At 45.0% G+C, this 72,089-nt stretch overlaps 1 long non-coding RNA gene across 1 annotated transcript; it reads right to left on the reverse strand.

Moving 5' to 3' along the window:
* Nucleotides 1-23,707: 23,707 nt before the first annotated feature.
* LOC140632926 (uncharacterized) lies at nt 23,708-53,835 on the reverse strand. The gene is made up of 3 exons (XR_012030570.1): nt 53,725-53,835; nt 29,189-29,422; nt 23,708-25,063 (listed from the first exon to the last, which is right to left on the reverse strand). It is a non-coding gene; the product is annotated as an uncharacterized lncRNA (long non-coding RNA).
* Between the last annotated feature and the right edge of the window lie 18,254 nt (nt 53,836-72,089).

Genomic DNA, 72,089 nt, shown 5'->3' on the forward strand with positions numbered 1-72,089 from the left:
TGTACTTACACGGCCTCAGGTATTTTCTTACTACTTTTTTTGTGCCACAAAAAAAGATTTGAGGTTGCCTTAATGGAAAACCTAGATAAAAACAAAGACCATTAACAGAAAATTAAACAGTTTAGGGTCCAGTGGCTGATACTCAGAGGCTTCTCCAGGAAAACCTTAATTCCAGATCATATGGCTGCTCAGGGCCACACCTGCCAGGGAAAGGCGGGGCTGTGATTGGGAAGGAGCTGGGGCGGCGATCCTAGGCCCTCAAGTCACTCCAAACATCTGTCCTCGATTCCCCACCGCCCTTGTCAAAGGGAAGACAGGGGAAAAGAAACGCCCTGGACAATGAGTCCACCAAATGGAGATGCTTAGCAACCATGTCCTGCGTGTGATCATGGGGCCCAGGACCTGCAAGTACAGGCTTCCACTTTGCCTCAGGAGGCCCCTGGCCCCGGGTGGGAGTGGGGGAGAGTCAAGTCCTGAGCCACAAGCACAGCCTGCCACAGAAGAAGTCACCTGTGTGGCAAGAAGCCGCCCTCAGGCTTACTGGGAGGTGTAGGGCAGTGCAGGGGGTTGCACCCTCCTCTCCACCTGCCTGGCTCTCCTTCTCCACCCTTCTCTCCAGCCCACCTGCCAAAGGCAGCACCCTAGAAGTGCCAAGCTGAAGGACATCTCAAAGCCACCTGGTTCAGAATGTTCAAATCATTCAGGGTCTCAAGTCTCACCAGTTCTTCTCACCAGGTGGCCAGACGAGACCGAGGAAAGCACTGCCGAGCACCCATTCTGGTCCCTTTCAACAGCTGCTGGGTCCCCGGGGACAGAGGGAGGGCAGTCTCGTGGGGAAATCTTCGGGGCCTCGTCCACAGAGCCACGGATGATGTCTTATGTGCTTGGAGCCTCTTTTCCTCACCTGGGAGCTGCGAGGACCACAAGTCCCTGGCCGGCCTGGTCCCCCCTGCACAGTTGCACATCAGTCCTGCCCTATGTGCGCCTCTCCCCTCATCCCTCTTCTTTCGGAGTCTCTACCTTCTGCGCCTCTGATCACATCTGCTCCGGGTCTCAGGCTTTCTGCGGCTTCTCCTCATCATCACGCGATGCTCACTGATGAAACCAATGACAGTGTGCCAGCAGGCTCTGAATAAAGCCAGGTAGCTTCCACTGTCCCAGTCCTAACTCTCCAACCAGCTTTGTGACCTAGAAGAAACCCTTTCCCCAAATCGGATATATTGTTCATAAACAACTGGTCTCTTTGGATTATATGTTGGGTAAGTGACCATCCTGGTGAACTCTGGGGCTCGCCCAAGCTAACATCACATTCATTTATTTATTCACTAATATATTTATGTGGTCAACAAATAGTTTTTTAGCACTCGTTCAGTTTGCGGCACTGCTCTGAGTGCTAGCAACATGGTCTAGGATGATAAAATACATTACTGATAGATTTATTGATATACATCACACCCATGCATTTATTTACCTATATTTTTAGGTAAATAAACCTGTTATCCACCCACCCATGAGCCCACTGTCTCCAACATGATATTAATATGCTTCTCGAGAAGAGGCACAGAAACTGCATCTCCTTGTTTACAACCCAAGAACCCAGCACATTGCCTTTTGCTTAATAGTGAACACATGAATGTTGGTGTGCACTCACGTATTTATTCAACAAATACTCAAGCCATGTGCCACAGTGTGCTTCAAATGGAGCCATCACAAAGCAGGCAAGAGCCCTGCGCTCATGGACTTTACATTTTATAGGGGAAAACAAGGAATGTGAAACCCAACGAAGGAATAAACACCATCAGCACAAACTATCAAGTAGTTAGGAGTACCAGGAGTTAAGGAAGTGAGAGAAGTGTGAACGCAACAGTGACTCAACACCACAAAGGAAGGATGAGTAAAGGGCTATAGGAGGTGAGTGCTGACCTGAGACCAGACTGGACAGAAAGAGCAGCAAGCTTTGAAGATAAAGGAAAGCAGCATTTCGGTAAAGGGAAGAGCCCACGCAGAGGCTAGTGACCGGAACGTATGCCATATTCCAGGAAGAGAAAGAAGGCCAATGGACACAGCAAAGTCAGAGAGCATGACAACATCATTGTGGACAAGAACGGCTTCTTGAATGGACTGTAGACAATGAGATGCTTCTTTACTCATTGGCCTACTAATCCTTTCAAAATATGTCAGATAGTGCAACTCTTCTCAAAATAGTCCATGTTTCGGCTCTTGGAATAAAGCCCAGAGTCCATTCAACATAGGAGTTTGTAATGCCCTCTGCTCCAGACCATCTCCCTCCAGCCATCTACAGGCCTCCCTCCTTAATGTCATCATCAAAACTTCTTTAGAGGCCTTCCTAGACACCTGTCCAAAATAGAGCCCTTTCTTTTATCACTATCCAGCATCCTCTCTGGTCTATTTTTCTTCATAGTCCTTACCAATGCCTTGGCAGTTAACTCGTTGGTCGTTTGCCTATTTACTTGCTCTCTGTCCCCTTGCACTACAATCCATTATCTGACACTTGGTTCTATAACCACCACCCAGAATAAGTCACACACAGAATGGGTGCTCCATAAATACAAGAGAAGGAATGAGTAAAATAGTCGATGCGACCAGAACCCGTTAGGGATACAGAAAGCCATTGGATCAGCTCTGATGAAAGGGAGTGATATCTTGGATCGAAGCCAGTGGTAGAGATGGAGAAACATGGTAGAATCTATAGGAAAGATAGTCAATCAGACATGGGGAATAATGGCAACTAAAGAATTCAGAAAGGCTTGTAAAAATTTGGAGTTTGAACAACCAGAGTGAAGGTGGGACTGTTCACTAGGAAGTGGGGACTAGAGCAATATGCTTTTCTGTTTATTTTCAGATTTATGCTTTTGTTTTGATTGAGTTTTTCTCTTGTCCATAATAACCTGTGCAATATATTAGCTCAGTCAAAATTGCATGCATGCAGTAGATTAATGACTCTGAAGCTTATAAGAGAAGTCATAACTAGAAATATAAACAACAATCATGTACACGCACAAAGATTTTTTTTTTTTCAGAGCCGTGCAGGTAAATGAGTTTACTTGGGAGGAGAAAGCAGTTAGAGAAGAAAAAGAAGCCAAGAATCTATCTTTCTGACATTCAGAATTTGAGAAAATGAGGCAGACCCAGCAAAACAGACTCAGAAGAAGTAACCTATAAAGCTGAAGAAGAATCAGGAAATAATAAAAGGGTCTCAAGAGGAATTGTATGGTCGACTGCATCAAACGCTGCTGTGAGCTCAAATAAGAGAATTGCAGGGAAGTGAACATTGGATTTTGCAACACAGAGAACATTGTCGACCTGAGGAGAGCAGTTCCTTGTGGAAATGTAGGGACAGTAGCCCCTGGAAGGTAAACTGTTAAGTTTAATATATGGATAAGAGGAAGGAATGCTATCTCTGTCTATGATCCATCTGTCCTTCTGTCAATCCTTCCTTCCTTCCTTCCTTCCTTCCTTCCTTCCTTCCTTCCTTCCTTCCTTTCTTCCTCTCATCCATCCATCCATCTGATTATCTATCCATGCCTCAGGAGAAGGTACTGGCTTAGAGAGACAAGGATGTCTAGTCTCCTATTAGGCAAGAATTGTTTAAAGTGATGGGTTTCCATGATCATTCAGATATATCTGATAAGGAGGCAAAACCCAAGGAAGAGATTAGGCTTGATCTAGTGACTAGGAGATTGTCAAATCCATGAGAGTGGGTGGACTCACTGAGGGAAAGGCATCTTGGGAGGAGAGCAGAGGTTCGTGAGGGAAAGCCCAGTGGTGAGGGATAGACAGAGGGGTGAAAGGACCCAGAGGGTAACTGTAAGCTTTTAGCAGAGATCTAATTCAGGAACCAGGCTGACAAACTGCAAGAGTACATCTCAGAGGTTATTTGAGCAACTTCAAGTCAAGCTGCAGGACGCATGAAATGAAAGTGTCCCCCATTGTGACTTGTTATTGCAAAAGAATCATCACATGCCTTCGGGCTGTAGCCTTGTAGCACTTACACACACCGGGTGACCCAAATGTGGCGTCTTCTTGCTCTATGACTCTTCCAGGGGTGGGGGTGGGGGCAGTTTCTGAGATTTCCAGCGGCGTGACAGCCCCTCAGGAGGCCTGACCTGCCTTCTTTCTGACAAATTATAAGCTGTTCTCCTCTTGAAAGATCATAAAGGCATGGGATGAAAAGTGCCTGGAGAGCTGCTACATCAGGAAGCTACTTGCAAGGCTTTCCTCTAAAAAAAGATGTGAAGTTTGGAGGAAGAACTAAAGCTCCTCCTAAAAATTCTACTTTCGGGTGGGCTGGAGAAGAACAATGGACCGGATTCCATGCTGGGGACAATATCTAGTTGTCTCTCCGCAGTGAATGGAAGCTCTGGAGCGCCCCCCCCCCCCCAACGATGACACCTTCTCTCAGTGTCATCCTGCCGAGCCCGGCAGGTTTCTGTCTCCTCAGAAACCACAACCGGTGGTCCTTAGACACTTCTCTGCAAAATATGCCATTTCACTCAAAGAAATAATGTCTTCCCCTCAAAAAGGCTGATTGAATAAACCCGGAGAGGTGAGGAGTCCCTCGAATAGATAGGTCAGTTAGCAAGTCACCACTGGAAACCAACTCAATGAGAAGGTTTCACGTTCAGAAATAGGGTATTGTTGAAAAGGATGCCCGAGAGTTGTTTTCCCAAATCAGACTGGCTTTCCAAAGTAACTTAGATTATATGAGTGAAAAGTGTGCTCATTAGCAAAACCTAAATCAAGGCCGACGTAGTGATACGGGTGACAGCGCTATCTGAGCACCTCGAGCTGCCCTGATAAGCATCTCCGTCAACTGGAACTGGAGGGGCGTGCGGTGAAGCTGCTTGGAGCTGCAGACATTTGTGATTTTTATAACTAGGTAAGAAAGGTAAAATGTAATTAATTTGAGCATCTATTGGAAGAATCACGTCCTGATTCCCGTAGACACTAAGGCAGCCACTTCCAAAGAAAATTGCCCGGGTTTGACTGAATCACCACTACTCAAATTCTAGGATATTCTTGACACCTAACATTACGGTCTACCTTTCTAGCTAGCTCACTGGCCCTCTGTAATGGCTGAAATATATTTGGGTAAAAGTTAACTGATACGACTACAAATAGATACATATGTGTGAAAAAAAAAAGATATATATGTGTGGATCAAAAGTTTGGACGCAAGTTTTACAAAACCTTGGAGTTTTTTTTTTTTTTTTTTTTTGTAAATAATGGTCACATATTAGAACCTGACAATTAAATGGTCAAGGAGATTAAAAGTTCTCATCATGTGTTCGAAACCGTGGGTTTTTTTTTTTCTATTTTAACTCAGATCTTGACTAAAATAATAAAGAATTGATTTAGTCAATGCTATTTGATTTCTTAGAACTTCAGCAACTGGAAATTTTCTTAGCAGAACAGGATTTCCTGGTTTTTGAGAAAGCCGCAGAGATCAAACACACATCTGGAACCCCGGCCCTCATGTGGGGGCAGCGGCGCGATCATGCAGATTGCTTCACTAGTGTTTGGTTTCCACTGTCTCTTCCTCTCTTCTCCTCGTTTACTGGAGAAGGGCCTGGGATCCTTGGGGTTCTCCCCAGGACACCAGAGACAGTTCTCTCCACGGGCTCCTTTGTGCGTTTGTTTCGATTTTGCTTCTGATTTGTCGCATGTTGCTTTTTTTCACGGAGAAAAACGTAAATGAAACTTTCAGACTGAGCTTTTCTCTTTTAGCGAAAGAGGAAATGCTTCTCCTGGTCCTTTAGAAATTTCCCTTTCGTTGCACCCTAAGCAGTCAGCCACCAAAGGGGAAGACTGCAGGATGTCAGCAAACAGGGTACTGGGGAGGTTGCATGCTCCTGGGCCTCGGGAGCGCCTACTGGAGCAAGCTGCCGAGTGGCGGTTCATGCTGTGTGTCATTGGAGGAAGTGGGCTCATTTATCTCTGATTCATTCTGGGTATTTTTCCTGGTATAATGTAAGCTCTGAGCAGACCACATCTCAGCACCATGGCCAATCAGAGACAGGTCTCTACCAAAAGATCCTATTGGGAAGAGATGTCTATCGCTTGGGCCATGGATAGACCTCAGAGTTTCTATCTCAATTCCAACTCCCTGCCCTCGGCCCCAAGGCAGTCTGTGATTATGACAATGCAAAATGACACTTGGGAGTGGTGACAGCTATCAAACCCATGTCTAATCTTTCTAAGAAGAAAAAAGTCACATTAGGATAAAAATTGTTGACTTTTCCATTGCAGAATTCCGTGGCACTCAGTAGTATCCGCGGACTTAGGATGACAAGGCACCCAGCATACACACTGCTTTCATGTCCTTGAGGCAGTTGCCTTAGACTCCTTAAAGATTGTTTCTGTTCCCTAATTTTCCTACAACTGGGTGGACTGGGATGCCCAGAATATGGCCTAATCTAGATCTACCCCAAAACATCCCCCCTCCAGGGGTGTGTACGGGTGTGAGTCTCAGATTCACCTGGCACAGCCAGGTTGGTTTTTTCAGCAAGGCTTACTCACTGACCTTTCACTTTATTTACAGGTGACAGATACTCATATTGAGTGGCGGGGCTGGGGTCGGGGGGTAGGTTGTGAGTCCTGACCTGCAAATTGTATTAATGTTCACTCAAGATCAAAATAGTCATTTACTGAGATGAGACCTGGCATGAAATCCTACCAAGGATCTGGAGAGTTTTACCCCCAACCAGCACACATTTGCCATCACCTGCTCTGAGCGCAGGGCCGTGGGGTGATAGGATGCTCGTCCCCATGGCTGCTCACAGCAGACACACCAGGGAAAGGACCAGGCAGGTAGCAGGGGGGTGATTAGTTCTTCACACAGCCTGAGAACCCGTGTAGGTAGGACAATGACATCCTAAACCCAGTCCCTAGACTATGGCAGGTGCCAGACATCACAAGGACTATTTGCATTTAAATTTACTACTTTTACTAACAGAAAAGACTGAGGATGTGCATTTGTTCTGACCCAAGGAGAACAGTGCTACGACCAAGAACAGCCATACTTTGGCAAATTAACATTTTCAGTCATCACCGCAATTAAATATTTAATATTTATTGACTAAGTCTTTTTATTTTTTAAATCTCCAATTTACCATTTATATTTTCCTTCACAGTCATGGAAACCATGGAATCCTAGACAGATGACTATATAACCATTTTCAGAATTAAAAGTCAGATTAAAGAAGTCCAGAGGCAAGAACCTCCACGCATAAACATGTCACATTTAGTTGATCATTAGAAAAGGGAAAAAATTATTATCTCATAACGAAATTATGGGAAGACATAAAATTCACTCGAACCTTTTAACCCCAGCCAAGATCTGACACAAAATGCAAAACCAAGGACACGTAGAGGATTTTTTTCTAGCTTATCAAGTTGCCAACAAGCATCGCAAAAGGGTGCTAGCTAGTTTGGTGCTTATAATTTTAAGATCAAGTGTCTGGATCCCATATGGTTGACCGAGGACTCTTGGAGAGGAGGGAGCAAGATGGCCTGGGAATGGGCGCAATAGATGTATTGTCTGTGGAGAATTCAAAATAATGAGAAAACCAGTGAAAAGTCGGTTCGCTGTCTATTTTGCCGTGAGCAGACAACTGCACGGACTATCAGTGGTCCAGTTCTCCTCATGGAGAGGACCTCCTCTCCACGGCAGCGCCCACCCCCAAGCCACTGGCTAATCTGTCTCCTGCTGCGACATCGTCATTGACAGGAGGGAAATCCAAACAGGTTTTAAAACATTCGCCCACATTATTACTTGCTGATAATCATCAGTTGCTTAAAGACACGTAGAAAATCTCCCTTAACACAGACAAATACGAAATAATACTGGATCACAAGTACGCAGTGTGTTGATTGTTATCGTCCACTGTGGTTCAGGCTCGGGTGATAGATTGTCAGAAGGACCAGAGAAGAAATGGAAAGCAGGTGCCTCCAGAATGCAAGGGAAACCTGCCACTGTGTGACTGAGCACATTCGGTATGTCGGGTGAACTTGGTGTGGAACACAATATTCGAAATGTTGCCACGATGCTTTTCTCTGCTTCGTTGGTAAAAATAGCGTCTCGTGGACTTCAGCCACCAGGATCGGAAGACATGACACGTTCCATGATAACATCGCCGGAAACGATGAAGTGAGGCAAGTCATGAACATTTCCCAAGTGCTAATTTTTGCAGTGGATTCATTTGCTGTCACATGTGCAAATGCACGCCCTTGCAGTTTCAACGGGAAACATGAAAGGAACGTGCAACCTGTCGGGCGTGTCATCACGGCCCAGACGGGAAGGTGGCTGTTGAAGAATCCCACCCCGGGGAGTCGATGTGTCCAAGCAGCCTCTGCAGAGCGCATGAGTCAGGATACATCCCACGGTGCCTAATCTAACGTACGCATCGGGTCAAGCCCCACCTGCAAATACTCTTGGCCATGCTGCACGCAGACAGACATAAAAACTGAGGAATGGACCAGCCTGAGCAGCATGAGCTGCTTTTGTTGAGAAACCAGAGAGAAGAGACACAAACAGGAGTGGACCACGCATATATAAAATGATGCTCACGCTCAGTCCCATGCTCCCCAATGTTCCTTCATCCCGCGTCAAAGCATCCGATGGAAATGTCCTCTATCCTTACACAAAGGAAGCCAGCAAATCGCGGAGCAATGCTTGCATGCACACTCTGAGCCTACCTTGAACTTTCTACAGTCGCTCTGCCATTTGGAACATTTCAGGAATACCTGCTGTGTGTCAGGCCATGTGCTGGGCACCCAAGAGAGGCAAACAGAGAGAGGACAGCCCTGCGACATGGGCAGGCCCAGATTTCGCCCTCGGTCAGCCAGTCTGCGGCACTAACAGGGCCCCCAGGAACTCTGCTGCCCGTGGTTTCCAGCTCCACGCCCCATAGCATGGCTAACTCAGATCACCCAAGGCAGTTGAAATCACTTGACTTCTCGGTCAGGGGGATGTCCTGCGCCGGTTGTTTCCAGACTCCACGGCAAGGAACCAGCTCAGATTGTGTTTGATTGCTTACTGGTTTTAAAAATGTGTGACCTGCTAATTTTATAAAGTACAGTAAAAAATGAATCACTAGAGAAAAGTCAAATTAGCAAAAGAAAAACAACAAACCAAACAAAACCAGCATGCAAAATGCAAGTCAAGCTTTTCACTATGACATTCACCGACCTAAAATCGCTCCCTCAAATTACTATAAAACTTTCCTGAAAGCTACCTGTCTGTCTGTGTGCTGAGCCTGTGACAGACTGGTCGCAAGGGGCTCACAGGCCGCACCTGGTGCTCACAGCACCGGCTAAGTGCCCCTACTCCAGACTCCCAAAGAGGATGGACTTGTGGATCACTGTACATGTAACAACGAGGTCACTGGAGGTTTGATTTTAATTGCCAGCAATAAAGTGGAAGAGTGGCTGGCCCAAAATAGCACGTGATACATGCTGAATGAGTGTGCAAACAGATAAATAAGCAGTCACTGGCAGCCTATGTTGAGAGGGACATAGACAGAGAAGACCACCTCCCACTCCACCCAGAGGAGGGTGCTCAGAGAGGTCAGGGCGCCAGACACACATGGGGGACGGCAGACACGCTGCCGTCAGATAATAAGGCGAGGATGCAAAACTCGTGAACGTGCAGAGATGAATCCAGTGAGATGTAACGGAGGAGAGTCCACATTCACTGCTCCTTGAAGACAGTGAGCCTCACACCGACAGGAGCATGCAAAAAAACAAGCAAGAAAGCAAGAAAGCAAGAACACAAAGCAAGCAAGCAAGCAAGCAAGCAAGAAAGAAAGAAAGAAAGAAAAGAAAAGAAAGACACAAAGCTCACGGTGCTATCTGCTGACAGAGAGCTGAACAGTGGGGTGAGGCTGCCCACCTTGATGTCACCAGAACCAGCTCAGCATCCAGAACACAGAAGAAACACAGCAGCCCCGAAACACTCAGCTCAGGCTGAACCACGTTACGGAGGCTTTGACAGAGAGAGCATGGGGAGGCGGGCACGAGAGCAGCAAGGATTTGGAAACACAGCCACATGGAGCGGGTTGCGGGGGCCACCTCCACTTGAGGTAACAGGGACCAATCCTGGCCAGGGTGCAGGTGGGTGGGCAGGCGGGCGGGCGGGGAGGCTCCTCCGATGGCTCTAGTTGGTGTCACGGAGAGAAGGCAGCAAGGCTATGATCTCGACGGCAGAGGGACAAGGGAAGGCCGGGCGTAGCTGGAGTGAGGTTTTAGTGTCAATAGAAGGAAGCACTTTTTGATCATAAAATTGGTCAGCGGCTGAAGCGACCCATCATCTTTGGAAGGGGCGCTCTAGTCCCCATCACTTTGTGTTCAAGATCAACCAGGTGAACCCAGACGAGAATGCTGGAGAGAAGGATCCCAAAGTGAGCAGAAACCTCAATACCTGTGAGGAAGTCGTCCACGATGGAGGCCCATCTTCCATTAAAGAGATATTTACTGGGGAAGCCCGGGTCTCAGCGGTTTCGCACCGCCTTCAGCCCAGGGCGTGATCCCGGACACCCGGTATCAAGTCCCACATCAGGCTCCTGCGTGGAGCCTGCTCCCTCTGCCTGTGTCTCGGCCTCTCTCTCTCTCTCTGTCTCTCATGAATAAATAAATAAAATCTTTAAAAAAGAGAGAGAGAGATTTACTGAGCTGCTGCAATGGGCCGTCACTGTCTGGGTGCTGAGGGCACTGAGGGCGCCACGGGGGCCCCAGCAAACACCCCTGCTGAGAGCTCCTTTTCTCCCCTGCCCATATGGGAACACGGACCCACACAGGACCTGCTCTTTGAATGTCAAATCAGTGGCGGTGTTTACCTCAGCAAGACCATTCTTGGAGGCAGGGTTTGTGACGAGAGGAATTTCCCAAGGGCTGAGTCCTTTTTCCACGGGTTGGAGAGCAGGTGCCGGTATTGGTGACGATGGCTCCTTCCTGCAGTGGGAGGGAGCAGAGCTTCTTGGCTGTGGGAAGTCCGGGGACAGTGTGCATCTGTCTGATGCCATATTCTTGATTGCCCTTCTCCCTTGGTGGCAAGTAAGAGTGGCTTTTGATGTGTCCAGGGAGTGTGGGGCCTCTGGGGACACGGGCTATTGACAGACACTCCCCGGGGGGCCCCAGATGATAACCTGCAGTGTCCTTGACCTCACGGCTTCCCTGCGGCCCCGCCAGCCATGCATCACGTAGGGCGGCGCTTCTGTCGTGCCCGGGCTCACGCCAAGACTCAGAATGGAGAGATGGCATATACGTTACAGGACAACGGGTGCGAGGTGATACACGTGAACAAGGAACATTTAACTGACAAAACGACTCACTGGAGAGAATTCAAAAAAGACAAATACAAAGTCAGCTATGGAAGAGAATATTTGGAACAAGCAAAGAATCCACAAACCTAATTTTCTTTTTAAGTGAACCAATACTAAAACCTCCAGAAAAATCATATATTTTTTTTTATTTTTATGAAGGAACCACCTGACGCATTTCCGGTTCTCTTCATATCTTTTCCCTAAATGTTCTTTGATTATTTCTTTACGTGGTGATGAATTACAAATATTTCACTCTAAGGAAAATAGGTAACTCAGTCTTACCTCTAGCAGAGTTGGTCAAGATATTTTTATTATTATTATTGGTTGGTGGAAAGTTTCTTCTTCAGAACTTGCTGTTGGCCGAAGACTGCAGCACCTGAAAGATATCAAGTCTGTCAGGTGTCGATTAAAGCAATGAGAAAGAAACCAGGTCCTACCGATGTGTCACTATCTGAAGGATCTTTGAGTGGATAAATGGCATTTCTAATGCTGATGGAGCAGAGTTCTTGAGGTCAACCGAGAAGAATCTGTGGCTTGAAGGCTAGTCGGCCACTGAGCAGCCGTCAATAACCTGGTGAACAGAATTGGACTAACCGGTCCAGACAGGAGGGGAAGGCTGCAGCTGGTGTGAACTCTGCACGTGAACGTGTGGCAGGAAGACGGGCCGTGTGCAAGGCCAGCCAGGGCAGTGCCACCATGGGCTCCGATGCCCACACTCTCACCAAAGCCTCTGCTTCCTCAGGAGAGCTGCCGAATGCAGAAAGTGTAGATTCTCAGTATTTTATGTGAACACCTCATTTCACCCTTTTCTTAGTACCTTTGAGGACAAGTTATAGTCAGGGTCTTAAGACCAAGGTGCATCAGCTCCAAGAGCACCGGCCACCATCACCGTTACTTGGACTTCGTCCTCTGTAGCCTGGAAGGTTCAGGATGGCTCTGACTTGTACCAGGGAAGTCAGAAAAATGCTCTTCCCAGTTTTCACACATCAGGACTGTGTTTCTGTGGGGCTGTGGGCGTTGGTCCAGCACCAACTACACCAGTTTCTCCTAGATCTTTTGCTCTGTGTCCTGTGAATCCTATGACCGTCTAGACAACATACCTAGGCTTCAAACCCTTTCCCCGTCCAACAGTTTGGCTGACAGCTATGCACCACAAGCTCCTAGATGCATAGATGCTGTGCTTTGGGCGTATTCTCAATCCTGGGTACTTTGCAGGATTGAACCCTTTGCAAGGCCCTTTATCATGATCTCATGACTGTATTTCTGTCTGTTATCTTGTTCATTTTTCCTTCTCAATATTCATCAGATTTCCATTCAGTTTTGTGTCTGAAGCCTTTCTGTATTTCAATTTTTTTTAATTAATTAATTTATTTATTTTATTTAATTATTTATTAATTTAATTAATTAATTAATTTATTTATTTATTTTATTTTATTTATTTATGATAGTCACAGAGAGAGAGAGAGAGGCAGAGACACAGGCAGAGGGAGAAGCAGGCTCCATGCACCGGGAGCCCAACGTGGGATTTGATCCCGGGTCTCCAGGATCGCGCCCTGGGCCAAAGGCAGGAGCCAAACCGCTGCGCCACCCAGGGATCCCTGTATTTCAAAACACCTTGATAAAAATACTTACTACGTGCCATTTTCATGCAAATACTAACTGTTTCCAAACATGGAAAGTCAAATATCGTTTCCCATATTGTTTCCAAATCCAAGGTTGTGGTGTTTAGGAAATACGTGCCAAGTTAACCCAGTGGATTTGTTACACCACGTGTCAGTCCTTCAGATGTGCAGCTGAAAATGCTTCCTAGGGCCACTCAGAATTTCAATTTCTTCTGAATTTCTCCTTCCGCTTCAATGATGACTATGCTGGATGAGGGCCTTTCTCCTTACAGAATGAGATGACTCTCCTGTAAGAAGGGCTGGACACTTCTGTGAGCTGAGCTCACAGCTGGGCTGCTGTGAGTCAGGATGACACTTGGCAGAACATGCCTACGGGTCATTGTTCCCGACGCAACAATGACATGATAATGAATAATGATTCCAATTCCCACTGAGCTACACCTGGGGGGATAGGTGATGGAGACACTCACTGGTACCCCCAATGCGTGCCCACTGATGACTGGCAGCTGAGTCCCTCCCCAGGAAGTGCTCTGAGCCTCGAGGAACCGTTGTACCCAAGGTTCATGTCTATCCCTGGGGACAGCTGAATCTGATGACTTTTCCAAAGAGGCGACAAAAGCCCAGGCATGCCTCAATTCACAAGACTGTGGGATCCCAACTCTAGAGCTCCCACCGGATTACTAGCAGAGGCTTCTGTTTGCAGCAGAGCACAGTGTGTGCCTCGGCTCATTCCTGCCCTCTCACTCCCTCCAGTGTGTTACTCCTGGGCACTCACCCCGAAAATCTCCATCTCAGAGTCCCTCCCAGGAGCCTCAGCTATGCTGCTTCCTCTGTACCAGGACCCTGCTGACACCTCATAGGTGTCATCTCCCATATGGATGTACCTGTATTGCATAGATAGATGCTATCGTCTCAAAATAGATATTAGTACATCCATTTGACAGATGAGGAAAATGAGACTCAAACATCGCAGAAAACTAACATCAGAGCAAGGATTCAGAAATGGGACAACATGCAACCACAGTCACGGCGACCACCCACTTCGGTCTCCAGAAGCAACTCGGGAATCTTTCTGAAATTCATCCATCATAAAAATCAATCATGGTTCCCAGAGAATGTATTAAAAAAAAGTAACAGTCCACCTAAAGAAAAAGATCATATCCATCTTAGAGTGGTGGATCCCGGGGAAACACTCTCCAAATCTCCCCCTGATTGAAATGATATGCTTTAAAATGTATGCAAGGATGATCAGATGTCCCTGTAAGGAATCTAAGTAGCCAAAAAGTGTGGATATTGAAGCTCTATAACGTGGGGCCTTACCCTTGCCTGTGGCTCAAAAAGCCAAGTGTTGGGGTGCAATGGGGCTGGGTGTCCGATCAGTGTGAATGGGCTGCATCCCAAGTGTTTTGCTAAGACCCTTACATTCTGTGTGTCTTCTTTTTTTTTTCTTTTTCTTTTTTTTTTTTTTTTTGTCAGGAGTGTAGGAAAACTTTTATTCAGAAATCAAAACTTACTGCACATCAGAAGACACAGAGTGGAAAAGCTGATAAATATGAAGTGGGAATGTTTTTAGGCATTCATCCTTCAGAATAATTGGATAATTCACACAAGACAAAAAAATTAGGAATATCATCTATCTAGAAAAATTTCAGTCAGTCTTTCTTGCCAGAAAGGAAATACACAGGAATTCTTTATATCTATAAGGGAGAGATTTTTTACCATATATCAGAGTTCACTAAGTCTTAGACAACCAAAGAATAGTAAAACATGAGGGAGACCATTGTTTTAGAAGTCACACACACACACACACACACACACTATATATATATATATATATATATATACATATATCTTGTTTTTCCAGGGGGACAATGATAATATCTCCTCCTTGGTGCTGCCGTTGGGATTAAATGATATACATGTTGAGCTTTTATTACAAGATTCCATGTGGGCCTTTTAAGACCATTGGTTCAAATTTATGAAACATGAGATTCATGGCCAATCATAACAATTACTGTTGCAAGTAAAAATTAAAATGTTGACATATGTGGTGGGGATTCTTAGAAATGTCCTCAAAAGCTTAACTCAACGAGAAATCCCTCAGATCATGGTCCCAGTTGGCCTCCGTTCAAACTCCCAGAGGGAGCTGCATCAGGGCGCCCTCCTCGTGAGCAATGAGCGTGAGGCTGAAGAATAGAAATCAGCTCTGGATGGGTGAGGTGCAAGGAACAACCAGCAGAAGCAAAATAACACTGCTGCTTGATAACCCCAGACATTTAAATAATCTTCTGTTCTAACAATGCTCAATAGTATTCCACAAGGCCATGGACGTGCAGGTGTTCGTGTCGGGGACAGTGCTTGAAAGCTGGAAAGAAGTCAGACAGTCATGCATTTAACTATGTTCCTGTTTTATGATGCTCGTCTAGAGCAGTAGGTATTCTTAGATCCCCTTCTTGAGGTGGAAGGTAAAGACTGAGCAATCTCCTGCAAGAAATAATTCTGAGTAACCATAACTATTTTTATCCAGAGTTTAGGACCTAATGTTTTATTTCAGGGCAAAAAAAAACCTCCCAAAAACTGTATTAAAAAAAAAAAGAAATGTGAGTTGTATGTTTTGATTTTTTTAAAAAAATTCTTTCTCCAGAGGCAGGATTTGCTTAGTCACAGAAACCAAAGTTGTCCTCCTAAAAGGAGTTTAATCTGTAGCAGAATATTGTGCAAGAAAGCTTAAACCCAGTGTCGTAAGGAAATAAACCTACAGTGACAAAATTAAAGTTAACTTTTACAAGATGGAAACCAGATGCAATCTAGCCAAGTGCCATCTGCAACGCGTCTGTGGCATGGAAGGATGCACTGAGCATTTCAGACCTTACATGGGAACGTTCCGCAGGATTCCAGCCGGCCTCGGGTTCCTACGGGCCACATCAGCGAGGACGTGAGTCCTACACGGATCTGGAGGGTCTCTGACTAGGGGTAAGGGTTGGGACAGGAGCCCTCATGCTCCGAGGAGGACCCCAACACCTCCGACGCCCGCCCAGCTCTGCACCACATTAAGAAAATACCGGGCACCTCAAGAGAGAGAAGCAATGGCAGGCATGGCCCGCTCTGCCTCCAGTGGTTCAGACAAGGCCCCATGCACACCTCTGATCACGTGCACTTGCCTCACTGCGTCTATACCACGTCTTAACACCGCGTTTTCCTCCCTTGTCCCTGTCTTCTCCTTGGCTGGAGGCATCTGCCCTCCAGACTTGTGTTGATTGTCGTGGAGTGTTTTGAAGGCAAAGAGAACAAAGGGGAGAAAAATGTGGGAAAGAGGCTCTACAGAAAGGTTTCTTTTGAGGGCTGCAGTATGTGGGGCACCAGGATGGCTCAGTTGGTCAAGCCCCCACTCTTGGTTTTGGCTCAAGTTGTGATCTCAGGGTTGTGCGATCGAGCCCCGCGTCAGGCTCCGTGCTTGGCACAGAATCCACAGGAGATTTTCTCTCTCCCTCTGCCCTGCCCCCTGCTCACTCTCTCTCTCTCTCTCAAATAAATAAACCTTTAAAAAAAAATAACTAAGTAAATAAAGTGCTGCAGTATTCTCTAAAACCAGAGCAGCACTTTGGGGACTACAAGCAGCTGCCTCCGTTTCTTCACTCCAGGGGTAAGTTAGAAGCTTAGTATTTGTTGCAAAAACTAAGAAAACCAAAATTGCTAAAATCTCCTACTGGAGTTACCTTATGACCCAAGACACCTAACTGCATGTTCCCCAAACATTCCTTTTTCAAAGAGTGGAATAGAAGATCTTCCAATGGAAGAGGTCCCTGAGAATCTACGCATCTAATGTCATTGCTAAAATGACAACGACAACACACAATCACGCGGCGGAGATAGCAATGATCATCTTGCTGATTTTCAAAGTGCATACATTTGCACGACAGTTATTATGCATCGTTTTTGTTTAAGACAAAGATCAGCAGCATTACTCATCAGATTTGGATGGTGGTACGACGTTAGTTCCGGCCTTCCTGCTTCTAGGAAAGAGTACCGCAGACAAACTCTCTGTTTTCCATTTATTTATGTTTTAATATTCCCTTTTTGGTCGCTTCTGGGTAAAATATCAACCTTCCCTGAAAATGGCACAAAATGTTAAAAAGAAGTATGATTTCCCAAATAACTACACTAATATTGAAGAAAGACGAATACTGTCTTGCTCTTTTGGCTTCTTCCCTGTAGCTTAATTACACGCACAAATCTTCTGCATAAGTAGCCTATTAACTACATACGCGGGGCTCACCCCCCTCCACGGAAAGAGGCCTCACTCTGTGTTTTCCTAAACTGCCTCCCCCGAGAGTGCACGTTGTCATAAACTGTGGCGGCCCTTGAATTGGGAAAGAACAGCTTCGTGTCAATATAGAAGCAAATCGACTTGGTAGAAAGATGAGCCTGCATCCGTGCCAGGGAGCTTGTGCGCTTCCCCCGGGGGACGACGTTTGCTACCTGGGCTTCCACCTGCTGCGTGCGGCTCCCCGTGACACCGGGGGCTCCCCGCTGTGTCCACTCCCTCTCTCTTGGGTCCGAGAGCTGCGGAGCTGGCTGCTGAAGGCTGACACCCATCCTCTTCCTATGGACTGGTGTCTGGTTAGAAGCTGGAAGGTGCATTTTCAAGAGGTTTGGCCGTCGGTCAATCTAGCGCATCATAACATGAGGGTTTGCTTCTAGAAGGACGATCACAGCAAATCAGACTCAAACTGTGTCAGAGAGAAAAGGTCACATAATTTCATCTGTCCTCCCACGACACTGGCTCAACCTGACACGCTCTCCTGTGTTTCACGACTCATTGATTTGTGCCATAAAAAAAAGATGTGTATATTTAAGGTGCACAGTGTGATGGTTTGATACACGTGTGTGTAGTTAAGTGTTTACTACAGTCAAACTACTGCACACACTGTCTCCTGGTTTGGTGACCTTTGCGTGTGTGTGATGAGAGCACCTGAAATCAGGTCTGTTAGCAAATTCATAGTATCCAGTACGGCATTAATAATTGCAGTCACTGTGCTGTACGTTAACTCTGTAGACCTACTCATCCTCTGGAACTTCAAGGTGTGCCCTCGGGCTCACATCTCCCCTTTTCACCAACTCCGCGCCCCCACATGATTCAGCAATCTCACTCCTGGGTATCCGCCCAAGGGAAATGAAGTCAGTATCTCTTTTTTAAAATATTTTTATTTATTTACCTGGGAGAGGGAGCACAAGTAGGTGGAGGGGTGGAAGGAGAAGGAGATGCAGACTCCCCGCTGAGCAGGGAGCCCGAGGCAGGACTCGATCTCAGGACCCTGGGGTCATAACCTGAGCTGAAGGAAGATATATAACAAACTGAGCAACCCAGGTGCCCTGAAATCTGTGTCTTGAAGTGCTATGTGCACATCGGTGTTCATGCAGCGGGTTCACAGTAGCCAAGACATAGAAATGACTTAAGTGTCCACTGGTGGATGAGCAGATAAAGAAGATGTGGGATGTTATTTGGCATAAAAAAAAAGTCCTGCCATTTATCATAAGATGCATGTCATACTGGAGGATATCATACTAAGTGAAATAAGCCAGACACAGACAAAAACCTGCATGTTCTCACCTACACGTGGAATCTAAAAAGGATGGTCCTACAGAAGCAGACAGGAAGATAGTAGCTGTCGTGTGTTGGGTTTTGATCGTTGGCTTCCAACTGAAACATCTCCTGTTGGTGCTTAGTGGTCTTGCTTTTTATGCGCCTATAAATAATAGCCACATTCCGAGAATTTTGACTGGGGTCTCTATTCTTTTTTTTTTTGTTTTTCCTCTGTTATAACATTTTTTTTAAAAAAAACTAGAACAACCTACCCGGATAAATATGGTCTCTGTATTCTGATGACTATTTGGGCCAGAAATAAAGGGCAGTTACAGAAATTTTAAATGGGATTTAAAAATGACATTAGGAAGGAACGATCTACTTTATAAGCTTGGAATAAATCCAGCCTTTCAGAGTACGTCAAGGTTAAAAATCTCCTCCCCATCCCAAGCCCCGAGAGTGAGCCGGGGAGATGTCTGAACTGAACACTGTGTCACACCCCTCGTTTCAGGGAGCCCATGCCCAACCTGTCCCTCGGCGGCCAGCGCATCTCACTTGGCCCAACACCTTCTCGGGCCTTCCTAGAGGACGCGGATGGCAGATGTCACCTATACCACAACATCAAGTCGTACCCTTAAATATGCACAATTTCTCTGGGTCAATTATACCTCCGTAAAGCTGGGGGAAAAAAGAAAAGAGAAAGAACACGTGACATTATGCTGAGTGAAATAAGTCAATCGGAGAAGGACAAACATTATATGGTCTCATTCATTTGGGGAATATAAATAATAGTGAAAGGGAATAGAAGGGAAGGGAGAAGAAATGGGTAGGAAATATCAGAAAGGGAGACAGAACATGAGAGACTCCTAACTCTGGGAAACGAACTAGGGGTGGTGGAAGGGGAGGAGGGTGGGGGTGGGGGTGACTGGGTGACAGGCACTGAGGGGGGCACTTGACGGGATGAGCACTGGGGGTTATTCTATATGTTGGCAAATTGAACACCAATAAAAAATAAATTTATTATTAAAAAAAAAGAACACTTGACAAAGTCATTGGTCCCACTAGCGCTCTGGTGGCAAGGGCCCCGCTCAGAGGACGAGGAGATGTTATTGATTTGGATTCCGAGGTGTTGGTACAAGTCAAGGTTTCAGTGTACCATCTCAGGGTCTCAGGAAAGGTTCATAAACCTATTGAGGGGCGCCTGGGGGGCGCAGTAGGTTCAGGGTCTGCCTTGGGCTCAGGTCATGATCTCAGGGTCCTGGGATCGAGTCCCACGTCAGGCTCCCTTCTCAGCCGTGTGTGTGGGGGTGGGATCTGCTTCTCCCTCTGCTCCTCCCCTCACTCTTGCTCCATTTCTCACTCTGATCTCTCTCTCAAATAAATAAAATCTTAAAAAAAAATAAAACAGAAAAGAAACCTAGTGAGATGTTAATATGTGGACACGGTCATTGAATTTCGTTGAAAGTGCTGAATGGCTTTTGGTGAGTAAGCAGAACAGAGGGAGATACGTGAAGACGATCAGGGTCCCAACAGACCCCGTTGCCACACCTTCGGGAGGCATTTCTTTTTTTAATAATAAATTTATTTTTTATTGGTGTTCAATTTGCCAACATACAGAATAACACCCAGTGCTCATTCCGTCACTTGACAGGAGGCATTTTTTAAGTCGCTGACAAGTGAAGCATCAAAAGGAGTACTCCGTCAGAGAAGTGTCGTGTGATTTGGAATTAAAATAATACAAAAGTGCCACATCTCTGAGTCTCTTTCCCGCCGGTCCTGGCGGCAGCAAGGTCAAGAGCCCTGCCCTGGGGCCACAGTCCCCCTACCCAGCCTCGGACCAGGAGAGGAGCCCCCTGGGCACTCCGCTTACCCCATCACTACCACGGTTATTCCCTGAACCCTCTGCCCCCGAAGGTGTTGGGAGCACAAGAAGCCCCCTCACCCTTGTCCCCACACCCACATGCAGCAGCGGGACATGCCAGGGTTTTTCTAAATGAGGCAGAACTAATGCAAACCACAGCCTCCCAACTGGGAAGACAGTTTCACGAGGTGACGGGACACTGTTCCAAGGGCCATTGACGAGCCATATGAGTCACCTCTTCTATGTCGGGTGTCAGAGCACGAAAGCCAGAGATTAAACCAGGGAATTCCTAGGGCTTCTCATGTTTCTAAATCTTATGAAATGTAACGAGAAATGGCTTCCCAGAGATGACACTTGACTTAATGAATATCCATCCTCACTTTTGGTTACTTTCGTGGGAGGACAGGTTTATGACTACCTGTCTTCGCTTCCAGCAGGGACAGTAAAAAGCAAGCTCATCTCCTTCGGGGGGAGGGAGGGTTGGATGTTCTCCTAAATGGGGTTCTCTGTCCAGCTCCGGAAATTCAGGCCACACCACCCTGGAGCTTCCTCACTCGGGAAGCAGGGCTGTTAACCCCAATCTCCAACTCACAGGGCTGCTGTGTAGACCAAGCGAGGCATGGGGTTTGGCAGGTGTGGCAAATGTCAGACCTTCGCGGTTGATAGCTCAGGGCTTCAGGGAAGCACAAACAGAAACACTCATGGGTCCTCCTGCCATGCTTGTCACGGTTTGGGTATTAAGAATGTCGAAGAGGAGAGGCGGCTACAGTATACTCAGTAAGTAACTAAAACACTTGCTTCTGACTAACTTTTCCTATTTCTAGGGTTTTATTATTTTTGACTGTACAGCATATTGTTTTTATATAGTAGTTGACTATTCTTTCAAAGTACGTTGAATGAGGGACTCCCCAGTGGCCCAGTGGTTGAGCATCTGCCTTTGACTCAGATCATGACCCTGGGGTCCTGGGATTGAGTCCCGCATCAGGTTCCCCACAGGGAGCCTACTTCTCCTTCTGCCTGTGTCTCTGCCTCTCTCTCTCTGTGTCTCTCATGAATAAATAAATAAAACCTTTTTTAAAAAGTACACTGAATTAAAAATGTGTATCTAAAAAAAAATGTGTCTCTATAGCCCTTCCTAAAATACTAATATATGATGTTAAAGGAAGAATGATATCATTTTGTTGTAAAATGGCAAGTCTAAGAAAAAAATATTAGTGATAAGTTTCAGATAGCAAATGGAGAAAAGAGAATTCTGCATTTAAAAAAAAATGGTACTGTCATCTCTGCATATCCCCAAATATAAAATGAAGACATGGCTTACCACAGGTTGAGAAGCATCAAGTCATTCTGCACCGTTTTTGCTGGGATAAAAACTATATATGCACAGATGAATGTGTACACATTTACTATTCTACTTATTTGCACAGGACACAAAGACACAAAATATTATACAACTCTGGGAGGAGAAGAATATGTCTATCAGGTTTTTAGTAATGCAGAATTGTAGTGTTGGAGTTCAATTATATCACCAAAAAAATCTAGATATTTTTCTTGTCACAAAAACAAACGACATGTTCCTTCGTATTTACTCAAAAAGAGTTAAAAATGTATGCGTGCACCAAAACCTGTACACGGCTGTTTACAGCAGCTTCATTTACAATTGCCAGAACTTGGAGGCAACCAAGATGTCCTTCAACAGGTGGATGGGTGAGTAAACTGTGGCCCATCGAAACAATGGAATAAAAAAAAAAGAATAAAAAAAAAAAAAGAAACAATGGAATATTACTCAGCACTCAAAAGAAATGAGATCTCAAGAAGGAGACATGGCGGAAACTTAAATGCACATTACCAAGTGAAAGAGGCCAATCTGCAAAGGCTGCACCCTATGCAATTCCATCTCTATGATATTCTGGAAAAGGCACAGCTATAACAGTGTTCACCATTGCAAATGGGGGTGGGGAGAGATGTGCAGGTGGGGCACAGGGGAATCTTAGGGCAGTGAAAATTCTCCGTGGGATTTTATGATAGATACAGGTCATCATACAGATATTCAAAGCCATTAGTCCAAACCTAGAGGAGGTACACCAGGGGCGAACCCCGGGTGATGGTTGGCATTCATCCTCGGCAACGAGCATTCCACGCTGGTGAGGGACGTCGATAGTGTGGAGGCTGTACACATGTGGAGTGGTGTATAACTTTTCAATTTTATTGTAAACTTATAATTACCCTTAAAAAATAAAGATATTAAAAACTATAAATAGGGGCATCTGGGTGGCTCAGTCAGTTAAGCCAACCCTGGATTTCAGTTTAGGTCATGAATTCAGGGTCATGAGATCGAGCCCCATGTCGGGCTTCTGTGCTCTGCAGGGAGTCTGCTTGAGGTTCTCTCTTTCTCTGCCCCTCCCTCTGCTTGCGTGAACATGTGAGCTCTCTCTCTCAAAAAATAACTAACTAAATAAATAAATCTTAATATATATATATAAATAAAAATAAATAAAAAATAAATTTAAATAATAAATAAATAAATGATTTATCTTTATAGATAAAATATAAATATATATAAATATATAAATATAAATAAAAGCAAAAGATAAATTATAAATATCAATGTAGTAGTCATGCTAAATTCTTATGGACAGATAATGCGGCAGAGTGTATCTTATAAGAGGGAAATCGCTAACCTACAGATCTGCTAATCATCTCTGAGGTGGGGCTACCCAGTTGGGGCATCAAAATTCAAAAAAAGTAGTGTTAATGATCTGGAATAGGCTTCACGTGGAAAATCGTCTGACGCTAACCCTGTGAGAAAATACACTGCACAAATTATGCACTTGCTCTTCAGTGTAGACCAAGTCAGGTACCAATAACGGGTGCTTTCTAAAAGCAAAGTGTCAATTAAACAGCCCTGCCTGGCACTGAGAGGAGGACACTCGTAAAGAGAGAAGAGCCTTTCCGTGTGTCCTTGAGCCATTGACTGAGGTGTCTTTGTCTCTATTCCTGCTTTCAAAAAGTCAGAAATAAAACATGTTTCTAAAATTACTTAAGGACCCCTGGTAGAAAGGTGAGGGATTCCACTGGCATCTTTATGGGCCAGTGCAGCAGAGGCATAAAGGCTGTGGAGAAAAAGCACTTTGCCTGGCAAGAAGTGGTTTCAAACCCAACCGCAAATTAAATGCAAATTTAAAATTAAATTTAATCTTATTATGTCAGGCCCTCCAAAAAGCCATTTCCTTGGGTATTTGAACTTGGAGGTCATGCTCATTTTGAGAGTATATAAATTTTTAAAAAGCTACGGTTATTTATAAATTATTGGTTATATACTTTAAAACGTTGCAACTTGAGCTCCACGGGTTAAGTGATGGAACATAAAACCTTCAGAGGAACATGAGTTAGTTACAGTCCAAGGGTCGTAAAGTCAAGTTGTAGGGTTGATTCCATTTTTACTTCAAAGATGAGGAAACGAGATCATGGAGTTGACCCTTAGCTGGGGTGAAATCTTTAAAATTTACATATCTTTCGGTGGACCACTGTCACAGAATCAGAGATAAAGCCATCAGTATATGGGTTAGTTGATTTAATTTTCAAGTTCTTGTTGCATGCTCTTTACTTTGAAAGGAATAATACGATTTAAAGTGGCTTTTATTTTTAAAAATGTGAAATAATTTCCCTATTGTTGAGGGCATCATGCCCTCGAATTTAATAAATTTGACCCCTTAAGTTTTTCTGCTTTTTTAAAATATGGTTAGTTTTTAAACATAGCCCTCCATTCCTAACACTACTCCCATCAAGATGTGGGGTGTCTGTCCCCCCCCCTTGAATCTGTGCTCTGCATCAACCTGACCCATTGACTACGGTAGAAAGGAAACTGCCAGGTTCTAGATCCAGATCCCAAGAAACGGTCATCCCTACTTCTTCTCTTCAGGGAGAAAGTCCAAGACCCAAGGAGAGATCCACAGAAAAGTGACCACAGCCCTCAGCCGTCCACCGCAGCCAAGCTCCCAGCCAACACCCCACAACACCTTGCCAGCCATGCTGGGGTGCCATCTTAGGAGTGCGTCCTCACAGATCACCCCAGACCACATCCTGGGCTTGCACAAATCACAGATCCAGGAACGAGACAAATCATTGCTCTTGTTGGATGCCATGCAACGTCCGGAGGATGTGCTATGCAGCTCCCGACACCAGAAGAGATGGGAGTACCGGAAGCAGGCTGTTGCCATGACAAATCTTGACCTAAGGGGCACCGGCTCTGGGACAGCAGCGTGTAGAAGTTCTAAGGGACTTGAGAAGAGTTTTAGTAAAGTCTTAAAGAGCCTAGAAAACAGGAATAGCCTGGAGGAGAGTGTCAGTGGGAGTCTAAGCTCTCGAGGCACCGTCTCTGAAGCATCAAGAAACAGGAGAAAGGAGTCATGAAAGTTGAAGAGAGGCGCTCTGGTGAAGCAGACAGGCTGGTGAGCCTTCTGGTGCCGAAATCATGTGAAACCTGGAAAGCGCTATGTCAGTCAGCTCGGCCGCCGTAAAAGAGCATCACAGACATTTCTCTCTCAGGGTTCTGGAGGCTGGAATTCCAAGATTACGTGCTGGGGGGGTTGGTTCCTGATGACAACTCCCTTCCGGTCTTGCAGACGTTGTGTCCTTATGAGGCCCTTCTTCTCTGTGAGTGGAAAGAAAGGGAAGATACTTCTTTGGTGTCTTTTCGTCTGCTTATTGGGTCAGGGTCACACCCTGATAACTTCATTTAATCCTAACTAACTCCTGAAGGGCCCCATCTCCACATGGGGAGTTAGGGCTTCAGCATATAGATTTGACGGGGACACAAGTCATTCTATAACATGCACCTAGTGAGCTAAATGACCTAGCTAAGGTGAATCCCAGTCAAAATATTAAAACATCCAATGGCATTTGTTTGTTGCCTGGGATAATATGCAAGATGAAATAAATACACAGAAGCATAAACTCTTAACTATAAAGGATGCAGGATTGGCCGAGTTGACAGATAAAAGATTTTCTCCTTGGGATGCCTGGGAGGCTCAGCGGTTGAGCATCTGCCTTCAGCTCAGGTGTGATCCCAAGGTCCTGGGATCGAATCCCACATCGGGCTCCTCACAGGAAGCCTGCTTCTCCCTCTGCCTGTGTCTCTGCCTCTCTCTGTGTGTCTCTCAGGAATAAATAAATCCTAAAAAAAAAAAAAAAATGTTTTTTTCTCCTTCCCTGCCTCTCCAGATAACAAAAGATTGCACGGCACCTGGTCTTTATAACTTCTAGCAAGATATGATCCTATAATAATAGGCCCAGGGTTTTAGCCAGTGGGAATGGACTGACCTTGAGACTGGCAACGCAGCTGGATTCTAAGACCAGTATTCTGATCTAATGGTTGATATCATTTGTGGGTATTTAGTTCCCCTTCCTAGAAGGTTTTTTGTTTTGTTTTGTTTTGTTTTGTTTTTTAATTATGACAGGTCATCTTTTCTTGATAAGTGTTTTTGGTATCTTTTATAAGAATGATTCTGGAACTCCCCTGGCCCAAAGTTTTATCACACCCATCAGTCTAACTTGGGTCTGATGGTGGATCAGTAAGCCTTTACTGATGTGACGAACAGGCCATCATCCATCCACACTAGTGAGTTTGAGAGTCTCCAGAATGTGCAACTTGACTCCAGGATGATTTTTCACATAGGCAGGGAGATGACCGGGTAGTTCATCCACCTACAATGGTAACAAGAGCAACCACCACCACCCCAGAACTAACGCGTGCTGGTTCTCGTGGTGGATCGGGCACTGACCCGAGCACGTCGCAAGCACTCACTGATTTCATTCCCAGAACAACCTATTAGTTAAATATTGTTTTATCATCCTCATTTTGCAGAAAAGTAAAAATCCCTCTTTACTCAACATGTTGGCTTTTACTCAACATGTCGGCTGAGTTGCACCCAAACTGAGGCATGGAGTTTCAATAATTTGACTGAGTTTACAAGACTGTTAACAGGAGGTTGAGCCAAGATTCCAAACCAGATACTCTCAAGGCCAAGACTATTCAATTGAAGAATACAAGATGCATGGGGAGGCCGAAAATTCATTCCACCTACTACCATGAGTTTACACTCCCAGTAAAACTGGTCTCAGCTCTTAGAAGCTCAAAAACCAGAGGCATTTAAGTCCTCAGTAGCCATATTATTTTAATATGGCTTCATCAGCAGCTATCACATTTCATTATAAATCCTTGGTTCCGTGTGTTTCTGTATCTTTGAAGCATTAGGCATGTCTAGGTTGGGGTCCTGAGCATGTAATAAGTATAATATTTTAATCAATTCAAAGTGAAACATAAATGAGTTAGGGTAATAAGCCCTAATAGGTTAGCCTGGGCTTCAGGTGAGGCAACCCCAGAGCCGAAGGTGGGCACTGCTTTCTCAGCACTTTCCTCCACACCAACTTCATCATCCTTCAAGGGGTCTGGCCATACCACTTCCTGCTCAAGGCTTGGCACACACCTAAGCCAGGCTAATTTTTTTTTAAGATTTTATTTATTTATTCATGAGACACAGAGAGAGAGAGAGGCAGAGACACACACAGGCAGAGGGAGAAACAGGCCCCTGCAGGGAGGTGCCCAACCGCTGAGCTCCCCCAGGCGTCCCTGGGCTAACTCTTTTTTTAAAAAGTTTAGGTTGGGGATGCATTTGTAATAAAACTCAAGACTGATGAGGACAAAGAAATGTTTTTAGGAAAACAAAAAAACAAAAAAACAAAACCTCCAAGGCTCTAGACTAGCGACCGCCTATCAGATACTGTCTCACTCCTCCCCCCACCACGCAGACCTACTCTGAGCAGAGCCAGCAAACCAGCCCCAATGGCTGGAGCAGCGCACGGGGTGGAAGAGCCAGACTCAGGAGCAAAAGGCCCCTGGGAGCTGGGGAGCAGCAAGGAGCATTGGAGAGGCAGACCCAGAGGCAGCCCGCGCCCGCCAGCCAGGCCGAGCAGGTGCAAGGATGACATGAAGGGGTGAAGCCTGTCCTGTAGATGCAACCCACCCCGAGGAGAGGACTCTGCACGTGCTGTGGGTGCCCTGGTGCACTTTGTTAGGAACATTCTACTGAAGCATTTGCTCCCTGCTCTGCAGAGACCCTCATAAGGAGGCCCGAGCTCGGGCCATGGGGAGCACCGCCTGTGTCTCATGGTCGCGCTGCGTTGTCATTCCTTCTTTAAAAGTTTATCCTCTCCCTTTGTCCCTCTGTTCTCAAAATACACACAGGGTGACTTTCAGAAGTTGCTAGAAGGAGTGGCTTGGGTCTGTTCCCTTTTGTCTGCCTCCCTCATGGCCTGCTACCTGGGTGTCTCCGTCTTGCTCCAAGCCCCATGCCAGTCCGTCTGGGATCTTGAAAGTGTCCCCTTCCGCTCCCCCAGAGCGTTGAAAAGCAGGGGCCTTGACAGACTCCTGTGGGACCACATTCGGGGGTGGGTTGAGAATTCCTGAAGAGCTAATGAGACCCGCAGCGCCGGGCTGGGGACCAGCAGGGCAGGCCCCGCACGAGGGGAACGCGTTTTCCGAAGGGCTGCAGGCCAAGGCCAAGTGCGTCCCATGGTGAAGCGTGGAGACCTCAAAGACTCGTTTTCTCGCTGGCCTAGATTTCGGATTTCTCTATTAAGACCAGGGTGCCATGCCCTGGCAGGCAGCTAACCCTTTTTCTTTTTTTAAGAAATAAAAATGGATATAGAGAAAGAGGGGAATCCAAAAATAGGATTTGTCTTCTAATCAGAAAGAAATCCCACCAGCCTAGCAGAGTCCAGATATATACAGTTTGCTTAAAATGTTTAAAAGGGGGAAAAAAAAAAGAAAGAGAGAAGGAAGAAAAAGGTTCTTTTATTTTGGATTTGCTTCACTCTTTCTGAAGACCCCTTCCTGAAGCCTTAAAAAAAGATAGGATTTTGTGTGTCTGAGTTCTTTTAAAAATCACCCCACATTATTTGAGAGAAAAATCAGCTGGAGGCTTTTTCTGCCAAAAAAAAAAAAAAAAAAGGTGTTTAATTTCATACTCTGGGCAGCAGCACCAGCAATTATGAAAGTGGCCACCAGCAGGTAAAGGGAAATTTATAAAGTTGTTTTGTAAAGATTCAGAATACAGGCTCCATTTGCTGGACTGTCCCCTGGCCAAAGACGTGCCTTTCGGCGTCTAACAGACTTTCCTGGAGTGTTTCTCTAACTCAAAATACGGTTTCATGGAACCTTGATGGCAAGATTCCCACATGTGTGTCTCCCGGGTTGTGTTCCTCTCTCACAACAGTGTGGAGTGGCGACTCGGTGTGCGTGCGTGGAAAATACGCGATGCTGAAACGGGTCCTGCCAACATCCCTCGTCACAACAAGAGCTAGTGCTTGGATGGACTCGCCATGTGCCCGACACCGTCACCGCATTTGACGCCTTTTACCGGGTTCATGCTTTGCATGGAACCAACAGCACCATTGGTCTCGCCACATGCAGAGGAGGGACCCAAGGCATCCGACATTTGGGGGTCTCGCTCCGGATCTCAGAAGTGACCGTCGGCAGGGGCAGGATTGCCCCTCGGGGATCGGCCGCACGGAGCCTACCCCAGAACGCCTGCCCACCCGGCTCCCTCCTTCACGACAGCGAAGGGCTTTCCTCTGGCTTACTGCCAGGCCCTGGGCCTGTCTCCGCTCTAGACTCTAGAATGAGGCCTAACCACTCTTTCAGAAAGAAAGCCTGAACCTCAGACGGCTGCGACCACATGGTGTCCGCGTCCTGTGTGCTTTGTCCTGCTCCACACACCTTCAAATTCATCAGGTCGCTCACATCGACAATCGGTTCTGCACACAAATGTCCCTACTACAGCCGCGGAGTCGGGGCGGTGTGAGTGTCAGAGGGGTGGAGGTGGTGTGGCCCGGGCAGGGGCAGGTGGCTCCTGGCGTGGACGGAAGTCTCCGTTCTGACCTGGGTGGTGAAGTGACCCGGGGACATGTGTGAAAATGCACTGATCTGTGTGCTTCTCGGCAGCGTCCGCCTCTGTAAACAGAAGACAGTGGGGACAAAATGTTTAAAAGAAGCCGGTGTTGTTACAGCATTTCCCTGCTTCAAAGTCTTAAACAATTTCCCACCAGCATGAGATAAAAAATCCTTTTCAAGCTTCTACGGCCTGCCCCGGCGTGGTGTCCTCCCTTGGGGTCATCTCTCTCTCTCTCTCTCTCTCTCTCTCTCATTCTCTCTCTCTCTCTGGCCCAAACCCATGAGGCAGGGGGTCCCCCCTATTCTAGAGCCCTCCCAAGTCTGCCCCTCCTCCCTCCCAGTCATGCTCCCATCTCCAGCCAGAACATCATCTGTCTGCTTGGTCTACACCAACTCTTTATTTTGACATCAGGTTCAACAGGAAAAATTAGATCACTTAAAAAATCTCCTCTGGTGGTAGTAGGTACCTCTCTGTGTGAGCATTTTCATGGTTACAATTTTGTATTGTTTCACCGCTATCATTGTTCCTTTGTCTTATTTTTAAGTAGACTTCATTATTCAGAGCAGTCTTGGGCTCGCAGCAAAATGGAACAGAAAAGTAGAGATTCCCCTGAGAACCCCCAGCCCCACACGTGCGTGGCCCACTGTCAGCTGCAGGCACCATACACTGGGTTTTATAAATCGTCCTAATGGACGAATGTGTGCTTCCCTTCTGGCTAGAAAACCCCATAAGGGCAGGAGCTAGACCAATTTTTGTTCAGATTGACTTCCATCCCCTTCCTGATGATGCACACTGACTTCATACGTGTTTGTTTTAATAAGTGGGTTGGTGAGCTCCTTTTGGATTCCAGATCCAAGGCTCAACCTAGCTCACAGTGCGGGCCTGCAAATCGGACTCAAACGCTTGTGACTGGTTATGCAAAAGGAAGTTTTATTTTCTTTTTAGGCAGGAGGACCTATGTAGAGTGATTGTTTTTTTAAAGGCTTCCATTCCTGCAAAAGGTGGTGGGGCCAGAGGAGGAGACATCAGGAACTTGGAAGTTTGTACATTTATAAATGAGTGAAAGTTCACTTGAAATTGTACTTTGCTACTTCTGAAAGGTTACACAGCTTCTTTGGAATTGGAAGGTATAATTGTAAGTGTAATAATTATCTTCCTGTTCTGCTTGTAGTGAACATCTGAGGGATGGTCCACACTGGAGTCAGTGTCCTGGCAACTGTGACTCGATATAAGGGTGGGGGGAAAATAAAGAATAAAAAAAAGGAAGGAAGGAAGGAAGGAAGGAACAAAGGAAGGAAAAAAGGAAGGAAAAAAGAAAGAAGGCAGGAAGGCAAGAAGGAAGGGAGGAAGGAACAGAAGGACGGACAGGAGCAGGGAAGGAAGGGAAATCTCCATCACCATATAGAATTGGACCAGGAAGATGGTCCATCGCTGCTCCTTCCAGGCTCACCCTGGTCACCAGGAGCATCTACTTGCCCACATAGTTGTATAGAACCTTCCCTAGTCTTATTGAAGCCAGATTCCCTGATATTTTCTGTTTTATTCCATCTGATTCAGTTCCATTATATTCTACAATATTTTAATCTATTATATTCTATGCAATTCTACTTTCAAATGCCGTGTTGCCACCCACTAAATTAACTTAATTAAAAGGCAGGGTGACATGCCTTTTGAACAAGTCTCCAAGATGCTGGAATGGGTGTTTTCGAAGTAGACCCAACTGAGCTAAAACAGGAACTCTGGTCAAATCGTCCCACGGCCTCCGTGAAATCAGCTGCCTCGTTTTAATTGGGCTGCATTTCCGCTCTTCGGTGCCATGTTTTGTCAATATGCCTGTTCTTCCCCAGAGCTGTGAGCTACAGTGATTGTAAAGGCCCAGCATAAATCTCCTAAATAAATACAGAGGAAATCTTTTCCAAAGTTTTCCTGAAGTTTGGTGTCAATCGGGGATGCAGAGCAGAAGCACATGGTCGCAGACACCTGTTCCATGAGGAGAGGCCCCTTTGCAGTCAAGAGCCGCTCAGAAGCTTTAACCTAAATTATGCACCATTTAAAAGTCCTGAAATGAATTAAACACCACACGAATCAATTGCCAAGTGAAAACCACACATCCATCTGTTCAGTTCTGTGACTCAGACACGTACGTAAACCTCCAGTCAACTCAGTACCATTGAGGGCCAAGAATGTCCGGATGACTCGATCAATTAGTAAAAGTGATAATGCATATGGATAAGTCTAGACATGTTTATTTACTATTTTCCTGGGGATAGCTACGGAAATCAACTGACTGTCTAACTTTACAATCCGTTGTTACGGCAACGCCTGTAAATGCCAGTTTAACTACCGGCTAGAGAAGCGGTGGAAATCTGTTTAACTAGCACTGGGTGTTAACAAGGCAAGGGCAAGAGTCTCCTGTTTGCTGATTTCCGGAGATGGCAGCCTATTTACGGCTCAAGAAATGTCCACCGAGGAGTGATTGAAGGCACGACTCAAGTTTATTCAGAATTTTTTTGCTAGAAGTTGAAAGAGATGAATCCAAATTTCTTACAACTCTAAGAACCCATAGCAACCGTGAGAAAAGCTCCCCCTCTATGCTCATCTTTCTGGATCATTTCTAGCAGGATCCACAGGTTTTTTTCAGCTTTAATAATTTCCCTTCTGTCGACTTTATAGGGTCTCGGCCCTGCCCACAGAATCCTGCTCTTGCTGGAATCTTGTCTACCAACCTGAACAATGTTTTTTTTTTTTTTCATTATTTTTCATTTTATTGTTCATTGTCCTGGGGCTGAGCACTCTCTCTACATCAGCTGTTCTCATCTCAATAGAGACTGATGATTGTCCTCTAATATTCCTTCTCTTGATGTTCCAACTCCTGGATTTTATGTTGACAAATGCCCATAATAGACCCTCTAAAGTGAAGCTAAATGTGAAGGAAAGTGCCATGTGGCAGCTTCTAGGGGGTTCCTCAAAATGAGTCTTTTTATATTATCCCATATCCTGCTAATTGGAACATAGATGTGATGACCAGTACCCCCGCCCCTTTTTGGACCATGAGGATGAGTTTCCACCCTAAGGATGGCAGAGTGTGGCTCTCTCAGGTCTTCAGAGAACTGAGTTCTCCTACTATGTTTGGGTCCCCTACCTCCAAGTCTCTATGTGAGACAACACTTCCAGCATACCTGAATTTTCAGGCTAGAAGAGAGAGGTTGCATGGCTGCTTAAAATGCCAGGCTATGTGCAACTGTGCAATTGGGGTTCTCTGGGCCTCAGGCAAAACATGGAGAGGGAATGAGCCAGGGGCATCTCTCTAGCTACCACGAAGCAAAAGATAGCTGTCAATTGTGTTCAAATAAATGGCCCAGACCAGGTTTTGATGCCAATCAAAGCCACAATGAGATATCACCTTGCACCTGCAGGAATGGCTAAACTCAAAAAGACAAGACACAACAAGTGTTGGTGACAGTGTGGAAAAAAATGGAACCCTCGTGCACTCTTGGTGGGCATGTAAGTTGATGCAGCCCCCATGGAAAACAGCATGGAGATTCTTCAAAAAACTTGAAAATACCCCATGACCCAGAAACTCCACTACTGGCTATTTACCCAAAGAAAATCAAAACACTAATTTGAAAAGATATATGCAGTCCTCTGTTTATAGCAGCATTTTTTTTATAGTAGCCAAGATATGAAAGCAGCCCAAGACTCCATCAGTAGATGAATCAATAAAGAAGATGTGGTGCATACATACAATGGAATATCACTTGGCCATTAAAAAAGAATAAGACCTTACAATTTATGACAGGATGGATGGACCAAGAGCATATCATGCTAGATAGAATAAGTCAGGCAGAGAAAGACGCATACCATATGATCTCACTCATATATGCAGTCTAAAAAACAACACAAAAAGAATAAACTAACAAAAATTAGAAAACAGACCCACAAATACAGAGAACAGAAAGATGGTCATCAGAGGGGAGGGAGGAGTTCAGCAAAATGAGTGAAGGGGAATGGGAGGTGTAGACCTCTAGCTACCGGACAATGAAGTCATGGGAGTAACAGGTGCAACACAGGGATATACTCAGTGAGGTGGTAATAGTGCAGCTTGGTGGCAGATGGCAGGTCCACCTGGGAGACCAGAGCATGACATGGAGAGAAGTGGAATCACTATGTCGTACACCTGAAACTACCATCACGTTGTATGTCATCTATGCTCAAACATTTTTTTCTTTGAAATGGTCCAGGCCCTGTACATGCTAAATACAGCAAGTTTTACACGATGTTGGGATTTGGGCCTTGAATTTATCATTTACTTCTTCATCCATTACTTAAAATTCATCAGCGCTGATTCAGCCCTTTTCCCCAAACACGCTTGTGACGTGCAGCCCCCCTGTAAATACGTCCTCAGTTCTATCTCCAGCGTCTATGGCTTTCAAGTCAGTGCCTGGCCTTTTTATAGCTGTGAACTCCTTTCAAAGTCAATACTAAAAAGGAAGTCAGCATCGGTTAATCAAATCGTCTTCTTTATTGAACTTGCATTTGATGTATGAAATCTTTCCAGATGAATGGTAATGTTTTGTTTTATTAGAGATTAGCTCCCACTACTGTTTTCAGAGAACTTTCTGGCTTCTTTCCTCGGGAACTTGCTTTTCAAAGCAGCCCCGGAGACTCCAAACTCAGAGGCTCTCAGCAAAGGGCATGTGAAACAGCGTCTGTACCCCCTTCCCGCACCCCCACTACCAGAGTAGGGGCTCCTTTTGATGTTGTCTTGTTGCTGGATGAGCACATCAAAGCCCTCCCGATGCCTGGCAGCCGAGCGCCAGCAGAGCAGCAGCACCCTAGAAGCTACATGGGGAGCAGAGAGATTACTCTCGGTTAGAAATGTGGGCCGCAACATCTCCTTAGGGCGGTAACAGCCACGTCTCTAGCTGAACTTGGGGCTCATCTGTCTTGACATCCTTCTGACTTGACAATACTCCCTAACTGCCACTAGGCTTGCAAGAACTTTCTCTCTCTCTCTCTCTCTTTTTTTTTATAGTGTCAGCAAAATAACCCAAGACAGTATGCTCTAATATTTTTAATGCCTTCATACTTAAGACATGTAATTGTTTTTGCATTTTTGTTAAAAGGTTGGAGGACAGTAGTGAAGTACGAAATTTTGCATAGAGATTGGCATGAGTGGCAAAACGTTTTCTCGTGTGCCTTGACACTTGCTGTCCCGTGACCGGTGTTAGGATTCCCACAAAACGCTTTAAGCGCTCGAGATCCTTCCCTCAATAGCTCCACAGAAGCCTGGAGTTGAAGCGATGGGAAGTCACCTTGGAGAACTTGGAGCAAGTGCCCTTGCTCACTGGGCAGGCACGGAAAGCAGGCTTCTGGCCGGTGGGGAGGGGGGGTCACGTGCCATGGGGCAGCGCCCACTCTGGCGGGGAGAGGCAGCCGGGGGAGCTGGGAGCTGGATACCCGCTTCCTCTTGGTGACGCGGCCAGCTCTGCCCAACACCCAGCTTGCTCGGGTCCCAGGCAGTGTCTTCCAGAATCTGTCACAGGGACCACAGGCCTTCAAATATAACCAGGACCACAAACCCAGACGTAAGAAAAGGGATCTTGTCCCCTTTGGAGTCCCCAGGGAGTTAGGTCCTCTGGTGCCCAAGAGCCTCAGGCTCAAAAGTAGGAACAGGATTTTCACAGCAATTGTAGTCAAGCCCAGGCAGATTAGACTCAGAGACCAGTCCCTCTGTTTTATATTAGTTCGGGTCAGGCTAGTTTATTCTATTTCATTCTACTTTATTTACTTTCACTTTATTTTATTATAGTTTACTTTTATTTTTATTTTACTTTACTTTATGTACTTTATTTTATTTTACTTAACTTTGAACACCAGTGGAGACGCCTCTTACCACATGCCCACAAGGTCCCGATTTCTGTGGCGCGGCTCCCTGGAGGGCCTGGGCAGGGCTCAGACTCCCACCAGGGGTGCGACTGCCACCCGGGAGGACTCACACTTCAGAGGAGAGGATATCCTTCAGGTCGAGTGATAACTGAATCAATCAAGCCAAAACCCAAAAAAGCAAACCTGCCTCTTCAAGGAAAAAAAACAAATTATGAAGATGTGTTTTCCCTACCAATCTTCCTTGGGATACAGGCCTGGGTCCTTGGTTGTTGGCACCTGCAGCCATCTGCAGGTCCAAGCACAACCCTGGATGGAGACAGAGACAGCAGCTTGTACCAGCCAGATGTTGGGAAGGGTAGTAGGGCCAAGTGAGTAGGAAGCCAGGGGGGATGGGCAGAAACTTCAGGATACAGGACCTTGGACCCAGAGCCCAGGACCAAGAATCCAAGACCAAGGATATAAGAGCAGGACCTAAGAGCCCAGGATCCAGGACTAAGGATGTAGGACTAGGACCTCAGAACTCAGGACCCAGGACCAAGGATATAGGGAATGGGATCACAGAGCCCAGAATCCAGGACTCAGGATGCAGGAGTAGGACCCAGCATCCAAGAGTCAAGATGCAGGACCCAGGGCCCAGGTGATATCAGCCTTGGGCCTTCTGGGCACAGCCTGGCCCCTTGCTGGTTTCCTGAGACCAAGTTCACAGGAGACACAGCTAGCCAACCTCTTCTGTGAGCATCGTTTTATCTTACTCAGTCCCACACCCCAGCTCTGGGCATTTTGCCCTGTAAATAGGAGATGTTGGATTAATAAACATTTGTCTCATTCAACAAAGAGTTATTGAGTACTCTCTGGGTTATTCAGTCCTAGGAATATACTAAGAAACAGTAGAAAAAGTCCAGGCTCTTATAAAATTTGCATTCTAATCACATTTATGCTCCAATTAGTAATTAAATAACTAAGCTATCAAGCTCACCTAAGTGAAGAAAAGCCCAAGAATGTATTAGATGGAGATATTGGGGGGTCGCGCTGGGCAGGTGGGAGCTACTTTAAATGAGTCTTAGGAGATGCCTGTCGGAGGCCATGCCAGTTGACCTCAGACCTGAGCAGCAAGAAGGAATGAGACAAGTAAGAGGCAAAAACCATGTCTCACACAGAGACAGCCAAACTCCAGCAGCAGGAACAAGCTCAGGCAAGGGTGTTGGTCTCGCTCAAACCTGAGAGCTCGAATGGGGGTCTTTGTCTGCTTAGGCTCTGTCACAGAACACCACAGGCTGGGTGCTTTCAAACAACAGATGCTTCTTCTTCACTGTCTGGAGGATGAAGGTCCAGGATCAAGGTCCCAGCAACTCTGGGGTCTCATGACCCCACTCCCTGGTCCATGGATGGTACCTTCTTGCTGTGTCCTTACAAGGTGGGTGGTGTCAGGCGGGCTCTCTGAGGTCTCTTTTATGAAGACAGTAATCCCATCATGGGGACTCCACCATGATGAGGTGACCTCATCACCTCCCAAAGGCCCTACCTCCCAACACCATCATAATGGGGGTTAGGATTCAACATATGAATTTTGGGGATCACCAACAGTTGTCCTAACACAGGGATTCGAGGGACGTAACGAGCTTATACACAGAAGGAACAGCACCTGCTGGGTCTTGGAGTCCCAGTCAAGAGTGGGGGTGTTACTCCAAGGAAGTGGGAAGCTATAGATGAGATGGTTAGGAACTCGAGACATGTGTGATCTCCCTCAGGTCTTGGAGAGAACATGCTGGAGGGAGGGTGTCAGAAGAGAGGATGCTGAGTTGAATGAATATCGCTGAGCAGATTCTAAAAGGAAATGTTTGATTCCTTCTTATACATCTTGATGGATGCATGGGAACACAGTGAGCATCCACATTGTGCAATTTTCAAGGCCTCTGTCCCCACCCTGGAGGCTGAACAAGGCTGCTGGCTGCTTCCCTTGGAGCACCGAGCTACTCAAACTGGTGGCAAAGGAAATACAGAAAATGCCTAAATGAGTCTACTGGGATTTCAGTCATAAACATCATTTATATATTTTCCGAGTTCTGGTGGGAGCTCTTCACAGCCAGCCCATTTCCCCTCTTGTTCCTGCTAAACTTTATTCTCAGTAAATTCTCACCAGTCCCACTTGAACCCCCATCCAGGTTGGGTCTGCGAGTCTATTCTAAACCATGTTTACCAAAGGTTTACAACTTGGCTGCAAATACCAGTTGGCACCGAAACTGGAAACTTGGCATGAGCCATTTGGCATAAACATTGCCCGGAAGCAGTTTTTCTATCTAAATCTGAGAAAAACAGGCTAGGTCATTTTCCAGTTATTTGTGTTATTCATGCATAAATAAAATGAAGCCTGACAGCTTCAAACAGTTGTTTGCTTTTGAGCTCTTCAAAAATAGATTCGATCCAAGAAAAGTAACATTTGGTAAACAAATACTCCATGACGGACTGTAAAAAAAAAAAAAAAAAAAAAAAAAGGGAAAGGAAAAGAAAAAAAAAGTGGACTGGAGTACATTAAATAGAAAGGGAAAATGAAAATGTTTCAAAAGTCATTTCGTGTCAGAAAGTAGGAGCTCGGCGAGGTGATTAGATGGATTCGAGAGGCACATTCAGAGAGGCCTGTTTGAAAGCGTAAACAAGCCAAAGATAGGCTTTCAATTGAAGTAAAACTATTAAAATCTGAGCTCATCCTAAAACACAAGGTGACTAAATCTGTGACATTCAAACAAGAAAGAAACAAATTATTTTTAAGTGAGTTTTCTAAGAACAGTGGGTAGAAGGAAGAAAATATATGAATGGCACATGAAAATGTGCTAATGCAAAAAACAAAACAAAACAAAAAAACAAACTAATGGCGACGTCTGAGGTCCCTCTGCCCATCTATGCGATGCATTGAAAATCTAGAAATGTAGCCTGTGGGCTTCGAATTCCTGCAGCCAGCAGTAGCTCTCTAAAAAGAGAACGTGACGGTCCAGACCTCGCTCCAAAGAAAGCCTTTCTGGCAAATTTAAAAGTCAGCCTTGACGTCAAGCGATTCTTGACAACACTGGCTTTGAGCTCCGCGGAGCGTGGGCAGAATGGACTTTCACTCCAGCCACCCTATCAGCGGCTGACTGCAAAGACCATGTAGGGCAAAATAAAACCAAGCCAACTCAAACAGAAAGTAAAAATAAGTCAGAGAGGAAAGAAGGCAGGATGGAGAAGACAGCTCGCCATGGGCCCACCTAGAACACGTGTTCTCTACGGAAGGGATTGTTTTCATAGTTTTGCTCTGAGTGGTTGCGCCTTTCAAATGGTTTGTGGATTTTGTTTGTTTGCTTGTTTTGGTTATTTTTAGCTGTTGTCCTTGCTCAGATCAGATGCACGAGAGTACATCCATGATTACTCTTGATTTAAAAAAAAAAAAAATGATTTTAGGTAGACCACTAGCAGCACAGTAGAATTCTATCATCTGATAGTGGAAGGGTTCTCCACCTGGCAAATTGACCTGAAGGACACCCTCTTGCCATCGCCTGGCCTGTACCATCAAAGCAGTTCACCCTGGATTGGCAAGTAAGGCTAAAAATACGCTCCTGGGACGCCTCTCAGAGCCATTTTGCTCCCTCAAACCATCACGTTACCCCAAGAATCTCCGGGCCCCAGGCCGCTGGTGTTCTCGCTGCAGGAAAAGCATCTGTTTACCCTACTACCTAGGTCGTGGCCATGGCACTGACCCGGCATGGAGACTGCAACTTGTCACAAGATTTGTGAAACATGTTTTTTTTAAGATTTTATTTATTTATTTGAGACAGAGAGAGAGGAGGCATGAGTGGGGGGGGGAGGGACAGAGGGACAGGAAGAGCCAGACTCCTCGCTGAGCAGGGAGCCCGATGTGGGGCTCCATCCCAGGACGCCGGGATCATGACCTGAGCCGAATGCAGATGCTCCACCGACAGAGCCCCCCAGGTGCTCCAGTGAAACAAGTTTTTACAGAGCTTGCCTTCCCCTATGAGTAGCATGAACGACCCTACAGATCATCCAGCTGGGGAAACTCGGGGTAGGAAGAAGTAGAGGAGTTAGGGGAGCATTGTCTGCTTTCCGCAGGCCACAGACGAGACCAGCACCCAGCTGACAGGTCTTGCGGAAACTAGCTGCTGAGACCCTGAGCTTTTTGCCAGATTTTGTGATTGCTTCTAAGCACGTTCGTTAGTGGTGCACAGTTAGCCCAATCTGGCTCATTCTGGAAGTCAATTCCTTGAGACCCGAGATGCATCTGATTTCTGTGTTCTCAATGCCTAGCACAGGTCCTGGCAGTTAGCAGAACCTCACTGAACATCTGTCAAGTGGACGAACCATCGCCATGGAGTTGATGTGCTGCTGGTGAACGTTTATATCTATAACCACAGACAGAGAGAGGGACCTTTAGTTCTTGTGTTAACACCAGAGGAAACGTTTAGAAGCTAAAAGATATGCACCGCTCAGCGTAAAGGGGTAATTGTTGAGAAATGTGCGTGTCCCACGTGGACGTGAGGCCCAGGCCAATGAAGGCGGCCGGCTGCAGATCAGGATTGCAGAGGGCAGACAGTTCCTAGAGGAATACGCTCTCCGGCGACAATATCCGGAGCTGGGGGACCCAGCCAGGGTAGGCGCAGCTCCCCAGGAGGTGGTGGAGGGGGGAGATGTCGTGTAAGAAGATCCCGCCTTTCTGTGTGCAGGTGCTAACTGGGGAAAAGCACTGGATTTGGATTAACACCCAACCTGGTGAAAGAAAGGAAGTCATGCCTGCAGGGTCTCCCGGCTGAATGGTGCGTCTGGATGCCGCAGGCAGAGACCAGGGCTGCACCTGTCACGTCCCAGCCAAAGGACGAGGCAGAGGGTCGTGGGGCCCCAGGCTGTTGCATCAGTGGGCCTTCCGAGCACTGAAATCCCAGGGTGGGAGACCCTCGCTTTGACAGCGAACTAAGCCGACCCAGGGCCCACGCCCGACGGGCCCCTTCTCCATGCTCCGTCTGCACCGTGTCACATGTCTTGGGAGGCGGAAGAGAAAGCCCGGTGCCAGGGCTCGGTCGTGGGAGCCTCAAGACGACGAAGACCAGCGGCGGCATAGAAGGAGCTTGGGATTTGGGTTCAGGAGGTGCGGGGCACAGGACCCGGGATCAGCCCTGTGGGCCGTGGTCACCTCGGCCATCACACAAGGCTGTTGGCACCTGGAGAGGTCACAGGGAGGACTCCGGAGGCGCCCCGCGAGGGGGTGGCGCCCAGAGGAAATTCGACAGCCCCCTTCATGGCACGCAGCGCTCGGCCTGCAAATCCAGGGCCCTCCCCTCCGCCTCACCTGACTTCACCTGCTCGGTCCCTCTCCCACCAGCCCACGGCTCGTCCTGGGGGGGATCCCTGAGTCCCTGCTGACAGCCTCCCGACTCTCTTCAAGTAGAGGCACCCATAAACCCTGAGTAGGCCTGGTCCCACTGGTCCCCACTGGCCTCCCTTCCCGGTCTGCTCACCCTGGCTTCCTTCCCCCCGGTTCTGGAACGCCGGGACCACAACCCCCCAGCTCTGTGGGCCGGGAGCGCCAGCCCGGACCCCTGTGCCGCCTGCGTCTTCCTGACCCCCTGCCTCCTGTGGGAGATCCCTCCTTCCAGGGCCTGGAGGCCCCCACCTTCCAGAACCCTCCCTTAGCTTTCTGTGCGGCACCGTGCTGTTGTGTGCCCACTTGTGCGTTCGTGAGCTCGGGCTGCTGAACTGACCGTGGGGCCGGGGCGCAGGGGACCACAGACCTCCATCCCTCTCGGCTCTGCGGGCTGTGGGCTGCGACCAAGGTGCTGGCGGCTGGCTGGCTGGCGACAGCCCCCTTCGCGGCTCACCTGTCTCCTCCGGGAGCAGCAACACTAGTCCCATCGTGGGGGCTCCCCCTCCATGACCTAATCAGCTCCCAAAGGCCCCCACCTCCTAACGCCATCACTGGGGGTTAGTCTGCGACACATGAATTGGGGGGTGAGGGGGGACAGGAACACCCCTGCAGCAGTACGTCCACGTCCCCCCAGACTATAAGCCCCGAGGAGCGCAAGACCACCGCACACCCGCAGACAACGCCGGGCCTGGGCAACCGGTGGCCCGTTGGCTCCGGTGACACCTGCTGGGTCCCACGCCTCACTCCCTGGTGCCGTCTGGGTAAGTCCAAGTCACCGGGCACGTTTAAGAATTGACCTTAACTAAAAATAACGATATTCTTCTACTATAAAACTCTAATAATAATATAATTATTATATTATTATATATTATATATTATATATTATATATTATAATAATAATACGCTGGCTTAGGCAGAAGGGAAAAGTTAGGGGCTTCGACCACGGCAGCGGGTGGCCGGGCCCCCTTGCCGCGCACAGAGCAGGTGACAGGGATCCCCAGCTGGTTCCGGCCGCGCTCAGGCGCCCTCGGGTCTTAATGGCCTTCTAAGTTGCTTTATTCTTTTTCCATAAGAGCATCAGTGGCCTGAAGAGGTCAGCTCCATTTTCAGTTATGCTTCAGGGCATTTTTAAGGGAAAGTTACCTATTATGGTCGGATCTGCCAAGCGGGGGTGTCAAAGGTCACGGCTGCACGGTGCACAGATGTGGAGGGGCCGCTGCTGGGCAGATGCTTTCCTGGCTGCCTCGGGATCTGCTTTGGCCTGATGGGCGCTTTTGATCCGATCTTCCGATGAAGTCACCTTCTCTGGCTGCACGTGGCCCGGGGCCAGGGCGGGTGGCGGGCGCGGTCATCCGGGCCGTGAGCGGTGCCGAGGCAGCAGGGAGCCTGAAGGTCTGGGGGGGGGCATGACCCGAAGGCAGGAAGCCCTTCCCCACGTCACGGAATGTCGGAGGAGGAAGGGGAAGGCTCTGGGCTGCCACCAACGTCCGAAGCGCCCAATGGGTTCGATGTAGACGCCTTGGGTCTTGTCTCTTGGCAAAATGGTCAAATCTAAGTTTTAGAGGGTATGTGGCTGCGGGAATCACTGCTCCCCTTGCTCAGCCTCGGGGTGCAGCTCACGCCAGGGTCCTGGGGGAGCCCTCTAGCCCGCGTCACATGTCCCCGCATAGGGTGCCTGGAGGCTGGGGAGCCACCTGCCAAAGGGAAAGCGACGCTGCCTGAGGCGGGCGGCCAGCTCATCCCCCTCCTTCCTGACACCAAACTGGAACGGAGGCATAAGGCATAATAAGGTTGGTGGCGGGACCAAACTTTCCGCGAGTCACGGGAGGCGTCTCCAAGTGGACCCAGTTGCTCAGCGAACACACCCCCAGGGGCGCCCGGGCGGCTCCGGAGTCACTGCTTGGTGATTTCAAGACCCTTCAGGACCATCCGGGCTGTGCGGCCTTCCCCTGGCTAAAGGGCAGTGCATTCGGAAGTTCTCCGGAGCCTCCTCTGGAAGGAACATCTGCCTTCAGCTCCGGGGATTTCCCTGGAACCTCCATGGCAGCTCATATCCCTCTTGCTGTCACCCAGCTTGTCCTTCTTGGAGCACCCAGGGCCCCGGCGCAGAGCTGTGCTCCACCAAAGGCTGCTGAGGACCGTGGGACGGAGTGTGGGAAGCTCCTCCTCTCCAGACAGGTGAACACCTGCTTCCCGCCCCAGGAAGGGGTGCAGAGTTCACTCAAGCCCCCCAACACCCCCCGCCCCTCCGATAGCACGAGCATGTCACAGCCTCTCGGCCCATCTAGCAGGGCACAGGTGTCCCCGGTATTCTGAAATTGAGGGAGAGGCAAGCCCCCCACAAAAGGAACCTAGGTTTTTAGAAACACACGTCCTCCTCTCCCCTCCCTCCTGACCCAGGTGCACCTTCCGAGACCCCTTCCTGTGAGGTCACCAGGAGGAAGCAGACATTTCTATATTTATTGGGAAATCTACAGGCTACAAAAAGTCCTTTATGTTGACGGCCAGCTAGACATTTGTCACACTGACGATCCACGGCTGCTGTTTCTCTGCCAGTACCCTTTCCTGTGGTCAGGGTGACATCCTTGCATCATGCAGAGTAGAGTGACCAGGGGTCGGCCGATGGGTAAATCACAGCCACCGTGTCGCCTCGAGACATCTTTTTCAATATGTAAATGTATATAACGAACGTATATGTGGAATCCAGGAACCGCCAAGTTACTCGTTTCTCATGAAAATAATTTAAGTATTGAAAGATATGGGGATCCCTGGGTGGCTCAGTGGTTTGGCACCTGCCTTCAGCCCAAGGTGCGATCCTGGGGTCCCGGTATCTAGTCCCGAATTGGGCTCCCTGCGTGGAGCCTGCTTCTCCCTCTACCTGTGTCTCTGCCTCTCTCTCTCTCTCTGTCTCTGTCTCTCATGAATAAATAAATAAAATGTATTTTAAAAAAGATATGAATACCTATTCAGCAATGCTTTTCTTAATTATTGTTTACTTGTTGGTTTCTCTTGGACTTTCCATAGAACTGCTTTAGTCTCTGAGCCGAATGGGAGACTCACTAAATAGCATGAAGGAGTCAGGGCTCGAGGAAGACAGAAATTCTGCTAAATTGCAAAGAAGTGGATAAGAGGAACCCAGAGGCAAGACGTACCTTATGGATTCTTGGGGCCACTGTTACCGATCCCTCGGCAGGGCAGGGGATGGCGGGGACCCAGCAAGCTATCTGCGGATGGGCAGCTGCAAGCAGGCACACGGGCCGAGTGTGTGGGTGCCTGTGTGTGCAAGTGCGTGCATTATCTTCCTGGGAAGAAGATACTAAAGAAGAAGTCAAGAGTGAACAGTCGTTACCTTTGTGAGTGGAGAAAATTATAGAGAAGACTTTATTTTATCTTCTAGTTGTCCACTCTGCTTTAAGGTTCCATGCGAAGGCCATCTATTTCCCGTTGTTAAAAATGTCTTGGTGGTGGAGTCAGTGGCCACGGTCTTCCTAACAGATCTCTATGTTGGAAATGTAAGCAACTTATTTTAAAGTGACTAGCCTGTGTCGGTCTTTGGACTTCGACGGCTACATACATATACCAAGGCGGAGAGGGTAGTTTGATCTCACACCGTCTCTGGATTTCCAAACGTTTAAGCCAGTATCCGAACACCCCGTTTACCCTCTCTACGTTGGCATCACTATCATTTCCAATAACTTGAACACATTTTGCTCTGTGAAGACCAGATTTCCTCTGTGACGGTCTGAGCCAGAGGCAGAGGCCCGGAGTCCTCTCCAGGGCACCACGGCGCTCCGGGAGCTTTCTATGCGATTGGTCCAATCCCATCACCCATGGGAATCACAGGGAGGGCAAATCACTTTAACGGATTTCCAGCATCTTTATTACCCAGTAATTTTATAGATTGTGGGCTAAATGCTCTGAAGTTTATAATCATTTCTACTCTCATTCCGCACCCCTACCACGTTACAGGTGCGTGAAGGAAAACAAGAGGCCAAGTGCACGGCCAGGTTAGGGAGGCTTTTGCACCTGCTGGCACAGTGACACAGACATGCGGCTTTTCCAGCCAAGTTTCCTTTTCATCTACAATCATTTGTTTAAAAATGAAGTCTGAGGGGGCCCTGGGAAGCTCAGTCGGGGAAGCATCTGCTTTGGGTTCAGATCATGATTTCAGGGTCCTGGGATTGAGGCTTGGTGTTGGGCTCCCTGCTCAGGGGGGAGTCTGCTTCTCCCTCTGCTCCTTACCCCACTCGTGCACACACACTTTCTCTCTCTCTCTCACACACACACAAATAGATAAAAATCGTAAAAAAAAAAAAAAAAAAAAACATGAAAAGTGAAGTCCAAGAGACAGACACATAGGGCAAAAGATGTTGTTGACATGTTTGGGGCTGTTTAGTGAGGAATTCATCTTGTTGAGAAACACCTGTTCACTGGAGGTTGTAACAAGGCTCCCCCCATCAAAGAATCTTTTTATTTTTATTTTTATTTTTATTTTATTTATTTATTTGACTAGAGATAGAGAGAGAGAGAGAGAGAGAGAGAGAGCATGTGTGCACAAGGAGGGGGGCTGGCAGGCAGAGGGAGAAGCAGGCTCCTTGCTGAGCAGGGAGCCCAATGTGGAGCTGGATCCTGGGACCCTGGGATCATGACCCGAGCTCAAGGCAGCTGCCTAACCCATTGAAGCACCAAGGAACCCCCCAGCACTGAAGAATCCTGAGACTTTTCCTCTGCGTCCAGTTCCCAAAATGTGTCCTATGACACCATGTCCTTTCTCAAAATGAAATTCCATTCATGGGAATAATTTATGACGATGCAATGGAAGGACGTTGGGAGTTTGGCTGTTTGGGTAATATGTTATTTCTTATGAAAAAATAATACGATACTTGAAACAATTATGGTAACACCTCTCAACTTCAGTTTACTAATGGCTCGTCTCTGTTGTGTGAGTCCTCAAGCATGAGGCTCAGCTGCATTGCACATTCTAGAAACTCTTCCTGTTACTCTGCGTGAGCTCCACACCACTCCCACCCAGATATTTATACCTCCTTTGGCTCCAGAGTTTTCTGTGACCCCTATTTATGTTGGGGACCTCAAAGGGGCTGGATAGACTTCCCTACCAGAGTGAAGCTAAGGGCCCTTTGTATGTGTAACAGAAGCTCTGACAGAGATTGCAGCAGAGAAAGGTTAATGCAGCAGAGGGAGCGAGCCACAGAGAGGAGACTTTGCTCCATCTGATTTAACAACGGACGAAACGCCTTGCATCCTTGCATGTAGTCTTTAAATCATACTGCAGAAGAAATGCCGTATACTCACAATAATATTTTTGTCTGATACTCAACATTGTGGATGATAATTCTATCATAAACAGTGGCCTAGGGACCTACACACCATTTATAACTTTGGAACTAGGGAAGTGTTTTTGTCCACAGAAACATAAACATATTTATAAGTTAACCTTTAGTACACAATTGATTTGTACATTGGGAACTAATCCTATGTCATTCCTTTCACTCTGACCCACGTGTCAGAAGAGGTAGCGTTACCTCCTCCCAAGGCAGGCCATTGGATGGTCTGTTGGGCCAGGTCAGAGGGCTGAGCCACTCCTTTTGCAGACAGCCAACCAGTCTCGCTGATGTTGGAGACACACGTGCTTCCTAAATCCCATCTGCTGTTACTGTTCTCTACGTTCATCCCTCCAGCCTTTGCCATGCTCTAGACAGAACTGAGTCATCTCTCTCTCTCTCTTGTCTACCTCACAAGGAGGAAGAACAATGACATTGGATTATTAAGAAAAAGGATGTAAAGACTGAATGATATTAGATTAGGAACCTTTGGCCAGAGGAGACCAAGATGCCCCTAATGGGTAAGTGTTCTTCCCTTCTCTTCCTTGTGGGAGGTTACCAATAGCAGGTTACTACACCCACAGACCAAGAATAGAATATGGGTCTACGGAAATGCCCCCCCCCCAAAAAAGGAAATGTCCCAAAAAGTTTTTACATGTTTACCTAGGTCCCCAGACACCTCATCAAGAGACTTTCAGTCCAAAGTTCCAACCAGAAAGGGATCCTCTTTCTATACACCCCTCAAGAACCTACAGCAGATGATCAAGAAGTTGGGTATTCTGTTACGACATGTTTTAGGACATCAATTCTAAGACTTTTTCATGAATAAATAGCAGAACCAAGATTGGCACCAAGTATGGTGCAACACAAACGTCTGTTTCCCCCCGTAACCATATATGCTCCTTTGCCCTAAATTCCTTCACCTTTAAAAGCGACAATCCTTGTGCCTGGCATGGCTTCTCCCCTATTTGCTACAATCCAAGGAGGAACAACTCCCCTTAGTCATAGGATAAGCCTGTAATCCAGGCTGGCCATTAGAGTCACACTTAAATGTCCCCAAACCTGCATCCAACCTTCACTGAACCAACAGAAGCCCTAAGATGCGTGAGGATTGGTGAGGAAGTTTTTCTGAGATCCTGAAATCCTAAGGAGAACTTTCTTTCCACCAGATGGAGAAATGCGTCTAAGATGAAGCCAGTATTCTAGGAATGGCAAGAAACAAAGTTCCAGGGGACCTAGCGACCAGTCACTCCCAGAGCTTCCAGCCACATGGGTCTGCATGTTTCCTTTCTGTTTCATCTAGACTGAGCTGCATTCCTGTCCTGTACAACTTTAAGATTCCTGACTAGTGCCCTTTGATTTTTTTTCACAGTGTGTTATAGAAATCACATGAAAACAAAACAAAACAAAACAAAAAAACACAGGCTACTTTTATGAAGGGTCAATATCAATCATGCAAATTGCTTACCATCCATTTATCACTTCTTAAATTCATAATGCAGAAAATTAATACCCTATTTATGGAATAACTGCGTTTTTGTAGGGGTCTTCTAATTAAATCATTATTCAGTTTAATTGAAGCACCAGAAGCACATTGATTTGTCAAGAGTCCATGTGCATTATTAGAGTATTAATTTTTTTGAAGATTTATGTATTTGTTTTAGAGGAGGGGAAGAGTGAGAGAGAGAATCTCAAGCAGACTCTGCCCTGAGCACAAAGCCCAGTGCGGGGCTCGATCTCAAGACCCTGAGATCACAACCTGAGACAAAACCAAGAGGTGGACGCTTTATCAACTCGAGCCACCCGGCTGTCCCTAGAGTATTAATTTTTTTATTCGGACTGGTTATCTTAGCAGTTTGCTTTTTAACAGCAAAATAGCAGAGGAGGTCCCTGCATTTCAAGAGTGAAGCTACCTCATTGACCGTTAACTGCAGGAGGCATCTATGCAACAGGAGTCACGACTTCTAGAATGTCGGGTGCTAGTTCAAGGGGTACTTCATCCGAACACAGGGATGGATGAGTTTGCTCCACAGAGAAAGGGACATTTTCTAGCTGGCCCCAGAAAAACTCTGTCTAGACCAATACCAGACGATGATATCAATTTGGAGCCTTCTAGGAAGCATCCTTTGGTTGGGAGTGTGTTGTCAGCGAAGACAGAAGGGCTTTCATAAGGCAGCAAATGAAATGGGGATGTGTGCGCTCTAGAGCAGAGTATTAAGTTAGTGGAGAAGACGTGATCTCCTCTCCATAAGAGGGAAAGACAGCAAGAAGAAATATCTGGCAGTATTGGTTAAAAATAAAATTCATAGGATTAGAGGTAGATTTCCTCCATGGAACTTACTTGAATATCAAGGCCCCAGCAGCCCAACCAACAATTCACACACGTTGCTCTAGATGTGACACAGATGCTGAGGGGAGGGGAAGGTGGATTGCAGGAGGAGGGCATGTTCGTGTGTAAAATCTAGCTGAGTGGGCTGTTTCATACAGAGGGAAAAAGGGAAGGGAATGTATAATGATCTCATTATTTTTGTTGCGTACATAGTCTCAGATAACATTTTTGAAAATGTTTTAGTAATTTAGCTATTACGATAGAGAAAACACTGCCAAATGCAATCCTGTGTCAATGGGAATACGTTTCATTTCATAAACACAGTTCATTACACCAAAATCCGCACTCGGAAATTCTATGAGAAGCCATCGATTAGTGCAAGTGGTTTGCAGCTAAATGGGAGCTAAGTTCCTCTCGCCTGGTAATGCCCGTTAGTCGCCTGTAATGCAGTATTTTCTTTTCAACATAATGTAAAGCATCTACAGGCCTCAGACATCGGAAAATCACGTGACTCATGCACAGTGTTTCAAAAGAGAAACTTTAATTGCACTTGTGGTTCCTAAATATTTTGCTCTTCTAACATGTTAATAGGGGAAGGATTGAATTATGCGTCAACCCACAGACCTTCTTTCCTGTTTATTTATACCCATGCAGGTAACCACATCTATTTAGAAAGGCCCTGCTTTGCATGTATGCAGAGCAGCTAAAACAGCTACTACAAATGCTATTTGCATATGCTGTGTGTAGCCCCGTTCTGGCAACCCTAATAATAGCAGAGTTTCAGAAGCTTAGGTATATTCTTGGAGTGACCCAATTCACTCAATCACCCTCCAGACACAATGCAAGGCTATTGAAGGGTCCGGGACCCTGGCGGATTTGAAGGCTTTGTCCTTATTTCAGGATGTCTTTGTTCCTGTAACAATAGGTGACATCCCACACAATGCAATGCCATTTGTACAACTGCCTGCTGAAACTTCCTGTTTAGAATGAAGCAGAGAGATTTCTGAAAAGCCTGGATAGGTTAGTGAGAAAAGGGGCCAAACAGAGCCGGATTTCCAGGATTTTTCTCTTGCCGAAGATGAAACCAAATGTGTGCAGGTCAAGAGGAATGAGAGTATTCCAAGGGGCAGCCAGTGGGGTCAGGACAGCGTTCACAGGTCCGTGAACTCTCACCAACACTCCTCGGGGGAGGCATCCTCACCTGTACTCAAAGCCAAGGTGGCTTTGACATCTGCAGAGCATCCTTCTTGCCTTCCGGAGGCTTGAAGGAGGGCATCCAATCTGCACTTTCCCAGAGACTGCCGTGAATGAAAAGATTTCCTCGAATTCTTAACAACACCTTCGTGTAGTTAAAGCTAAGGTAGGTATTCAAAAACCTGCCAAGTAAAGAAGAAAAAGAAATGCATCTTCTCCACAAAGGGTCACTGAAGAAGAATGCACATTCCTGGAAGCCTCTAACAGGACTGTCAGAGACCTACTGTCCAAGCACGCTGCTCGGGCCCATCACCTACAAACATGTGGCCAGCAGACCTCTGGGTTCTGAGCCTGGGCTGGGAGCCGTCTCAAGTCCTCAAGTCCTGCCCTTTTATGGTCGTGTAGCAGGTGGGGCCTGAGCATGTCCACCTCCCCGAGGCTCTCCTTCATCACCAGGAGTAGCAGTAGTGCCTTGCATCGTGGCTGTGGAAGGGAGCGAGCATGCAGAGCACGTCATGGTCCTTCCCACTGAAACTGGATACGGGAGACATTTCCCCACACTTGGAGCCGATCCTCGTTAGACTCTTGGACCAGGATTACAAACCCATAACATCTGATCATTTCCAGCAGAGCTTTCCAGCAGAGCTTTCAAATGGGTCTAGATCCTTTTCCATGGCGACGTGTATCCTACAGGAGTCTTTGCCTATGAGGCGGGTCTTGGCTTTACCCCTGAAACAAATGAACCTTATCGGTGGCTTGTTGATGCAACACAAAGTAGAGAAAAATTTATTTGGCAACTTTTCTCTTAGGACATAATAGAGTTAGATGAGAGCCCAAGAACACACTAACGGTACCAAATGCACTCGTTTCTTTGCCACTGGCAATAACAGCTGACATTTATTGAGCAGATAGTATGGCACGGGCACTGCTGTTCATTCCATACGCAACATCATTCATCACTCCTCGGAGGGAGATGCCGTGATGATGTTGATAAAAACAAACGAGGCAACTGAATGAAACGAGCTAGTGGATACTTGATCTTAAGCAAGAGAGGAGGGTAGATGTCTGCTACCGGCAGGCACTCTGATGAAATATTTTGATTATGAAATACTATTATCTAATACTTAGATAATCAGTAAGGTTCGATCAGTAAGGAGTGAGTCATTGTGAGTGCCTCCAGTTAGCAGCCTCATTTAGCAGATGGGTCGGTGCAAACCTGGCCATGTCAAGTGATCCATGGCCAGCTCGTGTTCCCTTCTGTGCTCTAACTGTATCCTGGCGCCTGGTTTCAGAAGCCCGAGTAATCCCTACGGTAGCTGCCAGCAGTGTCACATTGGACCGGTGACTTAACCTTGCTGTTCCTCAAGTAGCCTGTCATAAGATGGGGTAATAACGACAGCCCATCGCGGTGTGGGTGTCACGAAGACCAAATTAACCGAGTTGATGCCGGGCACATAACAGATACCCAGTAAATATTAGTTAATACAGAGATCGCTAACTAGCACTCGTCCATCTGTTCTGTGCAGAACTCTTATCTGGGACACACAATCCCAGAATTCAAGCAGGCAAGTGAACTGGGAATTACGATCTGGTGCAAGCTCCCACCAACTTCCTGGTGCAAGCTCAGGAACTTCACTTCAGGCGACCTCCAGCTGCCTGGCCCCCACTCTGTGGGCCTCCTGGTCAGTCTGCCTTTGCTGCTTTCTCTAGAAAAACTGCGATGTCTCTTCCTTTCTCTTCCAGTATTTGCATCTAACAAATCCTTTCTTTTCTTGGATGTTGACTGTTTGCCTCTCACCCAGAGTACATTTGTGTTCATTCCATGGTCAAAACTGTATTTTATCAGGTATCAATTTTCCCCTCCAAGAACGTGTGTCCTCTAACTACTAAATGGCAGGTAGTGTGCTGGGGCTGGATATACACAAGTAAATAATGCAAAATCCTTCAGTTGGCACAGATGCCTGTGTCATTTATCCCGACAGTGGAAGTGAAGTCAGTCCTGTAAGTGCAGACAAATGTGCAGACAAATGTCCAGAAAGTGTGGAGAGGGAGGGCAGTGGTGACCCCGAGAGACCTCCCGAGAGAGGGCTGTTCCTCGTGTGAAGGAGTAAGAGCATCCATCCTTTCTCCTCACTCTTGAAAACTCCGTGCTACAGGCTAGTAAACTTGAAGAGATTTGGGAGGAGGAGCAGGAGAGAATGAATTGATCTCATTTCCCTGCACAAAAAAGAACTCAAATGACTATCTGCCAGGGGATATGACTGGGAGGGTTAGAGCACCTGCCTTCCTGTAGCTGAAAGCAGCTTGAGAAAAGTCCCAGAGGCAGTTTTGAGTCACGACTCTCTGTCTCTAAAGGAGCTAAGGAGGAAGCACGTGGAGAGGAATCCACCAGCAAGTCCTCCGTTCCCATCGTCCCCCAGGTCATACCCGATGCCTGTGTGAACGCAGCCATCACGCCACTGAAAGTCTTGCTCCAGATCTCATCTCTGCTAACTGGAAGCCATGTGGAGTCAGAAGGGAAAACAGAGACAGTAACAGAGGTTCCCCCCACTATGTTTGTCCTCTCCCTCAAGAAAAGGATGTGCCTTCTTAGGGCCTGGGACACGTAACGACTTGCTGTACCTTATCTCCTAAAATTTCACATAGTTCTCATAGTTGGCCGAGAGAGCAGAGACACCAAGAACTCATAACATCATCTTTAAAAACTTGCCCCTCCTCCCCTCTGTCATCCCTCCCTGTAACCCCCACCAGATAAACAGAGGAGAAGACAATGATGAGCTGTGATTTGCAGGTGTTGTGGGTCAAGTGGGGAACCCACATTCCCTAAATGACAAAAGATTAGAACTTCAAAGTCATGAGCTCATTTTGAACATCGGTATACAGGTGTACGCCCGTAACCCACAATGACAAATTTTAAGTCCTAATTTTGAAACTGAGCCAGGAGAGCAATGGATTCATGTAGATGTGGTGGTCACCCCCAAGGCTTTCAAGCCAGTCGGTATGAACTTCCATGGCCTGAGCTGAGTTTTGAAACAACTTGTTTTAGATCCCAAAAGACACACAAACTCCTTATCACTTGAGCGGGTCCTCTCTCCCGGCGCAGATAAAGTGCCTGCCCTACACTGTCCATGTGAGATTCCATCAGCAACTGGAGGGCGTGTGACATAATGCATGTCCACACGGGAAGAATCATCTTTTACCAGCGATCTGCAAGCACTACTGAAAAATTTTCTTCTGTGATCAAATTATTAATGCTTTCACATCAAACAAAATTCCTTGTCTAAGCCCTAGGTGAGGATCAGATGCGTTTCGATACCACTATGTGATTATGTCCAAAATAGTTCTGTGTCTACACATGCGAGGTGACAAGCTGTGTATATGGAGTTATGGCATTTAGTGAGGGATATTAGGCGTATCCAAACCATAATGAAAACTGTATATTGAGATATAATTTTTCTTCTACAGTTTTATATGCAGTTGACAAAAAGCAGGCAGGAAAAATTATGCCAATAATGCAAGTTACCCCCTTGCCCACCAAACGCCATGCGTTCTCCTACAACCATTTTCCTATTATGGATGAAGTCAAAGATGAAAGAAGAAATCACTGGAGAATTATCTAAAGGAAAGCGTAATTACACAACTATTGTAATTAATGCTGTGGAAATCATTTCTGTGAGTATGAAAAATTAATATTAACACTTCTATATGAAGACTACAATTTTAAGTCAAGCTGGTCTGTCAACGACAAACTAATTACCATTTTGAACAAAAAGATAGAATATGCCAAGTGGCAAAGTATGTGCTCAGCCTTTGTTTAAAGAGGCAAATGGACTTGAGCAATGATTTAATTGACTCCACTCAACATAGCTCATTTAGACCTAAAAGAACGACTTCCTAAATAGTAGGTTATCAGTCTTAAAATTATCTAGATAATTGCTTCAGATCTCCCAATTTCTTTACTGTTAACACAGAGCTAAAGAAACGTCTCTCATTAAACAACAATAAAAAATGCAGATTTGGTTGATTAATTCTCTTCCTCAACAAGCTGAACTTAAGTATTTATTGAGTATCTATTTTATACCAGTCCCCAAAGAAGCCTCTTAGATAATGAGCCTTTCTTGATTAAAAAAAAAAAATACTTAAGATTTTTGAAAAGTATGCCAAGCCTTCCACACCCTGGATCCGCTTTAATCTCCAATTACCTCTTCTGTCCAGTAAAATCCCAACAAAGCCGTCTTGCTCTTATTCAGCTCATTATACCTCGGGCTGCTATCTCTGCTCTATACAGAGCAGCATGTGCTTAAATCCTTCAGCCTCAGATGAAGTGTCACCCCCATTGTGAGGTCCTCCCCATTATGGCTCATCTACACTCAGTGTCTTAGAGCAATTTAAAAGAATGAGATACATTCACATGTGCTAACGAGGAAAACTGTCCAAGACAGATTTGGAAGAAGTCACTAGAAGCATGTGAAGGTTCTTTTTCGCACGTGGCTGCCTAGATCCATGCTCTGCCTTCCCTGTGCTTAAAGCTCTGAAAGGTGCCAGCGGGTTTGGTCTGGCCGAGGGAAGGCACCAGTGAGGGCAAAGACTGAACACGGAGACATCGGGTGTCTCCCCCCTGCTTTGACACGATGCCCGTGGCAACAACTGGGCTCCTCCTGAATTCACTGATTTCAGTGGCCTTTTCTCCATGGTTTTGCCTCTCATTGAGCTCCTTCTCTACATCGAGTTCTCTCTTTTGTCCCCTTGTGTCCACAGGGTGGAAATGGCTCCCCACGACTTCAGGCCCCGGCTCTCACTCTACCTCATTCACATTCAGCACCAGGCATTATTGGATACAGTCTTAGCTTTCGAGGTTTTTAAGAGTGATCCAAATGGTATCTCATTACTTTTATCCTGTCTTAGAGGTCTTCTAAAACCAAAGATAAAATACACTTATTTTTAAAAATAGAATAAATGTTTAATCTTTTAATTACCGTACAGGTCCATTGGCTTCTCCCATAAGTTCATCATCACCATAAGGCACAGTATGTGTCTCAGTGATTTTATTTTTTCCTGTATCTTGAAACGTTTTGCTACTTATAATCCCAGAAATTATATCATCATCTCTCATCCTTATTCGTTGATTATTCCTAGTAATGCTTAAAAAAAGACCAAATAATGAGAACCAGAGGGCCTGGAAGATGAAGCAATTGGGAAACATATCCTTAGCCTTCTGTTTTCTTCTTATTGGGCCCAATGGACTGCACAATCCTCAGCAAAGATTTAGAGACTGGGGATGACTGTGGGAATTGAGAAATTTTCATGTCCCATCCCTAATTGTACAGAAGAATGGCAGAGGATAACCTTTCACATTCATTAAAATGAAAAAGCAAGAGACACCTGGGTGGCTCAATGGTTGAGCGTCGGTCTTTGGCTCAGGGCCTGATCATGGAGTCCCCAAATCAAGCCCCCCATCGGTCTCCCTGCATGGAGCCTGCTTCTCCCTCTGCCTGTGTCTCTGCCTCTGTGTGTGTGTGTGGGTGTCTCTCATGAAAAAATATTTTTTTTAAATCTAAAAATAAATAAAATAAATAGAAATAAATAAAATCGAAAGGTGAATGAAAGAGATGAAGATTAGTGCTCTACACTGTAATCATGAGAGTAACGTTGATGCATAAGTAAAATCTTAGATTATAAATCTAGATGAATGTCCTTAAATGCAAAGATCATTGAGTGATAGTTACCAGGGGCTGGGGAAAGGGGCAGTGGGACTTTTAAGGGATTGTGGAATAGATGTCCTGTAAATTGATGGTGAATATTAAGTGTGCCCCCAAGGGGCTTCCAAGTGGCTCAGTCAGTTAAGCATAAGAGTCTTGATTTTGGCTCAGATTGTGATCTCAGGGTCATGAGATTGATCCCAGCACCAGGCTCCAAGCTTAGCACTGAGTCTGCTTAAGATTCTCTCTCTCTCTGTCTCCCTCTGAACTTCCCCTGTCAAAAATAAATAAATAACTTTAAAAAAAAAAGTACAACCCCAATAAAGCTGGAATCATTAATGATCTATTGTTACATAACAAATTATATCAAGACTTAGTGCCTTGGGGCAGCACACATTTATTATCTCACAGCTTCTTTGGGTCAGGGGTCCAGGTGCCACTTAGCTGGACCCTCTAGGATGGAGTCTCATCAGGTTGCAGCCCAGTGGTGGCCAGGCTGTGGTCACCAGGAAGCCCAGCCAGGGAAAGGATCCTGACCAAGCAGTTGTTGGTATAACTCTATTCCTCAAAGTCTGGTGGTGGGAGGCTGCCCTCAGGTCCTTGCTCAATGGGCCTTTCCATAAAGGGGGCTTGCTTCATCAAAGCATCAATGCTAGAAGGCAGGGGAGATACCAGCAAGATAGTAGCCACATCTTTTGTGACTTAAGCATGTAAATGAGACCCAACACCTTTCCTGTGTCCTGTTGGTTGGAAACCAGTCACTAAATGCAGTCCGCTGAGCCGGGGAAAGGATTACAGAGGTGTATGTGGATGGTAGGTCCTGGGGCTGTTTAGAAATCTGCCTCCCACGAATATACTTCTTTCTTTTCCTCAACTTTGTTGAGGTATTATTTACATGTAACATATGTAAGTTTAAGAAATACAGTGTGAGCTGTTTCTTCACGAAGATCTCCTCATTTGAATCATCTAGCCTAAATTTTGTTTCCTTCTAGAACCCTGATTGACATAAATAATATTTAGTTTGGACACATTTGTGTCTAAAACACACAGACACACACACACACATCAGCCTTCATGTTTGGGAAATACCAGGAGACCCAAGTCTTGCAGTGAATTGTGGGACCAGAGCAGCCACCCAAAGATGCCTGGAACAGATGACGTTCAGAGAACAGAACATCGCTGCTTGCTCGCTGTATCTGGGTGCTGATGCCCACGAGAATCACTTAGGAGCTTTACAAGTACTTCTTTTATAATGATGTGTTCTGTGGCTAACTACTCAGTTCTTTCTAAGAAAAAAATCATGAAAACTGAATACACATTCTTGTCATCAAAGTAGTGAAGGAACAAGCAAACCAATCCACACTCTCCCTGGAAATGGATGATGCTGGGTTTGCTCATCATCTCAAGCTCTCCCCGAGGCTGCCATGGGAGGAGTATTGCCTTGAATGAAAACCCTGTCTTTCACCTGGTACCTCCTGGAGATGCTCTTCTGGTCCCCACACTTCCACATGCTGCACAAGGATCTCATGTTCCTTCCATTCTCTCTTTCTCTCTGTCTCTTTCTCTCTCTCTCTCCAACTCAGTTTGAACACCATTGCAGGTCAAGATTCATACATTCCTTCGGAGCTTGTTTTTCATAATGACACAGATTCTAAGCAGGTAGAGAGAAAGGCAGCTGGACCTAGAAGAATAATTGACCTTTAGCTCCAGTCTTCATGAGTCACTGTGGAACTCTCAGTTGATGACATCCTGGTAGATCTCTGAATATTTAGGTAAATAACATCCTTCTTCAAATAAGGCAGAAATTCCTAAACTAAGATCACATTCCATACAATGACCTGAGGGACTGATCTCACCGGTACCTCTCCCAGGCTGACTTCCAGAACCACCTGGTGAATTCCCATGGCGCCTAAGATGCCGTTTTGAGTAAGGCAGGAGACTGAGCACATTTCTCAACCGTGCTTTAATCTGATGGTACTGAACAGATCACTTCTAACTTTAGTTTCTGGTCTGAGTGCTGGTGCATTTGTCATGTGGGTCTTATTTTCACCCAACGGTCAACATGCTTTATTTACTTGTATCCAAATGCATGTCAACTTTGCTCTGATATCTCATAGGGAGTTAAAAGATGATGTGTCCATAACTTGAACTTTTCATATCTATAAAACAATGCCACTTCTCGGTCTTCTTATTTCAACAAGTAGCACATCTGCACCCACCTGTTCAAGGCAGAAAACGGGGCAGCGTTGATGGTGGCGTATTCTGAGACTCCACACTCATTGGCAAGAACTGTCAAGACAGGGGCCCCTGGGTGGCTCAATGGTTGAGCTTCTGCCTTCGGCTCAGATCATGATCCTGGGGTCCTGGGATCGAGTCTCACATCGGGCTCCCTGCAGGGAGCCTGCTTCTCCCTCTGCCTGTGTCTCTGCCTCTCTCTGTGTGTCTCTTATGAATAAATAAATCAAATCTTTAAAAAATACAAAAACCATCAAGACAGTCTTCTACACGTATGTGGAATGGAAGCGTCTCTCACTGTCCCTGGTCCTCCATTTGGGGACAAGACTGTACCATCTCTTACCTAACTTCTGTTGTGGTGGCCTGAGCTAGAATTCCTGCTTCCATCTGGGCCCTACACTCCCTACACCCTCTGGGAGCCATAGAGCCCCATACAATACAGAAAGGTCACCTCCTCAGAGAATCCCTGCTTCTTCTCTTCTTAGAGATGCTCACCTCTCTCCCTCCATACTCTGCTGTTTACTGGTCAGGCTGTGTGTGTTTTCAATGGCACCCGTTGCTTCCAATATCATACACTAAGACAAGGACTTCATCTGCCTTGCCCGCAACTACCCCCCCCCAGTAGCTGCCACGCAGCCAGCACTTAACAAATATTTACTGAATTAATAAATGATGTAACCCCTTCTAAACTGGGTTCATCCTGTGACCCACTAGTCTCAGCCCCTGCCAACACCCACACAAACCCTGACACATAAATCATGATGCTGTCCATGAATACTGGCAGCTCTGTCTACGTGGCTCGGTGCACATGTGAACTCCCCAATATGGTTTTCTCTTCTTTCTAGAAATCCAGCTCTCCTGCCCTCCTTCCAGACCCAAGTCTAAGTCCACTTCTATGGGAAAATCCTTCCCCAATCACTCTGGGCCACAAAGATTCTGTCCTGCTCTGAGATCTTCCCCTCTATTAAAATCCCCTATTTCTGCTCATGAGTCACATGTTAGAATTCAATGTTCTTTAAAAACTGTTTTCTACTAAGCTTGAATTGTCAGTAAAAGCTGAATCAGGGGCTGGAGCCCATTCATCCACTGCTAAGAAATCCAGGAGAAAAGTATTTACCATGAAGAGTTATTAATTATTTTAAACTAGCAGAAATCCATCCCTGCCTTTTAAATACTCAGAAGTTAACTGGAGACCAGGGAGCTGTCATTACAAAGGTCTCTGAAGCAGCATGATATTGCTGTCATAAGAATTTCTTTCTACTTCTGTTTTGCTATGAACCATAGAGAGGGATCAGGGGAAATAACAAGAGAAGGGACTTTCCACGAAGTGGGTTTTTAGAAAAGGCTCAGGCCCTCCCTCTCCTTGCCCAATGGCCCTTAATGGCTCTTGCCCTTTGCCAACACTGACTGGAAAGTGTGTTTCCACTTCAGAAAGTCAATGAAGGCACTCGTGGCTTGTTGGAGAACTTGAGCTTATGATGATTTTACAATATCCAGATTTCTAAACCCATAGAAAGGGCTCCACTATTCTCAACATGTGCTTGGAGTATCTTAATACATTCTCAAATTGGAAAAACAAACAAACAAGCACAATAACGGCAATGAAAACAAAGCTACTGTGCATTGCTATAATTAATTCTAAAAAAATGTGACCATCGTGTTCAAGATTCTGATGCCCGTCCAACTAAAGAGTAGCCAACAAGCCATAAAGTCCAGGAAATCCAAACAGTAGGTTGGGGGGTGATGAAATAAAATCCAGATTTTTGTTTTCACATGAGTTGAAGATGCTCTTGTAGTAGAAATGCCTGATAGGTAGCTAGATATACCAAAGCGGAATTCAGGGCACATTTGGGTAGTGACAAAAAATGCAGGGTCTGTCAATCTTATGTGCTATTTAGGATCCTGAGGAGTAAAGGCAGGGTAGGTGGGAAAGGCTTGATAAACACAAGATAAGGGAAGAAAGAAAGTCAAGAGGAGGGAAGAGTGATCTGATTCCCTGTTACAGCAGGTGAAGGAATGTTGGGGGCAAAGGAGAAAATGCAGTGCAAGAGTCTAGCTCAATTGCCCTTCTGAATATAAGTGATGTCTACATCCCCTAACTATGACTAAGACATCTTTTCTCTAGAAGTTGCTTGAGCAAATGGTTTAACACAGTTCTCCTCTTTCAGCACAAACAAATTTCAGTGTTAAAACACTATTGATCATACAGATACAGATACCTGTTGGTTCATTTCCTTCCGAAATGGGAAATGGGCTCACCAGCAACAGCCACCCCATTTCTCGGGAATTTGTACCCTAACCCCACAAAGAGAGGAGTCCCTACAAAATCATTTCAAATCTCACCACTTTTTTTCCTACCAAAGTTTAAACCACTTTCTGAGGAAAACTGGTCTTCACGAAAAATCTCCTAGGCTCCCCAAATCCAGGACTCATTGCCTCACGTATACCAAACTGTTGACTGTGAAGCAGGCCAACAGGCAAAACAGTAACATATTCTGTAACTTGAATTTTTGTTACTGTATTGGGCAACCAGTTAAGTCAATATTCAAGTTCCCGTAGTATACACATCATTTTAAATATATGCCAACCCAATTTCCATATGTTACATTTGCTTCCTTTTTCCTCAATCACTCCTATCTTCTAAAGGAAATTTAGTCAACGCTAATAAAAATGGAAATGTCCTTCGGAAGAGAGATGAAAGGTTTTTCAGATGGGTTTAAATTAAAATTAACAATCAATTAACTAGAGACTGTGTAGTGATGTGAAGTCTCTCAAGTTTGTGGGTATGAGACAATAAACAGAAAGTGCAGATTTCAGAAATGTAAAATAGGGCATACAGTTACAATAGTTAGAGGGGGGGCAGGGGTGGGCTTTGTGGGTCATGACACTCATGCAGGTTAAGGGTCCACTTTTTGGACAAGAATACAAAATACAGAGATCAAAGTCAGGGTGTATTCAGAAAAAGAAATTGAAATAAATTACAGATGTCATAAAACTGACAATATCATGAACATCACAAACTCCAGGAGAATCCATAATACTGGATTAATTAGCTGTTCCACATATCTAAAACACTTTATCACATTTTCCCGCCTCCCTGTTCTTTGCCTCGTTAGGCCCATGGTTTTGTGACATCATCTTCTAGAGGTAGAAGGATAATTCAGTCTTCCCTTCAGCAAGGCAAGACCAGTGTTGTTGTTGTTGTTGTTGTTGTTTTTAAATCAGTCATACTTGGAAAAATTCTTTCCAGCTTTCCAGGTCTTTGTTGATGATATCGGTAAATGTTTTAGATTTCTTATCAAACTTGAGAAACCTCTATCAACTTCTTTCATCTATAAACTAAAAATGGCATCTTCTGTTTTCCTGCAGAGTAACTAATTATAAATCACTACCCAGTACTTCTACTAGAAACATACTTCCTTCATGTAGTATATTTCTGTTTCAATATGATGAAAAAATGTTATATAAAAATACTTGTCATCATGAGAATCATTTCCACTGATGTCATGTTCATGTTTACTGTTTTTGTTTCATATTCTATTGATTTTTATCTCACCCTCCACTTCAGTCGTTTTGACTAGATGACTAGAAAAGGTACCTTTTAGATTCACAAAACCAGAAGTCTGGAATTTCTTACTTCATTGAAACATTCTAACATGGGTTTCCAAATGGCTATTAAAATGGCATATCCCCAACTTAACTTCCTTTTAGCTCAGCCTCAAAACTCCCTGTAGCCTTTTGCCACCAGCTGACACTGCAAAGCTACAAGAGACCCTGAGGCAGAAGAGACAGGGGTCCCAACCAAAGTGGTTACATCCCATTAGAAAAATATTCACACAGCATGACCACATCATCATTGTAAAGGTCTGAAGCTTCTCTAACTTCATGGAAAATCCACCTCTGTGTGGATTCTCTTTCAGAAAACACAGAAAATTTAAATTACCAAATTCTTCTACCTAGAGATGAGGAAGGTTCGAAAGATGCTGCAGAACTCCATTAAAATTCTGGATCCTTACCACTTCTTTTTCAGACCCACAGTAAATCAAGCCAACTGCCACATTACTCATCAGAAAAGGATCATTTATATGACATGCAGTCTTAAAAGCACCTTTCCTTCAATACTTTCCAAATTTGCATTATTTGTAGTTTAAAGCAAATGCATAATTCACTCATACTGATTCACCACCACCCCTCCCTTTTCTATGCCTTATTTGCACTAGATTCTGGCAGATGGAAACAAAGACCCTATATGCTTCCTCTCTGAGGGTTGGACTCTAGCCAGGGTGACAGGAAAGTCAACCATGGACAATACATCAGGGTAAATGCATGGGGGAGTCAGCACAGCACAAGCCGTGTACAAATGGGGTCTCTGGGGTGGGGGGAGAGTCCACCCTGAGACTGTCACCCAAATAAGATGTCTAAGCCATGCACTAGCAGAAGAATGAGATGATGACAGTCAAAGAATACGATATGAGGGCAGGGGAGGGATAATTGTTGAAAACCTTATAGGAGGAACAGTATTAGTGGTATTTATCATATAACAGATTTATTGGGTAATTTGCCCACCATCACATGCTAGTAAACCACACAGCCAGGACAAAAGCCAGACAGGCTGGCTGGAGAGCCATTTTACTGTGCTTGGAAATAATGGTAACTCTAATAATAACAGGAGTAACGACAAATAGCTGTAGGTAAACAACAGCGTAAACAGGATGTTTGTATGGAATGCTCTTTCCTGTCTCACATACTCTCAGGCTTACTTTCATTCAGTTTTCTTCTGAAATCATCTACCTAAATACTTTTATTTCACTACATTCTTTCTCCTGCAGAAATTTATAATACCATTGTATTCGACATCAACAGAGCTAGAGGGTATTATGCTAAGCATAATAGTGAGTCAGAGAAAGACAAATACCGTATGATTTCACTGATGTGGAATTTAAGAAGCAAAACAGATGAACATATGGGAAAGGGGAAAAGGAAAAGAAAAAAGAGAGAGGGAAACAAGCCATAAGTGACTCTTAAAGACAGAGAACAAACTGAGGGTTGATAGAGGTAGGTGGGGGATGGACTGGCTGGGTGATAGGTACTAAGGATAGGCACTTGTGATGAGCACTGGGTTTTATATGTAAGTGATGAATCACTAAATATGATGCCTGAAAACAATTTCACCATATATGTTAACTAACCAGAATTTAAATAAAAACTTGAAATAAAAAAGTAAAAAATAATAATAATAATAATACCACTGTATTATCTAACCATTTTTACTTTTTTTCAAAAATGCATTATCTCCTTTGAAGTAAATTATGACAATCTTAAAAGAAGATATAACAAAGAATTGTTTGATCTCTTTGTGTATAAGAAATAAAACTCATGGCAAGAAATATAGCCTATGCTAAGTCATAACAGAAAAATCACACCCAGGTCCCAAAGCCTCTTGATTCTTAACCAATTCATCAAACTCATTTTTCTGGTTATCCATTTCTGTGTAGCAAATTACCCCAATACTCAGGGGCCATGAGTAAGCATTTCATCTAGCTCACATTTTGGGGGGTCACAAATTTGGAAAAGGCTTGGTTGGACATTTCTAGCTCAAGGCCTCTTGTGATGGCAGTCAGATAGAGGTTGGAGCTGGAATAGTTGGTGGAGGACCCGGGCTGGCCAGACCCCTGTCTTGTCTGTCTCTATGTCTCTATCTTCCCCTTTCCACCCCTCATCATGTAGCTCAGGGCCTTCCCATGTGGTCCTCAAGTAAATATTCCAGATATCTGGTAGAAACTTCCCTATCTTTTCTGTGCTAGCCACATAGCATCACTTCTGCATCTTCTGTTGGTTATAAGTGGGATGTCAACCATTTCAGATTCAATAGGGGGGGATGTGGCCCCACCCGCCTACTTCTCCCATGCCAGTCCAACCCCCTCTCTGGGTTCTAGCTGGGATGGCTTCTTTAATCTTAAGGCATTGGAAAGAAAGAATAAAAAGAGAGAGAGAGAGACAAAAAAGAGATGGGGGAATGATAGGAAGGTAAGAAATTAGATAAAACAGAGAGAAAGCAAGAGTGGAGAAATGGGCCACTGTCCAAAGGAAGTGATATACACTGAAAAAGTGAAACAGCTATTGATGGACAGCCCCAATGCACACCATCAGCAGGCCACTTGATTTCATTTTCATATGTCTTTACAATGTCAGGTTGTAGTAGCAAATTATATAATTTATATTTCAATTTTAGAAATTTCCATTCCAATTGATAATCCTAAGTGTAGTTTTAATAGTGAACAAAAGTTAATAAATCTCTTTTTTAATTAAAATACAATTTTCATCAAATTTCCTCCAATTGTAAAAAGTTCCTGAAAGTAGAACTAGAACCAATAACCCTAAAATTTGTATGAAACCACAAAAGTATCACAACTCTAGATTTCAAGTTATATTACAAAGCAGTAGTGATCAAAACAGTATTGTACTGGCATAAAAATAGACACAGAAATCAACAGAATGGAATAGAAAATCCAGAAAAAAAGTCATGATAGTAGGGGCAATTAATCTTCAACAAAGCAGAAAAGAATATCCAATGGGAAAAAGATAGTGTCTTCAAAAAAAAAAAAAAAAACAGTGTGGGGAATACTTGACAGAAAGATGCACAAGAATGAAACCAGATCACTCTCTTTCACCAAACACAAAAATGAATTCCAAATGGATTAAAGATCTAAATGTGAGACCTGAAACCATTAAAATCCTAGAAGACAGCACAGCCGGAACTTCTCTGACATTGGCCATGCCACCTTCATTCTAGCTCTGTCTCCTGAGGCAAGGGAAATAAGAGCAAGAATAAACTATTGAGACTACACCAAAATAAGAAGCTTCTGCACAGTGCAGGAAACAACCAAAAAACTAAAAGGCAACCTACAGAATGAGGGAAGATATTTGCAACTGACATCTCTGATAAAGGTTAGTACCCAAAATATATAAAAACCATATACGTTTCAACACCAAAAACTCAAATAATCCCATTTTAAAATGGGCAAAAACCATGAACAGACATTTCTCTAAAAAGGACATGCAGATGGACACCAAACACATGAAAAGATGTTCATCATCACTGATCATCAGGGAAATGCAAACCAAAACTACCATATCATCTCACACTTGTCAGAATGGCTAAAATCAACAACACAAGGAACAACAAGTGTGGTGACTATGCAGAGAAAGAGCAACTCTTGTATGCTGTTGGTGGGAATGCAAACTGTTGCAGCCACTCTGGAAAACAGTGTGGTAGTTCCTCAAGAAGTTAAAGATAGAGCTACCCTATGATCCAGCAATCACACTACTGGGTATGTACCCAAAGAAAATGAAAACACTAGTTCAAAGGGGGTACTTGTACTAATATGTTTATAGAAGCATTATTTACAATAGGGAAGATATGAAGCAGCCCAAGTGTCCATCAATTGATGAATGGATAAAGAAGAGATTATACAGATATAGACATAGATAGAGATAGACATAGATAGAGATAAAGAGAGAGAGAGAGAGAGAGAGAGATACAGACAGAGATAGAAATAGATAATGGATATTTCCAGGGAAAATGGATAAAAAAGAGACTAGATAGATAGATAGATAGATAGATAGATAGATAGATATAGTGGATATTTCCATATCTATAGAAAATGGATAAAGAAGTGATTATATATGTGTGGGTAGTCATATATATATATATATATATATATATATATATATGACTACCACTTGGCCATAAAAAAGAATGAAATCTTGACATTTGCAATGACATAACTAGAGCTAGAGAGTATTATGCTTAGTGAAATAAATCAGTCAGAGAAAGGCAAATACCACTTGATTTCACTCTAAATATCATATGTGGAACTTAAGAAACAAAGCAAATGAGCAAAGGAAACAACAACAACAACAAAAAAAAAACAGAGAGAGAAACAAACCAAGAAACAGACTCCTAGCTATAGGGAACAAATTGATGGTTCCCAGAAAGGAAGGGGGTAGAGAATGGGGGAACCAGGTGTTAGGGATTAAAGAGCACACTTATGATGAGGAATAAATTTTTTTTAAAGATCCCGTAAGTGAATCACTTCACTTTTAGTCCATATCTGAAAACCAGTGAATATGATTTACAATCAACTCTTCCCCAGGTTTTCACAGTAATTCCTTACAAATTTTTAGTTTTAGGTACAGCAATATCCCAACAGAAAGCCAGGTGGTGAGGGCTGGAGCATGGACTTGGTTCCTGCAAATGAGCGGGACAAGCAAACCTAACATGCTGATTTCTGAGGTAGAAACATCCAACTGCTGAAATGAACCATCAGATTGGGTGGATCCATGTTTTCAGAGAAGAAAGGGATCTTGCAAAAGCATTATTTCTCTTTGAAATACTAAGATAGGAAAACGAAGTTCAAATGGATGACTTGTTCTCTTCTGTAGGATACTTGGTTGGGATCGATTCAGTTTTTGGGAAGAAATACGCAGGCACTGATTAAGGTACCCCATTTTATGATTCTACCCAAAACCATCATCCAAAAATGAGTTAGGTCACAAATCAGGAAAGGAATCACATGACTCACGTTTCCCCCTCCTTGTTGTAAGTAAATTTTGCAAACTATATATTTTTTAAATATTTGAAACTCATCAATACATGTATGTATTCTATTGTACAGAAGTCCTTTTAAAAACCTGAAAGCATTGCCATTCTTATTTATGTTGTTTTACAGACAGTGGTCTTCTTGTGAGAAGAGAAAGCCCTCCGGTGGGTAAGTGATAATCCCTAGAGAAAGCAGGAACTGAAAAGAAGCATACCTTTTGCAAATTGCTTTAGCAAAAATGACAATGTCACTTAACATATCAAATGGCATTTCTGAAATGTCAGAAGGAAGGGGAAATGTCTTTACACACGCAGTTGAGAAATAACACTGCAGAGTGGAGGGTCTTGGTAAGAAAGATCCACGTGGAAGCCACTGGGCCATCCTGAAGACTCAAGGGCCTAGATGTTGCTAGAAGATTTTAGCGGTTCATATCTGCTCCAGCAGAGTGCCTATCGGGGAAGCTGGTGCTGGAGGGAGGTTCTAAGATGTCTCCTAGGGTCCCTGCCGGAGCCCTGGAGCACAGCCTGAGACAGGCAGTTGAGAGCACATGAAGAGGAGCCACCTCCCTGGAAACCTGAAACATTTATGCAGATGTAGAGGACCAGACAGCCAAGCAGGTGACAGGTAAATCCACGCAAGGACTCACACTCCAGCAACTAATTCCTCATCAGTACTTCACGTGGGCTGAAGAAAGCAGTGACAGTGGAATCAGCTTGTTTTCACCACCTGTTAGCAGCCAACCAAGAACTTACCAGAAAAAAAAGATGCTTAAATGACAACTTCTGTTTCTCATTCCAAACTGAAAACTGGCAAGTAACCTTTATCTCATGCCATCAAAGAATGATTTGCCTGTCAAAATACACAGGCTAGCACACTAAGGCAGTGGAACCAATATGGTAGAGGTTATATGAAAATCCAGTCAGTCCTTTGAAAATCGTAATAGACTTCAAACCCAGAAACCACTCACTAGTGATTTCTTTCCCTGCTTTGTTTTTAAATATTCAGTCTTTGTCTTCAAAGACATTCATCTGGAAAGTTCCAGTGAGCAGGACAGATCTGCCCATATGTTTATTGGAATTGACAATAATGGAAGAGGGTTCAAACTGTAATGCCCAGAATTTACCAGGGGGGCAGCATCTTTTATGGAGAGGGAGATTGGAAGCCAGGAGCTCTGGACTGCATTTGAACTCTATCAGTTACTAACCATGTGGCCTGGGGCACATCCCAGGCCACATCTATGTAGTTTCCCATCTATGAACTACAGATGATAACCACCCTCCTTTTCAGAGTTGCCTTGAGATTTAAATAAGTTCATACCTGAGAAAAAGCCATTGTAAAATGCAAAGTCCCATGTAAATATCATCTGCCTGACGTGGACATAATGACTTTTAGAAGCAAGTTCCTCTGTCAGATGTGAAAGGCGATGCCAACAATCCCAGCTCACTGCTAGGAGAAGACAGGAGATGGAATCATATTTAACCATGACAGGGTTAAAGGAAATTAATGCTATTAATAAAATACCATTTGCCACTTAATTGGATTATGTCTACTAAAACTCCCAAAGCTAGGATTCGATGAATAAAATGCAATGTAGAATAGATATTGCAAATAAAAATGCCTCCATTGGCCAAGAAAGCCACATAAGAAGAAATGTGGGCTGGGAGTAAGAAAAATAGACACAAAAGCACAATAATGATTGACCTCAGCAGGGGCAGCTGTAGGAAGTGCTGGAGACCTTGGGGAAATGGGTGCAGACAACCTTTAAGGAAGGCAGTGTTGCATCATGGAAATTTGCATCTAGTCTTGCTGGATTTCCCTCATTTTGGGGGAGAATATGGAAATCTAGGTGTGTCACAATATCTTCTTATTTTTTAAAGTTGGATCATATCCGCCCCCTCCTCCCAAAAAACAATATCACATAGATCAAAATAGGGGCCAAGGAAACACACATGCCGTTGGGTCTGTTTGCCAATAGCACCCTTTGAAGTGAGAAGACAAGAGGCAGAGAGTGGAGGGGTTGAAGGTTGAGTTGATACCTTATTGATGTCAAAATTCACTGGAATTATTAATTTGCTTATGTGGAATGTGGACGTTATCAAAGAAGGCAGTCATAAGAAAAGTGAAAGCTAAAGTCACGGCCAGGTCATTTGTGGGAAATGACCACTGAGATCATCTGGCCTCATGTGAAACTGACCTTTTCATTTTTTTCCCTCATGCTGAACATTCCTAAGGCCAACACACTGGGATGAAACCAAAACAACCCCCTCTGGCTAGAGAGCCGTTGATTACAAACAGGGCACACATGATGGATGGCCAGGGATAAGGTGGGTTGGTGGTAAAAGCTTGTCCCAAGTCCATCAGCTGAGCCCAGTAAACAGCACCGCACCCTTTAGAACACAGACTTCGAGAGAAAAGTGAAGCTTGGCATTCAACTCAGTCCTGTAGCTTTTACAGAAATATTTTTATGACATCTTAGATAACACACAAATAGAATGATATGTACAAAAATAAGCACCACCATAAAAAAAAAAAAAAAAAGACAACCTCCTGGAAACAAAGACTAGTTTTGATCTTGTAAAGAAATTCCCATTAGTTTGTTCACTAGATGAGAATCTTAATTTCTCAAGCCGATAGCTCCCAAACAACCTGGGCCTCTAGATCTGAAAAACATAGAAAGTTGAATTTATCAACCTGTTTTAATTTAAAATTGTACATAGAGTTAGGTTGTATATGGTAAGGTGGGGGACACATAAGCAATTAGACACTGTTAGTCCCACCTTTTTATAGTTAATAGATTTATTGGCATTTTTGTTTCATGTTAAAAAATACATATATTTTGGTTGGTCAAAAAAAGATTCAATCAATAAAGCTACAGGATACAAAATCAACATATAGAAATCTGTTGTATTTCTGCACATAAACAATGAAGAAGAACAAAGAGAAATTTTTTAAAAATTCATTTACAACTGCTTCCCAAATAATAAGATACCAAGGAATAAACCTAACCAAAGAGGTGAAAGATCTGTACTCTGAAAACTATAAAACACTGATGAAAGACATTGAAGAGGACACCAATAAATGGAAAGATATCCCATGCTAGTGAATTGGAAGAACAGATATTGTTATAATGTCCACATCACCCAAAGCAATCTACATATTTAATGCAATCCCTACCAAAATACCAACAGAAGTTTTCAGAGAACTGGAACACACAACCACAAAATGTTATGGAAACACAAAAGACCTGAAATAGCCAAAGTAATATTGAAAAAGAAAAACAAAACTGGAAGCATAACAACTCCAGATTTCAAGTTAAAAACTGTAGTAATCGAAACAGTATTGTTTTGGCATAAAAATAGACACAGAGATCAACAGAACGGAATAGAAAATCCAGAAAAAAAAAAAAAACTCATGATAGTAGGGGCAATTAATCTTCAACAAAGCAGAAAAGAGTATCCAATGGGAAAAAGATAGTCTCTTCAAAAAAAAAAAAAAAAAAAAAAACCAGTGTGGGGGAATACTCAACAGCAAGATGCACAAGAATGAAACCAGATCACTCTCTTTCACCAAACACAAAAATGAATTCCAAATGGATTAAAGATCTAAATGTGAGACCTGAAACCATCAAAATCCTAGAAGACAGCACAGCCGGGAACTTCTCTGACATTGGCCATGCCACCTTCATTCTAGCTCTGTCTCCTGAGGCAAGGGAAATAAGAGCAAGAATAAACTATTGGGACTACACCAAAATAAGAAGCTTCTGCACAGTGAAGGAAACAACCAACAAAACTAAAAGGCAACCTACAGAATGGGGGAAGATATTTGCAACTGACATCTCTGATAAGGGTTAGTACCAAAAAATACAAAGAACGTATACATTTCAACACCAAAAACTCAAATAATCCCATTTAAAAATGGGCGAAAACCATGAACAAACATTTCTCCAAAGAAGATAACAGAATGGACAACAGATACATGAAAAGATGCTCAACATCACTGATCGTCGGGGAAATGCAAATCAAAACTACCACGAGGTATCACCTCACACTTGTCAGAATGGCTAAAACCAATAATACAAGAAACAGTAGATGTTGGTGAGGATGCGGAGAAAGGGGAACTGTCGTGTACTGTTGATAGGAATGCAAACTGTTGCAGCCACTCTGGGAAACAGTGTGGTAGTTCCTCAAGAAGTTAAAAATAGAGCTACCTTACAATCCAGCAATCGCATTTGGGTATTTACCGAAAGAAGACAAAAATACTGATCCAAAGGGGTACCTGCCCTCCTACATTCATCGCAGCATTATTTACAATAGCCAATAGACAAGCTATGGAAGCAGCCCAAGTGTCCATCAATTGATGAATGGATAAAAAAGACTAGGTATGCATATGCAATGAAATATTATTCAGCAATAAAAAAGAATGAAATCTTGCCATTTGCAACCACATGGGTGGAGCTAGAGAGTATTACGCTAAGCGAAATAAGTCAGGCAGAGAAAGACAAATACCACATGATTTCACTCCTATGAGAAATTAAAAAAATAATAATCAAAGGGTGAAAAATGAGAGAAACAAACCAAGAAACAGACTCTCAACTACATAGAATACACTGTCGGGGAAATAGGTGTTGGGGATTAAGGAGGGCATTGGGGATGAGCATCGGGCGATGTACGAAGTATTGAATCATTATATTGTACACCTGAAACTAATAGAAACACTGTATGTTAACTAATTGGAATTTAAATAAACACTTAAAATTTAAAAAAATGGATTCTATTGACAATACTAGTAAACTAGTAATTTTCTTACATGGCTTCAGTGAGCTCAGCTATCAGCAATAAAAAGCAAATTAGGATTCCTCGTACCAAAAGAAATTTGGTATTTCAGATAGTGGCCATATAGTCACAGTGTAGGTATATTTTTCCACCCCTATCTCCTAGATTCCCTCCCTTTGTCCACCCATAAACTCTGAGCACCCATAAACTCTGAGCGCCATGCTGTGTGGCCCATCAATGTCACTGATGGTCAGGGAAATGCAAATCATCGGGGAGAGCGTTTTAGCACCTTTGGTCTCCTAGCAGAGTAACTATGCCACGAGATAAGTGCCCTGGAAAACAGCTCCCTATCTTGCTGCTGTAACTTGCTCACTTATTTAAGTCACACATATTTATAGAGCGGTCAATGTGCCAAGCACGATGATAAGCGCAGAGCCTGCAGGACACCCATGACCTTGCCCACAGGGACCTATGGGTGGCTCTCTGACGGTCTCCACGTAGCTGCTTATTTGGTTAATTCCTGGAGGATTGAATAAAAATATGGCCGGATCCTCATCCACCAGCGGATGAATGTATCATTCCTTTGATGAATACATGAAATGGTGGCACCGGGAACAGAATGGGGAGGGCTGGGAAAGTTTCCAAAGAGTTTGGAGGAGACAGGTATGTGTCTGGGGCTTGGAGCTTCATCCAACCCAATCCCCAAACCTGCTTGACAGTAACTGATCCCAGACGGGGGACGTGCGAGGCCCAGTTTCGCCAGGAAATTCTCCTTCCTGGGAAGGATGGATTTGTTTTAATTTATGACTTTACCCACCTGCCTTGAGTTCACAGGAGTCTCAGGAAATGTCTGGAAATTTGAGACAATGGATAAAATAAAATGGGAAACACAGCAAAGCCTTTGGAGGATGTTATGATTGTCTGGTAGCAATGGTTACCCAGGACATAATGCGAGGTGCTTCACCCACAGCCCGGCCCCACCAGGTAGGTGTGAGTACGGGAGTGCCCCCAGCATAGAGGAAGGTGTTCTGGAACTTACAGATAAGCCAAAGGGAGCCAAGTCCCTTCGGGGCCCATACAGTTCATTGTACATTAACTCAAAGAAATGAGTCATTTCATTCCCCATTTCTCTACTTGTGGAGGAACCTTATTCTGATTCCTCATCTGTTGCTGGACTTTGTTATCAAAGTGAGGTAACCCTGCTTACATTTTTGGTCACCCTGCTGTCTACCTCCCCTTTCAAAGGCCCGTGCACAGC

Source organism: Canis lupus, chromosome 5, assembly GCF_048164855.1.
Source record: "Canis lupus baileyi chromosome 5, mCanLup2.hap1, whole genome shotgun sequence".
Classification (NCBI taxonomy): Eukaryota; Metazoa; Chordata; class Mammalia; order Carnivora; family Canidae; genus Canis; species Canis lupus.